Source organism: Thalia democratica, chromosome 1 (assembly GCF_965202585.1).
Source record: "Thalia democratica chromosome 1, ktThaDemo2.hap1.1, whole genome shotgun sequence".
Classification (NCBI taxonomy): domain Eukaryota; kingdom Metazoa; phylum Chordata; class Thaliacea; order Salpida; family Salpidae; genus Thalia; species Thalia democratica.
In genome coordinates this window covers 47080623-47152711 of record NC_139165.1, presented here as the reverse complement: position 1 = coordinate 47152711, position 72089 = coordinate 47080623, and the positions used below count along the sequence as shown (strand labels likewise).

The window sequence follows — 72089 nt, the reverse complement described above, 5'->3', positions numbered from 1 at the left end:
TTGCGAAATTTATCAGCTAGACAGTAGCATTTGCTCTGATTTAAACAACTCTACTATTTCAAATCTAAGTAGATGTAAAATAGCAAAATTTCTAAACAATAGTAATGTTGTTTCAAAAAAAGTCTTCAAAAACAATCTTCCGATTTCTAGACCAATATGTATAGAGTTTCCTAATAATACCAAAAAGGGATTTAAAAACTATTGCATCTTTTATAATGACACAACAAAACTTTGGTCTAATAAAGGCTGTTCTTATATCAAAAAAGAAACTGCAACAGAATGCCAATGCAACCACACGACAATTTTCGCACTTTTGCTTGTAGCAGATACTGGTAATTCAGAACAAATTCATCCGAAAAACATCAGTAGAGACTGTTTAACAAAGTTGCTGGTAAGTTAAAAAGCTTTATCAAAAACTTTACATACATTTATTTTCTTACTTTGATTTTTTAGGGTCTCCAAATTTTCACGGGAATAGTCTCAATCATCTTCCTCGTGATTTGCATAACACTTTTCACGCTCATTGCCATATCAACGAACGAGAGCATCCCAAGGGTGACGTTCCACGTTCACATGTGCTTCGCCCTCCTCCTCTTCAACATCTCACTGGTGGTCGGAATGTCTGAAATTGAATACTGCGACGTTGCCACGGTTGTGACGCAGTTTTCCCTGCTGGCCGTCTTCTACTGGTCGCTCGTTGAAGCGTTTTCAATTGTCACCAAGATTGTTTTTTGCGGTGGAAAAAGCGTAGAGTCAGACTATAAATGTTCTTCGCTTAAATATTTAACAGGCTGGGGAGTTCCATTCGTTATAACTTTATTTACATTGGTTTTCTCAAATCTGAGTGGAAGTTAGTTTGTATTTTAACTTTAGTGTAAAAAATTCGTGTTGTAAAGAGTAGATACTAAAAAAAAACTTTTACAGACTCCCTTTCGAAAAGCATGCCGATAGGAAAAAATAAAAGCAAGCATGGTTAGTGTTAATCGATTAAATTTGTTTGAATTTATATTTTTGAAACCGATAAAGATTTAAAATTTATCTTAATAACCTCTATAAGTTAGATAGTTAAGTATCAAATGTTACCTGTCTATTTTATTTTAAATAAAAACATTATCAAGAGAAGAGTTATCAAGCTTTTCTTAATTTGAAACAAAAAAAAAGATTTATTAACTTTTTTTTTACCCTTGTAATAAATTTTACAAATATATTTTGATATTTCGATAATTTTTTTAAGTTTCATTAATAATTAAGTAATACATATCTGCATTTTAAAATTATGTATTAAAACTTATTGTATTTTTCTGTTATGTAACTATAATTTAAAACCGTTTAAAGACTTAAGTAAAAAAAAGTGTATATAGCAGTAATTACTAATATATAAAAAATTAAAAGAACAAGACTGAAATTTCTTTTAACTTAAAAAAAATAGTGTGTCTGGCTGATTTGAATTTGAACTGGATCTCAACAGGATCTGTGATGTTTGCAATGGTATTTAACATCTGTGCTTTCATTTACATTACTATCAAAGTAATACAAGTTACTAATGTCATTCAAAAGCTTAAAGTGAGTTATCTTTGGATTGTCTTTAAGAGATATTTTATCTTTTAGAATTATTCTTGTATTATAAACTTCATAATCGTTTCAATAACTTTAGTTCATTATTCTATAAATTTTAATTTCGAAGTTTTTTAAGATCTATTTATATTATACATTAGATTTATAAGAAGTTATAAGATGTTTTCAGAGTTTGGTTTAAATTATAAGTATTATCTTTTAAAATGTATTTTTAATGCAAACTAAATTACAAATAGTTCAAATATATAAGAACAACAAACAAAAGCTATTATTCCAGTCAATATTGAATAAGTTTTAAAAATAAAAAGCAACCGACAATAGCATAAAAAATTTCAAAAGTCAATGATCTTTTTAAACTTTAGTTTAGAAAACTTTATTTATATTGTTTTTTTAGACAAACTTATACTATATATACCATATACTTTGCAGCCAAGCGACATGAGAAAAAACAAGTTGAAAGAATCGATTGAAGTTGCCAAAAAAGGATTGAAATCTGCAGTAAGATTATTACCGGTCTTAGGAATTCCTTGGATAGTTGGGGTTTTCATGATTATAATTGAAAACACTCAAGTTTTTTGCATCCTTGCAATTGTACATACAGTTCTGTCTGGTTTACAAGGTTTTAATATGCTTAAAAAAAGACTTAATGTTTTTATTTTGTTTTCAGAAAGAGTTTTGTAAAAAAAAAGTGTCAGCAAATTGATACAAAAGCTATTGTTACACCATGGAAATTTGCAAGTCGTTTTATTAGTGACTATTTTTCTGGTGGAAATATGTTTTATGTAAATATAAAAACAAAATAAAGTTCTTAAGATAAACTTTGTTTAATTTTGAGCCATTTGAGTTTTTTAATAAACGCAAATTGCTTAGAACATTACTTAATGTCTTAATGTTTTAGTCAGGGTTTCCCAAAGGGGTGATGTCGACTATTTCTAGGCGCTTTTAGTAAGTTAGCGGACAATAAGTAAAAACGGACAAAAGGGAATCGATTTAGAAATTTTGTTAAGTCATACAGCTGTTACTTTTTAGCTTGTTATTGAATAATTTTAAACTGCTTTTTAGTTTTTATTCTAAGATAAGTTTTAAACCTTGGTTTCAAAATATGGGCGACATAAGGGGGTAATAACTAGTGCGGAGATATAAAAGGATATGAGTAATTAAGTAGTAAAGGGGTGTTATTTATTAATTTAGTTAATTTGGTTTTAAATTTCTGCAAACAGAGGTGATTATGAAAATGAGTTTCAAAACCCTGGTTTACGTTTATAAAACTCTAAAAACTAAAGCCGTTATTTAAATACTTTCGATGTTTTTAGATAATCTTTCATTTGCATCAATTAGAAATATTATTTACCGTAGAAGTGTAAGTTTTCTATATAACTTTTAAAACATCTTTTTAGTTTTGTGAATTATTATTACAAAAAAAATATAAGAAGTTGTCTTTTAATGAGTTTTTCATTTTAGTATAATAAATCTTATTCCGTAACAAAAAAAATTAAAGGTTTTTTCTTCTTCCTTGTGTGCATTCTTTACAACGAAGAAAACAACGTGCTGCTGCGTCAACACTGGCAAAAACTCATGATCAATCTCGATCCAAAGCTGCCGCGGTTTCCCAGTTTCAGAAGCGAACCGACTTACGACCTGTCAGACTTGAGCATTGATAGCAGTGGATTGCCGGCTTTCAGAGAAAAGGAAAGATAGTAATCGTGTCTACAATAAAGATTACACAAAGATAATTTGGTTAATTAAGTTTAAATTTAGAAGTAACTTTATTGATAATTGCTTTTATTGAGTTTGTCTGCAAATATGTAAAAATTTTGAATTATTTTTTAGTAATGAACTATTACATATTTTAAATAATAGTTAGAACTTGTTAAAACTGTAAAAGTTAAAATAAGCTGATTAAATTTCTATTGAAATTCTTTAAAAATTTTTAATTATTATGTTGGAACTAATGTTTTTTCACTAGATTATTTTTACTTAACTAAACATTTTTAAACATAGGTATGAAAGTAAAAAAAAAAAGTTAATTTAAAAGTATATTTGTTTTCTGTAATTTTATTGCTTATAAAGCTTGTAATTTTAAAGCTGTTCTGTTTTTTGAACTGTCTGTTTGATAAATAAAAATTACTAATACTAAAATTCAGATGTAATTTGTTAAAGCAAATAATTCAGAGTCATGTAGCAACTTAGCTTCATATATTCTTCTAATTATTCAAATAAGGTTCTATTACATTTCCGAAAGCTTACTTAAATTTTAGTTAAATATTTAGTATATTAACAAAGTAAAACCTAGCTTACTAAGATAAAAACAAGTTATAACAAATTATCCGTTAAACGTCTGTTTTTATGACAAAAAAGTAAAATAACATTGTAAAAGTATTTTTAATTGGATTATATTAAGCAAAAAAAAAAAACTTTTAGTTTGTAAAAATTAAATTTAAGTAAACTTTAAACTATACTAATTTTTTTTTAAGTTATAATGGTTTATATGATATAGTCACTAATTAAATTATTAGCGTTAGAACATCTTATAGATATCGCAAAGCTCAAAACTAAAAAAAACTTAAAAAAAATTTAACATGCTTTAGGTTTTATGATGGAATTTAATGAAAAAGATATATTAAGACAGAATAAAGGCTTGCTGTTTGTATAAATCATAAAAATTTATAACTGTGTTTGTTCTAAAATTCATGTACGCTACCTTGCACTCCCAAGAAAACTATTTAACATCGATCTACAGTCAAAGTTTCTGGCCTGTAAGTTCCTTGAAAGCTGTTTATATTGTTTTAAAGTCCGAGTCTTTGGTCTCGACTTATAAATAACTAATAAAGTTGTTTAGAAAATGCAGTGTTTAGGTATATCTTGCCTTTATATTATCTAGATTCTAGAACTTAATTAGGTTGTTTTTAAATTGTCTAATTACGTAAATACTTATGGTAAAATTTGTTTTATTTTTTATTTTTTGGAAATTAAAGGAACTTTAAAATACTTAAAAAAAAGAATTGAATTCCGAAAATTAGAGTTTTGTTATTATATTTTTGCAAATTAATATGCGTTATCTGAAACTTTCACACAAATGATTTATTGTAACGAAAGTAAAATTTAGTTTTTTAATTGACTTAGATTAGAGTTTAGAAAACTTTTCAGTTGTCAGGCTAAACTAACTAGCAAATAAATTTTATAAAATTTGTTCGCGGGCCGGACTTGTCAAAAAAAATTCCTTACTGGCCACGTAGTTTAAAAAAATATATTCCCAAAAATTGAAATAACTTCATAAAACTAAAACTAAAATAAAATAGTTATTTATTTAGCACTTGTTTGTTCTGAAAATTAAAATATTTTTTATAAAATATCTCAAATTTATGTTTTTTTTACAAGCTGTGTTTTGAATAAATACTTTGTTTTTGTATTTATTTTAAGTGATAACGTTAAAATTATTAAATTTTACCATAACGAGTGTTGATAAAATAGGTAGAAATTTCATTTTAAAACTAGTAGCTAACAAAGCTTATAGTTGTAAATCAATATAAAAATACTACTTAATAAAAGAATCTTAAAATCTTTTTACTGTTTTTTTCTTGGTAGGTCTTGAATAGTAACAATAAAAACAAAACAATACAACGTTTACTTGATACATTTTGTATCAAGTAAAATATATATTAATGTTTAAACATAAAACTCAGTTTTTGCTTTGTATGGTTACCTAGAAAAAAAAAACTTATAAGGACTGGTTTAGATAGAAAGTATTAAAAAAAAGTTTTAACATTATAATGATAATTTGAAATTAAACCTTTATGTTAACTTGAGCTTATCTCACGGTTTACGAAAGTCCAGACTAAGGCGCTGTAGATTTTGATTTTCGCTGATGTTTTTGTTGATCAAAAGTTATAATAACATAATTCACTAGTTTTGATACAATTTCAAACACACAACAGTTAAAGTTTGTAAATATTTAGTTTTACCAGCGCTCTAACAAAAGTAAAAAAAAACTTAAGTTATTATTACAAACAATAAAAAACTTAACCCTCTATGTTCTACGAACATTTTTTTTTTTAAACTTCAACACAACACCAAATATTAAATGTGTTAAAAGTAGTAAAAAAACTTGCAGAATTTATCACAGAAGTTATTAAGCTTAAAAATATTAAAAAACGTTTTTATTTTTTTAGCATAAACAAACACGTCTTTCGTTCTATGTTTAAAGAACATAATCTACAATTAAAAAACATTGTTTTATAAGTAATAAAGTAATCATTTTAGTTTTTAGAAACTAATAACCTTGTATACTTGGATGAAGCATATTAACTCAGAAGTAAGTATGATACAATAACATATTTATTATTTAAAATTGATTTCATTTTATAAATATTAAAGAGCTTATTTTCATGTATAACGATTCATAATAATCTAAATTATCATACATCACATTCAAAAGTATACTTAATTGATTAATATAAGTATGAATCATTAACCCACCTACAAAAATAAATTAAAAAGTAGAGCATAAAAATAGTTATCATTGATTAAAAATTTAAAACAGTTTAAAACGGATATTAGCTTTTGGAAAGCTTATTGAAATTTTCCTAAGCAAATATATAATTGTTTTTCTTTTCTAGAAAATTTAAAACTATATAGAACACTTATTTTTACAGCTGAGCAAGGTTATAAAAACAAGTTAAAACAAATTTCAAAAAAGAACTGAAACCTGCATTAAAAATGTTTCAATTCTTCGGAATTGTTTAAGTTGTTGGAGTTTTTACGATCATAATTCAAAACACTCAAATTTTTTAGAGAGAAGTCAATGGTCTCTAAACATTAGCTTTTGTAACAATTTGTTTAACATCTATTCTGAAAAAATATATAATAAAATAAATAATAAAGTATTACCTAAAGCATATCAAAGTCTTGTAAACCAGACTGAACAGGGTTTACAACAACTATATACTAACACGTCAAACAAAACGGTATAATAGAGGCTAAAAGGTTTACTGTGTTCATATCAACTTACGAGAGAACGTGATATAAATAGTCTTAAAAGCCAGTTTAATTATAAAAAAATTTAAGTTGTATGTTTTGTAAACGAAGTATTTTTCTTTAGCGTTAACATCAGCCGAGGATATTAGTTATTAATTTCATACTTCGCAAATAGAGCTTTAAAATCCATCAGTCCAACTTTGAAGTTTTTCAAAACAATGTTTGGTTTGGAGCCTTCCACCAATCTTCAAGCGGCAAACTTTTAGGCCAGTCGTGAGTCATGAGTCGCTTTTTTGTTTTCATTGTTGCTATTTTTAATTTTAGCTATTAAAACTTTACCTTTGTGCTTAATTTTTAAAATGTTAAAATGTTTGAGATAAGGAATAAGGGTAAAAAAAAATTAGAAAAAAAAGATGACTCAGCAAATATGCATATCAGACTGACGTTTAGGTTTACTTTCCAAGCGGCAGCAACAAAAACGTATAAAATAAAAATAAACTCCAGACAATTTTTTGGTTTTTATAAATTTTAGCCTCTAAATCTATTTAAAACTATTCAATCTGGGGTCGGCTGCAATAGTAAGGTTTGGGTCTTTTCCCATAAATAATATAATCCAAAGACAACAACAAAGCAGTACACTACTAACATTTTAATTTTTATCTCTCTAATATTTTAAATCTAAACCTGATTACTAATTAACCTAACCCAAGCATACAAAACTTAGAAAAATAAGAGTAATATTTCAAACATAAAATAAACAGCAAAGGAGTCAAACTTTAGCTTATCCGAAGTACCTTTAATTTGTTTTCAGAAATCAGTTAAATAACAACAGAACTGAGTTTATCTTAAATATTTTCGTACTTTTGTAAATACCTAATTAGTTGTAGTTTTCATTTTGGCTGACCATCTGAATTTTGATTTGATTATTAGTTTTTGGTATTCGACTATTAAAAACAAGTTGGACACTTGGAAGTGTTTTTTTTTAAACCAGGTTTTTACAATATGTATATATATATATATATATATTATTTATTGAACGACAAAAACACGCTCAAAAAATTTTGTCCTAGGACCCGGTGCACGAAAAAACCTTTTGGTTATCGAGTCGCACACCACGGATTGTCCAGAACAATATGGGCAGTAATGCCAGCTCCTGTGTGAATTTTTGCTACCTGCAAGCAATAATTAGTATTGCCCCCTGGAAAAGCCGCAAGAAAATTAAATGGGTGATATCTTTTACAATGGGGCGATAGTTTTTTAGTTTCTACTAAAGGAGCGATTATGAAAACTAATTTCGGAAACTCTGGTTTAAACAAAAATGAACTTGTAAATTATTTTTACCATTAGAAATTGCAGCAATTGCTTATCCATTTATTATCAATGAAAAAGATACTTGACCATAAAAGTTTTATTAAACGAAGATAAATGCTTAAAGAGTGCTTAAAAAGAATTTTCAGTGTTCAGAATTCGCTGTTTCTAGCAAACCTTTGTGAACAAGGCATGTTTTGCTTTTATAAAACGTTTATCAAACTCTGTATATCACAGATTTAAGATAATTAATGGTCTTAATAGCTTAACTATTGATTAATACTGTTTCCATAGACAAAATGGTGCATTGTTAACATTTTAGCCTGCATAAATTTTTACTTAACTAACTGTAATATTACTTAGCTTAGGTGATATTGTTTACAAAGTTATGAAGACTTTAAAAGTTTATGGGATACTTATAAGTGATGAAGACACAGTTGTAAGAACTCACTAACCTGTATGTTTATAACATGTGATCAAATGTTTTGTTTGCATGTTCTTGTTTACTAAATTTTAAATAACAATTGAATTTTGGAAAATAAATATGTTGAAAAAAATTGATTGAAAACTTGATGTAATAAAAAATTAAATAACTTAATTAAGCAATAAATTTATCTTCATTTAGTTATAGTTGGTCAGTTAAAGTCATCTAAAGAAAATCCTGAATTGTACTTTACTAAGTACCTTAATGTTTAATTTAATTAAACTAGTTTGTTAAAAAAAAAATCACTTCAATTAAACTAGTAATGAATTGCAAAAAGTTGTTCAAGTATACAGTGTTGTGTAACAGATTTAAAAGTTCTAAAAAAATAGATAAAAGTATTGCTTAAACTAATTAAAGAGACATTTTACAGGATTGCTACACACTGTAATAATTAAAATGAGTTTAAATTATTCATTCTTAAAAATTTATATACTTAAATAATATGTAATAAAATATTTATATAAATGTTTTTTTACATGTTAAACTAATTCAATTTTGTTAATTTCACAGTGAATATTAAAATAACTAAGTAAAATTTTCCACTTTTCATCTAGCTCTAATTGAATATAACTTTTTTGTTTCCATATCCTTTAGTGAACATAAAGTGTCAAAGCACTGTATTGCTTCTATACATTTAACAGTAAATAACATATATAATCAGAAAACAGTGGTTCTAAACATTGAAAAAATTGTACAGTAAATCATAACAAAAATTTTGGGCACAGTAGATGTTTTAACATATAATCTATCTATAAATTTTGTATATGTATTTTAAATGACTTTGAAATAAATCACAACTGATTTTGCATTTATATAAACAATTTTTAAAGTTCAATATGTTTATGTGCATACTAATGTGCACAATGCAAACTGGCTTGAAGATAAATTTGCCAAAGTGCAAAAAATTTTGAAACTTTTTAATTTACTCGGCTACTTTTTTTCCACTAAAAGTGATAACCCTGATCTAGTTAGTTGCTAAAATTTTTAGTCATTATCTTAAGTTAGTATCTTTAAAAATTATAAGTTGTAAGATTGAACCAGCACCAAATTAAAGACTAAAAAAAGGATCAATCTGAAAACAATTGTATTAAATAAAAAATGTGTGCTCAATTAGTTTATCTTTTAATTTTTAAATAAATTTTAATTATCCAGTAATTGTTTTCAAAAAATTATCAAAATGACAATTTTTTAGAATAAATTATAATGTTATTATAGCAATGCATGGTCACTGACACCATCAATTTCTAATAAAAAAGTAAGATAAAAGATAATAAAATAAAGCTAATTAATTGGTGAGAATCTGATTTGATAAAACCATAAAGTTAACATGTATAAGGTGTTCATAGTTATTATTACCTAAAATTTGTGTATTTTTTATTTATTTGTTGTTTTATTATTAAGAAAAAATTTTAATAAAACCAGTCAAAAAAATTAAAAATCTGTTCTAAATTGTTCTAAAATAACTTTATTACGAGCAAAAGTTTTGTTTGTAGTTTTGTTTATCATAAAGCTTAAAACTAATTTTTTTCTAATATTGTGAGGAACATTTCCTGAAAATTTAAGGTTTTTACCTCAAAAAGCCTTGGAGATAGATTAATTTCTCGTGATTTTTATTTGTTTTAGGTTTCTCCTCTTATTTGGAAGCTATTGTACTCTCTGACCTTGCCGAGCTATGTCTTATAAGTAAAATATAACTGTAAAAAGCATCTTTAAGCTTAGTTAAAACTCTTTAAATTAAGATCAAAAAATAAAAAAAGTTAAACACTTATATGTCATAAAATTAGTCAGTAGAAACTACATTTTTCAATATTCTAGCTCAATTAAAATACTAACATTTTGCATATTTTAGCTCATAGCACTTTAAAATCAATTTTCTCATAGATTTAACCTATCTTTTGATCAACCAGGCTTGTTTGCTTCAAATGAAGCAACTCTGTTATTAATCAAGTCAGTTCTACTTTTTCCTTAACAAGAGTTGCTAAAAAGCCTTGAATCCTGGTATAACCTGGAACTTGACACTTTACCAAAAAGTCTGAAAAACTTGGAATTTGAAAAATTTTGAAAAATCTGGAATTTTGAACAAATATCACTACAAAACCTAGAAGTTATAACAATTTTTACATTTAAAGTAAGAAAATAAATTTGGCACATAAAATATTTCATATGGATGATGTTATACTAATTAAGACCATTTTTTACCTTAATTTAGTAGTATACTAAAATAGACCCAAAGCTTTTACTTTAGAAAACCTGGAAGAAATTCTAAAAAGGAAAAATAAAATAATAAAGTTTTAAAGATTCAAAATTGATAAATGCAATGAATATCAGTTGAAAAAATATTAATGTTAAACTTTTCTACCCCTTGAAGAAAACAAAAACATTAACAAATTTAGTTTGTAGTTTACTTATTTTATTATTCGTAGTTTTCAGTCAGACCTGCTTATTGAAATTTCTAGAATTTAAAAACCATGAGTTGTAAGATAAAAGATAAATATGTTTTAAACTGTTTTGTATTCAGTTTTGAAATCTTAAAAATATACAGTTAATTAGCTGCTTCTTGTACTAACTATTAAGGGCATAGGGGGGGGGGGTAACCACCCTTTTTTGGTTTTTGATCTTATTTTATATAGTTTTTACTAAGCTACAAGATGCTTTTTACAGATTTTAAAAATGCAAATATTTTTTGAGATATAGCCGGTCAAAGTCGGAGGCAACAATAGGATCCTTATGGGAGGCGCAAACTAAAACGGCAAATAACTAGAAATCACTAAAAATCTATCTTCTCCTACGTTTTTTGAGATAACTACCTCAAAATTTCAGGAAATGTTCCTTGCAGTATTTAGAAAATTCTGTCGGAACAGAATTTAAAAAAATTAAAAAATAAAAATTTTATAACAAAAAAACAAAAAAAAACTGTTTTATTTTTTATTTTTTTCGAAATTCTTTCCGACAGAATTTTCTGAATATATCAAGGAACATTTCCTGAAAGTTTGAGGTAGTTATCTCAAAAAACGTAGGAGAAGATAGATTTTTAGTAAAATAGTCTATTTTTGCCGTTTTAGTTTGCGCCTCCCATAAGGAACCTATTGTTGGCTCCGACTTTGACCGGCTATATCTCAAAAAATATTTTGAATTTTTAAAATCTGTTAAAAGCATCTTGTAGCTTGGTAAAAACTATATAAAATAAGATCAAAAACCAAAAAAGGGTGTTTACCCCCCTATGCCCTTAACTATACCTTAACTAAATAAGTATTCATTAGTTTTATTTTAGAAAAGAGATTATGAAGTCATCATTTGGGGTCTTAAACTATAGTTCTATTTATAGTATCTGTCATAGCTTACAAATTTAATGTTGCAATAAATTTACATGTGAAGTAGTAAAAATTTGATTTGACACAAAAAATCTACTGTATAGATAAAAAAAATTTGTCATCATCAAAAATTTTTTTTATCAAAAACACATTTCAAGTAGCTTCACAGTATCTTTTCAATGTTTTTATACTATTTAACACAGTTTTGTACCTCAAACTTAGTTCTAAACTAAAAATGGACCTTAAAACGTGCAGTTTTAAAAACCTTGAAGAAATTTTGAAAACTTGGGAGAAAGTTTGCCAAAATAATTTTGCAACCCTGATTTAAAATCTAATTGAATATGGATTGAGAAAAACTCACACTGACTCTAGCTATTTGATTTTTTTATAAAACCTTAGCTATTTTTGTGCTAGTTTTATGGAAAGGTAACTAAAAACATTAACTATGTCTGTTAGTCATATATTTTCTTCTAGTTAATTATCATTTAAAAAAATTTTTCAACATTACAGCTACAACTTGAATATTTAACTAACAATTTTCAAACTTAACACAGGATCAGACTGACTCAGAATAGTTAGTAGTCTTACTAACTTTTTTATTTCCAAAAACAGCAACTAGTGCTAAAAGTGAAAACTTTTACTTTAGCTATATTGTGTTTACAAGCGTGGCAGATTTAAAAATAAAAAGGTTCTAAAATTAAAATAGACTCTGAATTAAAAATTAAACAATGAACTATAAGTCTGTTTTTATATAATATTTATTTTTGTGATATACAGGGTTGCCACATACTTGGTATACTCTGGTTAACTAGGATATTTTGAAATTTTTAAAATCAATTAAGGATGACTCAAGACAGTTCAGGATAACTTATGATGTTATTTATTTGATTTTTTAAAACTCCTGCTGACTCAAGATAGTTCTGTTTTTTTTTATAAACTTTCAGGATACTAGAATTTATGTCTAAATTTTGAATGAGATTTATTTGATAAATGTTTTGTTAATGTTATTTTAAAAATTTGAAAAAAAAACTAGTTGACTCAGGACAGTTTAAGGTCACTCAGGAAAGTTTTTTTTGACAAAAAAGTGGCAACCCTGGGTATAGTTCTTTTTTGAAAAGTTCCCAATACAAACCTTAAGACTGCAATTTTTTGTATTAAACTTTTTTGAAACTTCCAGTCAAACAATTGTTTTTATGAGCTAGAGAACTCAAATATTCTGATAATTTATACTTGCAATATTAAAAAAATTTGTATAAAACAAATTTTTGAAAAAAAAAAAATGATCATAGTTTTTATCAGTTTTTTATAAAAAAATAACCAGTGGTTTATATAATTTTGATAAAGATTAGATAGGTAAAATTCTAAAACAATTGCTGTAAAATTGTAGGAGATAAATTTTTAGTGAGATTGTATTTTTTTTCCTTGCTTGTTAACATCTTTCATAGGGAGCTTTAAAAGTTCAAATCTCAAAGGTTAAGTTAATCTTTAATTAAAAGTAACTAGTAGCTTAATTATTTATGTAAAAATAAAAGTTATTTACCTGACTATTCCCTTGTCTTACTAAACTAGTTAGTATTCTATTTTACTTTTATTTAAAACTATCATTGGGTAATTATCATATTTTTTGACCAGAACTTGAACAAAGAATGCTGAAATCAGTATCATGGAATATATATTTTACCTGTCAAATCAGTTGAAGAATTTATTTTTATAATTTTTTTATATGCATAAATTATGCACAGTTTTGTTTATTATTAATTCTGTTTTACTGTTGATGATTTTTGACTGAACAATCATAACTAAAAAATAATTATAAAGATATAATGTTTTTTTTTAATATATACGTTAAAAATTATAGACAAATACGTAAACATATTTGTTGATTTAGTCAGATTTAAGTCAAAAAAAATTAATTCAAGGTTTATACTATAAATATTATCACTTAATTTTTTTACACATGTAATAAAATTTTAATACTAAAAATAAATAAATAGCTATTTTTTTTAACAATTTTCTTGTCATATAATTAAACTCAAAATAGCTATGTTCTTTACTTCAAGTAAAACTATGTACACTGGTGTTTCTAAAAAAAGTGCATTTTTATTAAAAATGATATTTTTTTGTTGTAAGTATAGCATAAGAGAGTTAAAATATTTAGAAAATAGATTTATATGTTTTCCATGTTTAAAAAGTTCTGCTTAAAAAGTTCTTTTAAAGTTTGTCTTAATAAAAGGTAATAAAACAATATTAGAAATTTCTGAATTAATGTTTAAAACCTATAAGAAAGTTGAAGTGTTCACAGTTAAAAAAGAGCTTACAACCACTATAAACTATGTATTATAGATACAATTTATTTAAAACATATTTACTAGATCAAATAAAAAATAGAAGTTTTATTACTAAAAAAAGAAATCAAATAAAAATATAAAAAAATCTTGCAATAGTTTTTTCTAAACATTGTAAGGATCATTTCCTTAAAATCTGAGGTATATCCCAAAAAATGTATTAGGAGATAAATTTATATTTATTTACTATATTAGTTTCCTCCCATAGGAAACCTATTGTACTCTCCTACTTTAACTGGCCATATCCCAAAAATTAGTTTGAATATCTGAGTAAATTATTAGTTTTTGTCAGTTCAAATGCTATAAAACTTTGTAACAGGGTTCGTGAGCATCAGGCTAAATCAATTTTTTAATAAAAATTTAAGAATCTCAGTTTTACTCAGTTCAAATGCTTAAAAATTCTTGATTAAAAAAAATTAAGAATTTTTTTAAAAGATCAAATTAAGATGTGAATTTATTTGTAATTTAAATTTAGTTATTAAAGACAAAATCAATCAGTATTTGTTAAAACAAATGCTTGAAACTTTATTAATTTCTAATAGAAATTAAGGTATCTTGTTTTGAGTAGATTATATACGTCATAATTGTGAAAGTTTATTAAGAATTATACAGTTTAAACATTACAGTTGGGGTGCACAATGATTCAAAAATGGACAATTCAAATTCTGATTTTTAAAGCAAAACTCAATTATTTATTCAAATTTTTAATTTTGATTTTTTTCACCATCATGATTATAATAATCAGACCTTTTTATGTGTGTTTTTTTTTTTCAAATTCAAACTATAGGGTTTACCTGACAACTCACATTAAGACCACTGAATTTTTTATATATTTTCCAGAGGCCATATTTAATAGATTTATTTGTAATTGAAAAATATACATATACAAAAAACTTGTTTTATCTGCTTTAAGTCCAATTGGACGCCAACTAACAATATTAAAAATTTATCACTGTTAGTTGTGGCATTTCAGTCTAAAATTACTTAATTTTGTGCATAAACCATAAATATTAAAAAGTTGTAAAAAGCAACTTGTAACTTATTAAAATGTACTAAATGAGATTAAGTTCTAAAAAGTGATTTACTCTCATCAAATTGTGCTGAAAAGTAGTTAATTTGGAAATACAGATTGGATTCTGTTAATTTAAAATAACTAATAGTATTTAAATAAGCTTAACTAGAAAATAACTAAATTCTAGCTCAAGTAAAAACCACTGTTATATATTTGTTAAGGAACAACTTTAAATATTTGTACTCATATATTTTACAGATTCCATTTAAGGATTTCCATGTTGCTATTAGTTCTGTTTGTAAGTATATATTTTTTTTAATTTCAAATTTAGAATTAACTTGAACAGTTCTGGATATTTCCACAAAACCATTCTCGATTTGTAACTAAATACTAAAAATTTAAATTGAATAGTTCATTTAATTAAAAATTAACTTTCAATGATAATAAAAAGAGCAGTTATTATAAATATCATTTAGTTTTTTAAATCTGCATTTTATAAGCCTTTTTAATTCTGTGTTTGTTTCTTGTATGCCAAACATTGTTTTTAATCTATTAAACAATACAGCAACTCACAAATTGTAAATAAGTTCAACTCAATGGTTAACTTTCATATACTAAATGAAAATTAATTTTAGAAATATTGATAGTTTTGATATGTCTTTAGAAACTTGAAAAATACACTAAACCTTGTAATGTTTATTTAAAACTAATTTTCTCAACATTATGTCAATAAATTACATATTTATATTTTACTTACTATAAGGATATATAAAACTAGTCAACATAATATTTTGATATGACCTTAAATTAAATACTAAGAGTTGAAACTAAGGTGTTTATTTAGAAATTAAAATAATTAAGAATATATCAAATGGAAAATTATGTCAAAGAAATATCAGCTTTTAAATTAAAAGTCCATCACATTAAGTTTGCTGTTAGTGATGTTTCAAATTTTTCTTCAATGTTAGTTAATAACCTCAAATTTAAGCTAATAGCAACTAAGCATGAAAATGATCAAGAAATTCCAGTATATGAGCATGGGCTAGTTAAGTTTCTTGTTCAAAACAAAAACAACTTGAGTTTTCACCCTTATTCCTCTTTGTACAGTGATATAAATAATTATCCTGCAGATACTGCTTTTGATGTATGTCTTGAATGTAACAATATTGAAAAAATTGTTAAAAGTGTGAATTCACAAAAGAATTTTAGTCAGGATGCTAAAGTTTTTAACATGTCTGATGACAATGGAGTAGTAAAATGGGCTGTTATAAAATCACCTATTGGTAACATATACCACACTCTAGTAGAACTTTCAAACTACAATGGTAAGTTTTTACCTGGTTTTAAGGTTTGTGAAGAAAATCGAAGTAATTCTGCAGATTTAATATCACACATTGATCATATTGCAGTATGTTTGAACTTCAATCAAACAGAATCTGTATATAACTGGTATGCCCATTGTTTTGGATTTAGAAGGGCTTTGATAAATCAGGATGATCATAAAATTGATGGATTTGTAGTAGAGCAAAAGCAGAATGGTCTTCGCCTCAAGGAAGTAGTTTGTCCTTCAATGCTAGAAGAAACAACTTTTACTGGTAAACAATGCAGTGAAAGTTTAACAAGGATAGTGTTTGCTGAGTCTCTGAAAAATGATAAAAGTAATCCTACAAATGTGGACAATTTCATAACTAACCATGGTGGTCCTGGGGTGCAGCATCTAGCTTTTGGATGCAATGATTTGTTTAAAACTGCAACTGCTGTTAATTCCAGTCAAATAGATTGTGTAAAATACCCGTTACGGTACTATGAAGACCTTATTGGTTCCGCAGCTGTCAAAAAATTAGGGATCAAAGTAGATGAGTTGAAAAAGGGCAATGTTTTACTTGAATACCATAGCCCAAAACTAAGTGAACAGTGTAAAGTTTTAAAAAGTAATGATACTATGTACAGCCTGAGCTTGGAAAATCAGTTGAAGGTAATTGAAGACACGGAATGGTATATTTTACAACTGTTTACTAAACCAGTATTTAGTGAAAAAACAATGTTTTTCGAGTTCATTCAAAGGTCTAACACACCAACTGGTCTAGGAGCTAGTAACATTTCAACAATTTGGAAATACCAAGCTGCTGATATAGATCACAGAAACAATGAATCCTTGAAAGACTAGGTTAAATTGCTAAACTTAAATTATTTATACATTTAGTTTAAATTAATAAAATAGTTCCAAGTTTGTTTTGATTTTAGAAAATGGCCGCCTAGATTATGTTTTTAGTCTAATAAGCAAATTTTAATTTTTTCTCTTATTGTGTTTTTCTTTCATTTTATCTATAGGTTTTTGAAGTATTAACTTGTTATTTATAACTCTGAATATAACGGTTTTTAATTGAAGCTACAATACTAGTAGATATACAAAATTTTATTCTTATTATTTTAAAATTAAAACTTAATGTTAAGAAAAGTATCAAATAAATTAAAACAAACAAAATAGATATGGTAATAAAACTTCACAGTTATTTATCTTAGGTTTTTATTTTATTTTATCACTTTAGCACTTCAAGTTTGATATTTTTTTGCATGAAAATATTTTTATTATAGATTTAATTTCATGTTACACGTACAAAATGTATTTCACCAAAAAAAACAAAGTTTTAAAAACCACTTAATAATTTATATATTTCACTAATTTCATTTTACAAACATTTTAACTATACTTCTTTAAATCACCTGGTTTGTCGAGGCTTATTTCATTAATTTGTTATTGACAAATGCATAAATTAAAAGTTTGAAAACTGTCATTTATAAAGCCTAATTACTGGATTACTAATTTACTTAAGCTTTGTTTGTATTTTAAATTTGTTCACACGTTTAAGTACTTGAAGCTTAGTGATTTGCAGTTTAAGGTTTTTTGTAACTTGTACTGTGTAAACTGTTGTGAGTCTTAAAATTTAAATTATTTTTGTTCATAGAAAACAAGACATTGCTTATATTAGGTTAAATTTAAAATTTCTTAATTGATTAGTTCAACTTTTGTTTGCATTAAGATTTGCGAAGAATACTCACAAGCCAGGTTTTTGATAATTTTGCCAACATTTGAAGTTTGTTGTAGGTTAAATTTTAAAACTTTCATAAATAAAACGTTGGCATTTTAATTAAAATCTCAATCTAATAAATTGAAACATTTTAAAATACAGTTCTTAATCTCGTTGAAGGAGTTAAGTCATTATTAGTGTTTAGTAATAAGTTTTAGTTACTAAACTTGACAATTTTTAAATTTAAGAATCACTCAATTCTGGACACCTGTAGTACTATTTTTAATTTTTTTATATGCATTAAAGTTATTTTTTTACATGCCTGTGAAAATTAATTTCTATTAATGTATTATTGCTATGCAGTTAAATGTATCTTACAAAGATTGTATACTAAAGTTTCATATGTCTGCTCACCAACAACATAGTGCACACACTTTAATTTATTTATATAAGACTTCAACACTTCTTAAAAGTTTAAAAAAATAAACTAACAGTTAAACAATGTTGTCACAAAAGCATTTAATTTTTTAAAAATCTTTCATTAGTTATATAAAAAAGTAGTTTGGTAAAAATCTTGAATCTGTCTTATTTTTTACACTAATCATAGTGTGCACTAAAAGAGAAAAGCTTTTATTACTTGCTTGTTAGTTTAAAGTTAATAAATAGATAAAAAAATTATTAATATACACTTATTCATAAGTTGAAAATAAATACTTATTAGATAAGTTAAGTAGAAATAAATACCTTTTCTGATATTGCTATGAGCTGTTATAGTAAGTGTACTAAATAAAATATACACAATTACTTTCTTTAAGTATATATTTAATGATTATTGTTTATCACGATCATAATCTTAAAATTTTTTAGTTAAGAAATTGAGCTGAGGGAAGGACCTAAATTTTTGAATTGATTTTAAGCAACTTAGCTATTAAAACCATAAAATTTATACCATACGTAAGGAAAAAACTAGTCACATTTTTTGGCTATAATTACTAAAAACTTTGATATTTTCAGATAGTTTTAAAGCATGACAGATAACCTAAGTATCTCATTCCCTTAACATAAACAGTGTTTAAGAAAAGTAAATTCTGATGATTCTTGAATAATTTTGCTAATAAGTTGTGACAACAATGTTTAAATTAAAAATATTGACTTAAATGACATGTTTTGTTAAATTAAATATACTATTTTGTTTTAGATATAGTGTTGAAGTTTTAACTGCAAATATTTGTTAGTTATTTGTTTTGAGCAAAAGTATAAATTGAAAAAATGTGTTTGACAAAAACATACCAATGCTAAAGTTAATCAAACTTTTTTATAGTGAAAAACTCTTAAACTTTTAATTTTAAAATTAACAGAATTATACACATATTTACATGACATGAAAGACTTGTACAAGCTCTTCAATCTCGAGCAGTTCTCGAGCTACGACAGCGTGAAGCAAAAGTACCGGGAACTCGTCATCAAGTACCACCCCGACAAGAACCGCGACTGCGACAACGAAAAGTACCTCCGGCTGACCGAAGCGTGGAAGGTGCTGCGCGACGAGGGAAGCAAGCGGGAGTACGACGACTCGCTGCAGCAGCACCTCGCCGAAATTTCCTCGATGACGTTCAACGAGGAGCTCGAGCTGGACGAGTTGGGCTTCGACGAGGAGGAGGGCGCGTTTTACCACGACTGCAGGTGCGGCGGCTTGTACTTGCTGGCGAAATCTGAAGTTTCTTGCGAAGCTTCGGTCGTCGTGGGCTGCGACACGTGCTCGCTTCAAATATTGGTTCTGCACGATCCTTCCTAGAAGCAGTTGTTGAAATGTTGACTTAACTTTTGTGCAATATATATATATACGCTGTTTTTTAGAAAATTATGTATTAGTTGAATTTTTTAGGTTTTATGAATAGTGTTCAGATTGGTTTTAACTTTGAAAATGATAAAAAACCTAGTATTTTTTTATTTTTAAAAGTTTGAATTGTTTTTACTATAGTTATTAAGTTTTAAATTTCTCCAAGTAAAAAATATTAACTGGTTTTGATATAATATACAGGTATGAAATGTAAAAACTTGCTTTATATTTTTCTTACTTTTTAGAGAAAATTTTTTTTTGAAACGTTTGTTGTTAAAAGTAAACAGTTTAAACTGAAGCTTTTACTATATACTAAAAAATTTTTTTTGATTACAATGAAACACTATACGAACTAAGTATATAGCAAAATGTAAATAATAAATTGTTTTTCAAAAAAATTAAAAAAAGTTTTATATATATTAACCTAGATTAAATTAACCTATTAAAAGTGTTTAAATTTTAACAATAGCTTATTCTTAATTATCAAACTGTGTCTTTAATGTCGTCAGAACAAATTATCCTGGCCTCTTTAAATTACGTCTATTTTCATATATCTAGTGCATTCGTGTTTTTCTGATGAAAATACTTGAAACAATTTCCAGCTGTTTAGTAAATAAGTAAAAGGTATGAGTGAAACGGTAGAAGGGCAAGTTCCAGCCGAACATGTCGAAGCTCGCAATGCTTGCGAAGTGGCAACAGAAGAAGCAAACGGCTGTGAAGCTGCAAATGGAAATGCTGAAAATCTCAGGTTAAATTTATTAACGTCAATATTATTATTGAAAGTATTAAATTTTGTCATTGTCTAATAAATAAAATGCTAACGTTTACACAATTAGTTATTATGTAATGAAACTAACATTTCATTTTAGTATTTTAAAGCTCGTGAATAAATATGGAATTTTTTGTAATAATAAAAACAATTTTCATTATTCTCAAAACAAGCTTTTGCAAAACAATTTTTATAACTCTTAAAACAATTTTCTAAAACAATAAACAATATTGTTTACTTAAAGGAGTTAGATTTATTTTAGTGCTTATAAAACGGAATTTGACTTGCAATTACAGTGCAGTAGCAGTTTCGGCAAGTGTGCTTTAAGTTAAAATGCATTTTAAACACGTTAGATTTAAGAACTAATATTTTCTTGTGTGTTTAACTTTAGTTCTCGTATAGAGTGATGTAATTGTATCTTTGTGTTGTTTAGTTTATGTAAATAAATATAAGTGTTGTTTTGATTGTTGTATTAATATACTATAATAATCCTATTACCCCTTTAACATCTCTGTAACGAGACATTGGAAACCATGTGTGGCCTGTAATTTAGGAATCTTCTGATATTTAGGAATTAGGTGCCTTATCAATTAAAAAACGCAGCAAAAAAAAAACTTTAGTTTATTACTAAACAACTTTTTAACGAGTTTAAAATTTTGACAGTATAATTTGCGATAATACTTTACTTTGCGACATTTCACTATGATAATAGTAAGAAAAATTGTTTGAATAACTTTCTACTTTGAAACAGCAAGTCTACAATTATAATACAAGTGTGTGGTAGTGGTTTATTTAGTTTTGTTAAAAGTGAAGCTTGATGTCAAGGATTTTTTGCTGGAAGTACTATATAATTTTTGCGGTGATTTCTATGTATAGTTTTATATATGCTTTTTTAGTCTTTAGGTGCTTATTTTATTTGCTAATGAGCATAATATTTCTTCTTCTTAGTGCACAATATATGTTGCAACTAACATAAGTCGCATGGGTGCGCAGTATTTCGATCCTAAAAAGCTTAATCTTTTTAGCTAAGGGTATAATATAAGTTGCAACTAACATAAGTCGCATAGGGGCGCAGTATTTCGATTATAAAAAGCACGGTCTTTTTACTCTAGTGCACAATGTTCTTTTGAAGATGTTACAATTTACATAAGTCGTCAGGGGACGCAGTATTTTAGTGCAAAATTGCATTTTATAAGTTGCCAAGAGAGCGCAGTTATTATATTTTTCTAAGCATAGAAATGTAAAGTAAGAACCGCATTAAAATTTAGAATTACAACAGCAGAATTGTTCTTAATTATAACGTCTGAGTTTTAGCTGATAAAACTAATTTTCCTATGTGTTTACTACTACTAGTTTATTGTTTTGATCTGCTGATTGATTGTATTAAAGTATAGATTGTATTTGTTTTAAATTAGAATGTTTCTGAAGTTTAAAAATATGTTTGAATGAGTTTTCATCTTTCTTAGTCGTAAAATGGCAAGTTTCTTGCCACATTTTATTACTCGTTTCAAGTTCAAGTATAAAGTTGTGTTAAAATTTTCCCTTTGAAAGAAATCAAAAATAAACTCCCCTTGAATTTAGCAGTCGTCGCTTGTTAAATAAATTGTTGCGTTTGTATCTTTTTAACGTTGTTTGAAGCAAATTGTCGTTTGATAACCACAGCTTTAAGCACACCTGACACCTTGCTACTGCATGAAACTTTAAAAGTTTTGTTGTTTATAAGTACGACAATAAACAAAAGATTGAATGAAGATTTTGTGTTTATTCTATGACGTCACGATCAAAATTCCTGCTGTCATTGTTTCCGAAACCAATCGATGTGATGTTTTGCTGATTCAACAAACCAGCTAGAAGACAGAAAGTCAAATGTTTCTTAAAAGAAACAAGACGTTGTCAATGATCCAATTGATGGTTCAGAAGCCTCTATTAACAACCTGAGGATAACAACCTGAGGATAACAGCCCGACGACGAGCCCGAGGACAACAGGCACAAGGACAAGAACCCCAAGGATAAGAAGCTGGAGGACAACTAAATGACTATCATTGTTACTTACTTTGTCTTTATGTTGTGTTTTATCTAAGTTTTTGTAGATTATGTAATTTTTGAGATAATAAGAAATACAGTTTCTTTTTCTTACTTTTTTTAAACCGGACTTTTGATACTGTCTAAAAAGTTTAAAGTTAAGTAGAATTTTAAGGATTTTAGTTATTTTTTAATTAATTAATTTTACCAGGCTTTAAACGTTAAAATTGAAAATTTAAAAAGAAACAATGTAATGAAACTAACATTTCATTTTAGTATTTTAAAGCTCGTGAATAAATATGGAATTTTTTGTAATAATAAAAACAATTTTCATTATTCTCAAAACAAGCTTTTGCAAAACAATTTTTATAACTCTTAAAACAATTTTCTAAAACAATAAACAATATTGTTTACTTAAAGGAGTTAGATTTATTTTAGTGCTTATAAAACGGAATTTGACTTGCAATTACAGTGCAGTAGCAGTTTCGGCAAGTGTGCTTTAAGTTAAAATGCATTTTAAACACGTTAGATTTAAGAACTAATATTTTCTTGTGTGTTTAACTTTAGTTCTCGTATAGAGTGATGTAATTGTATCTTTGTGTTGTTTAGTTTATGTAAATAAATATAAGTGTTGTTTTGATTGTTGTATTAATATACTATAATAATCCTATTACCCCTTTAACATCTCTGTAACGAGACAATTATAAGTACTTTAAACATTCTAACGAATGAGTTTTTTTTGATTACCCATGTATTTTTTTAGACTTGGTAATAAAAGCTTAATTTTTGCAACTTAGACTTTCAAACAGTAATAAAATTTATATGATTTACTTAATTAATTCTGAAAATTTAAGTTAATAGCTTAAAGTTTCTTAAGATGAAAAATGTGGTCAATGTTTACATTTCAATAAAGTTGAGAAGTACATATTTTACTCCCCTATGTTTTTAAGCAGTTACAAATATATTTCTTATCGGTTAGTTTTCTACAGAAAGCTATTCAAAGTAATGCAAAGCAATATATTAGTTTGTGTATTAATGTATAACAAATTACCATTTTTATAGTGTATAATTTTGCTTATGATACAATAAACTGTGCAATTATCTCCTGTACAACTTCTTCAAAAAAGGTAAAGTAAATCTTTAAACTTTAAATATCTACTTGTAGTTAAAAAGATTGCCTCGGAAAATCCTGTGCTAATGTTTTAAATTATTTTATTGTTAACTAAATTCCAAATTAAATGGTACTTTAGCAAGGAAACAGTCGTTGAAGCTGAACCAGTAGTAGTGGAAGGGGGTAGTGCTGTCTCAAAAAGCAAGAAAAAAAAGATTCGACAAAAGAAAAAGCAAGCTGCAAACGGAGACCAAGCAAACAGTGCTCAGGTTTTTTTAAAGTTGTTGTGTTTTAATCTGTGGTAAACATAATTTTTAAACTTTTAACTTAAATTTAATCTAATCTGTATGTTTATATGTATTATAAAACACATTTAAAGTGACATTACAATATCTTTTTAATATTTTTGTCAGTTTTTTAACTTAAACTTAATTTTATAGAAAAATTGGACAAAAAACTTGTATTTTTTAAACCTGGAAAAAAAATTCAAAAAACCTTGGGCAGTTCTGTAATCAAGTAAAACTTGAGTTATTAATACAGTTTTTAGTCATTCTGGATAGTTTTTTGACTGAAAGAGTGGCAACCCTGTTAAAATGGTACATGATACTTAAAATAAACAATAGCTCTAATAGGTTTGCTCCATATTTTAAACTCAAATAACTATGTAATTAGTAAGATAGTAGTTAAAATATTTTTATATGTGTTTTGAAATTTAAAAATATATATCTGTAACAGCGTATCAAATTGCATTTGATAACTGTTTTAATTTAATGAAAAGTTTTGAGCCAAAGTTCATGTTTATCAAAGCGTTTAAGAGAAAGCATACAAGATATGTTATTACTGATGCAAGTTTAGATAAGGAAAAAATAAAGATCAGTCACCAGTTTACTTATGAAAGTTTGCATTCCCATAATACAGCCACGTATAAACTCTCAATAGTAGTGTTACTTTTATAAGTATTTTTTATTTACATTCTAAGTAGTTGAATTTTATTTTATACATTCTTAAAATATATTCCTGTTAGATTAAATCTTGTGTAACATTTTTGACCACATTCAACGTATTTTCTAAAGTATGATGTTCTTTATATACTTGTTAGTGTTTGCAATTGTTGTTTAATGCAATATGTTCGTTCATTGTCATGTCTAGTTTATAAAGAGTAGCCCTAAGTATTATTTAATATCAGCAATATAAGTTAAGTATAAAATATATTTATCGTTTTTTAAAGTGGTTATACACTACATTATAACTCTACATGGCGTCCTCGGGTTAAGAATAACTAGTCTTTTAGGTAACAGTTAAATTAGACAAAGACAGTATTTTACCTCAGTATTTATCAAATTTTTATCTCTAACTCTTATATTTTTGTCGTTTTTATTATACAGTGCATTTTATTTAACAGTAGATTTAGAGGAATTTTACAATAAAGCTTACATTTAATTTTAAATAATCAATACTCACATTTACTATCTGCCCTTTTAAAAGTCTTTGAGTTTTTACCCATAACCAGAAAGAATAAGGGGTCAGGAAAACGAATAGGCAATAGGGGCTATATTAAACAAAGTATCATAGGGGGATTAAGAAATATGGGTATTAACAGAATTTAAGTCCTATTTAAAAACAAAAAGTTGGTAACAATGCTTAAGTCAAAGTTAACCACAAAGGGTATTGACACAATTTAAGTCCTATTAAGTCACAGAACGTTGGTGAAAATATTTAAGTCAAAGTTAACCACAAAGGGTATTGACACAATTTAAGTCCTATTAAGTCACAGAACGTTGGTGAAAATATTTAAGTCAAAGTAAGCCACAAAGTGTATTGGCACAGTTTAAGTCCTAATAAGTCACATAAAGTGAGGACAAGGTTTAAGTCAAAGTAAGCTACAAAGGGTATTGTCCCAATTAACTCAATTAAAAACAAACTATTGGCAAACTGTAAGTCCAAATCATAAAATATTGGCAAACTATAAGTCAAAAAATCAGATAAAGTTGGTGACAAAGTTTAGTCCACAAAGTCACAATAAAAATGACAAAATTTAGTCCACAAAGTCAAAATAGAAGTTAAAATATTTAATCCACAAAATAACAGTAGAAGTGACAAAGGATTAATATAAATAAATCACAAAAAATGATGACCAATTTAAAAACACAGTGAGTCATGTTAAATTTCATGTAATGCTCTTAAATCTTAATAGCATATTAGAAAAACACAATATTTATAAATAACTAAGACAGAAAAGATCAGTAACATGCTGAAAGTTATTAGGAATTTGTATTATAGGGGTCTGCATAGGCATGACATTTGAGTGATTTTTTTTATGTGTGTTTATTATTTATCTGTTAAATAGTAGGTTGTAAGACATAATTAATATTGTTTTTGAAGTTAAAGTGGATTATTAAAGTTCTGGTAAGCACATTAAAGTATTTTTGATTATTAAAAATAAAAAAAAGTTTCGAACTAAAAGACCATTCTTTTAGAAATTGTTTAATTATTTGATTTTCTAATTTACTTAACTTTTTTTTTTGAAAAACAATAATAATAGTTTTGAGACCAATTTAAATTCTGTCATGTGTTTTTTTTCTTGTTTATGAAAGAAGGGTAGTGTGAATGATATTTTTAGTTAAAGGTTGTTTCTGTTATAATGTTGTGTTATTTTTTTGCCTAGTTATTGAAAATTTTTGCAAATTAAATAATCTGAAAATGTTTTAAAATAATTTTAAGTACTAACAGTTTTTTTTTTCTTAGCTTAAAATAAATTTTTTTGAATTTTTATTTCTTATAAAATGCTTAAATATTTTCTCTTGAATTAATTTCAAGACAAATAATATTTTTTGTATGGTTTTAGATTTTTTATACTTTTTGCTGTTACTTTTATAGAATTATGAAAAGTTGTACTGTTTAGTGAGGAGAAGCAAATATACCAGAAAAAAAGAAGAACAAGAGTAAGTTGAGATTTTTTTTGAGCAAAAAGGGAGAGAAAGGGTAGAGTGAGATTCTCTTCCAACATGGCAGGAAGAGGAAGTGCAATGTAATGCCAGCTACACTACTGTTCTATTTAGTTAAATACTGAATTATTTAGAACAAAGTTACAGTGAAAATGAGTCTGATGAAATATTTCTTAGGCTATGTTCAGCAGATGTACACTGAGTTTAGACAATGACAATCATTCTGGACCACCTTGCTACTGCTAACATGTAGACATCTGTATTATTTGTTGTTTATTGTAATTTTTTTTTTAAACTATTGTATTTATTATAAGTAGTTTTTATTTGTTTAAATTCCAAATATTTAAATGAAATATTATTTAAAACATCCTCAAAGTATATTGCTGTTAGATTTAATTGTTATATAAATGTTTTGACAACATTTATAATATTGTGTTTTGATATATTTGTTAGTGTTTGCAATTGTTCTTTAATACAAAATATTTTCATTCAATGTTAGTTTTTGGTGTGGTTGTACACCATTAGAACCCTACATACCATTACCTTCTTGCATTTACTTAACTAAATTTAATTTTGAAAAAAAAAATTTTTGAAATGCAAACATTCAATATTTTTTATTATAATAACTAAATGAGCTCAATAAGTTTTTAAAATTTAGGAGATAAATTACTTTTTTAATCAGTTTTCTATAACAGGGTTGCCACAAACTAGGTTGAATTTTTTTGTAAAACTCTGACCAGCTCAACCTAGTTTGAAACTTTTCTAAGATAATTATGATCTATTAAGAGGTTTTCCTTATATGCTGTCTTGCTCAAGCAGAAAAGAAAAACGAGTAGCAACTTTGGTTTAAAAATATTAAAAAAAAAACTTATTAAACTGCTGAGTATTGTGTGGTTTTAGTTATTCTTCTTTTATTGGAACTAATTAAGATAATTCATCAAATTTATTTAAAAATGTAAGTATATTTTAGCAAAGAGCATCAATAAAATCAGTTCTAGCTAAGAGGTAGGAGTAATAGCTTAGAAAGTAAAACTGGTTTAGGATCAAATAATTTTTATATAATTTTTTAGTTATTTTTTTAATGGAAATAGTTACAGGATTGCAAAAAAAACCTGGAATCCTTGAAAACCCGAGAATTTTGAACAAAAATTATTAGAAAACCTGGAAAACATGGATTTAAAAATATTTTTTATGTAAAGAAAAAAAATCAGTTACATACAAAAATCTATCATAGAGATAAAACAATTTTAATTTATGTTTTTTTCATTTAAAAACATTTAAAAAGACTTTACTTTATCTTTTCAATGTTGTTGTATTATTGGAGATATGTTTTTTAATTTTAGTTAAAATTAATACTAATAATAGACTAAAAGTACTTTATGTTTAAAAACCTGAAAGAAATTTACAAAATCCTTAGGCAACCTTGTTACTTGAACTTTTTTCTAATAAATAAAATTTATAGTAGCAATATAGTTTCTATTCTATGTTTTTATACCATTTATGATTGGTTTTTACCTTAAATTTAATTTCATAACAAAAATGAACTAACATTTTTAAAACAATTCATAAAACCTTGAAAAATTTGCAAACAAACTTTAAATTTTATTTTTGAAGTTTAAGTCAAAGCTGGTAATTAACTTATACTTTTTTAGACTAACCTGATTGTATAACTTTACAAACATCATTATAAAATTTGTATACGTAACATTTGTTATGTGGTTAAAAAGTAATTAAACTAAATTGAAATCCAAAAATTATAATAGTATTTGTATTACTATTGATTTTTTATTTTTTTTATAAACTGATAAACTGTAATATAAAATAAAACTAAAACTGAATGAAGTTAATAATAAATAAATAAAAAACAATTCAATTTGTATCTGGTTTCAAAACATATGTTTATTATAAAATAGATAGTTTTAAACGCCCGTTTGTTTAATCTTATAAGTATTTAATGAGCTTTTTAGTTTAAGTTTTCTTAATATATTTAATTTGTAGCCTGAGCCACTAAGCATACAAGATTTAAAAGCAGCACTAACTTACATGGATAGAAGTAAAGAAGCCAAACCCGAAGCAAAAGAATGGAAGTTTTGGGACACACAGCCCGTTCCAAAATTTGGTTTGTAATTTAAACATTTTATACAATATGTTTTTTTTTCCTTCTTTCATATAAATGCTTTTCTATTTGAATACAAAAATATATTGTGGTGGTATATCATTTAAATAGGCGATAATTAAAAAAATTTCAAAGAATCACGAAAATTTGAAAATTATTTTTTTGATTTAAAATGTTTTCTTTTTTTAATTAATATACTCGGATGAGAAGTAAAAAAAGGTTCTCAGAGCTAAATTAAATTATTACGTTAAGAAATAAATAAAGTTTTTGAAACAACGAAAAGTTATCTTCCCAATCAAAACGTTTAAGTTTTAATAATTTTTATTCTTTTTCCTTATAAATAAAAAAAAATTATCGCATACTTATATAGCTCAATCTTAATTGAGTAAGCCCACCATATATAAATTTAAAAGCACTGAATTTTGCTAAATTTTCACTAAAATAGATGTCTTTATTTTTTGATACTTTATTATAAAAACATTAAATACTCTATTGTATTTCAAGTTTACCAAGTAGCACTGTTAACTATTCAAATATTTCAGGACACTTAACAAGTTTTCTATAACAAAAAGTACTATAATAAAATCTACTTGCTTGCTGACCAAGTATTTAAAAGTACTTCAAGCAACAAAAATGAGCCTGAAAAATAAAAACTTAGTTGATTTTTTTCAAGTATAATATTTTCTTACACATATATAATAAAATATAAATTTTTCAAAGGTGACAAGTCGGACGAGGTGGGGCCCATCGAAGAAGACAAGAAGGAAGTGAGGCAGATGCCCTTCTCCCTGCCCGCCTCCTTCGAGTGGGACACCCTGGACCTGTCCGACGACTCGCAGGTGGTCGAGGTTTACAAGCTGCTCAACGAGAACTACGTCGAAGACGAGGACAACATGTTCAGGTTCGACTACAGCTCCGAGTTCCTCCAGTGGGCGCTGAGACCTCCAGGTTAATGTTTGTTTCTAATAAATTAAGGTAAACCAATCAGTAAATTGATAATAAAATATCAAACTGTAACGGTTGTGTGTGTTAATACAATATATGTTCAACTGGTTAGGCTGGCAGCGTGACTGGCACTGCGGAGTGAGAGTGAAAAGCAACAGGAAACTGGTCGGATTCATCAGCGCCGTGCCGGCTACTATGAACGTTCACGGCAGGTAACACATTTAATTGTAATTTAGTTAACTTGTGAAAATATTATTTAAGGTTGGTTAAAATAAAGTTGAGCGATTTCTTAACTATTCTTTAATTTGACTTCGTATTTAAACGTGTATAAAAAGTAATTATATTGTAGCTCAATCAATTCAATTAATTTAGACATTAAAGTTTACAAAGTTACCCTAATAGTTTTGTTCTTAAATGTAAAGTTAAATTAGTTTAGTTTATACTGATAGATTTATATAATATAAATGTTTTATCCATTTAACCACTCAAATTTAGAAACAAAAATTTAAATTAAAAACTAAACTGAACAGGACGCAGAAGATGGTGGAAATAAATTTTCTGTGCGTCCACAAGAAGCTGCGGTCGAAGCGAGTGGCGCCGGTGCTGATCAAGGAAATCACGAGGCGGGTCAACATCAAGGGACTGTTTCAGGCGACCTACACTGCCGGCGTGCTCCTGCCCAAGCCTGTTGCTAAGTGCAGGTATGCTTGTATGCTTCAGTTTAACTTGTTTTTTATGAGAATTTTCCTATAAATGAAATACATCCTAATATATATTTGTGAGTATATGCGTTTATCATTGAAACAGTCGTCAGCTGTTTGAAGACTGGTTGTTTTGTTTATTATCACTATTTGTTTTCTGCAGTTTGCATTGAGAACTTTGACATTTGTCAATAAAAAAAAACAAGTTCCCAATATACACACCTTAACGCAGGTACTACCACCGGCCGCTGAACCCGAGGAAGCTGGTCGACATCAAGTTCTCGCACATCGGCAGGAACCAGACGATGCAGCGCATGCAGAAGCTCATGCGCCTCCCGGAACACACGAACATCAAGGGCATGAGGCCGATGGAGGCGAAGGACGTCGGCGCGTGTCACAAGCTGCTCTCCGACTACCTCAGCAAGTTCAAGCTCTCGCCCGTGTTCGAGCCTGTTAGTTTTTGGTTACCATTTTTCAAGGTTTTTGCTCATACTTCGTAAATTAGTAACAAACATGTTTTAATTACAAAATTTTAAATTAACTTAGAGATTAATTTCTTCCCTGTTAATAATTAAAACTTTGTCCGTGCTTTATAAGTTTGTACTTAACATGTTTTATTAACATATTACAGGAGGAAGTAAGGCACTATTTCTTGCCGAGGTCCGGAATCATTGAAACGTACGTGGTTGAGGACGAACAAGGTTTAAGATTTTATTATTTGTAGATAGTTGTTTTAATTTGCATGTTGCTAATACCTTCATTTCATCAATGAAAGTTTCAAAGCTGAGTACTACTTTTCTGATGTGAAAAGAACTAAATCTTTTTTTAAAGAACAATGTTTTTCCATCAATACTTCAATTATAGTAGTAAAAAACAACTTTAATAATAACTAAAAAAGGTAACTTTTTTATTTTTAAGCAAACTTTATACTAATAGACTCTAAATTATAATTTTGATACTTTTGTATTGCTACAATCTTGAAAGTAACTTTTATACTGTGCATTTAAATTACCAACTAGTTTAAGTCAGAGCAGTTAATGCTTTTTTACATTACTGATATAAATTCAAAAAGTTAAGGTAAAAAACATTGGTAAAATAATATCTTTTTAAACATTGTTTTTAAAAATAAAATTTTTCATAAGATGGCTTGACAAAACTAAAATATAGTTCAGTTTAACTAAAATATGTTTATAAAACCATAAGTAATTGTGTTTGTATACAATTACTTGATAACAATAAAAAGTATTTACTGTTAAAATAAAAATTTCCGAAAAATAAAAGTTATATAAAGCTCGTTTAACTAATGCAAATTTAATTTAATACTGAATACTTAAGCTACAAATTGACAATGTTATTTAAAATATATCACATTTTAGCCATTGACTTAGCAAGGGTTTATTACTTAACTTGTTTTTGTTGTTTGTAATCTATAATTAGTAATTAAGCGTTGACATCAATTAAGTTTTATTGTGTTGCATATTTTTGAAATCTAAAATACTCAAGTTCATTAAACTTAGACATATATACGTGCTAGAAGTAACCTCAAAACATGTATGTGTTAAATTGCAGATCACAAGTGTAATTAGCTACCGGATTATATGACTTGCCATAATTCGGTAATCCTGTAGTTTCGTAACATAATTTTGATCGAAACAGACTTATATAGGATTATTTTGCGAAATTTTTTAATAAGTTTGCATAAGACACTTTATTACAATACAAGCGTAATGTTAAATTAAGTAAAAGTTATCTTTTAGTGGCTTTTAAAGTATAAAATGTACTTTTTATTAGCTTTCCATTTGATAAAGACTTAAATCTGTTAATTTATTATAAAAATGAGTATTCCATTTCTACTTAGATTTAATTTAATTATAGCAAACAAATTGTTTAATAATAGTTAATTTATTTATTCTAAGCAAACCTTATACTTAAAAATTTGAAACTTGGGTTGCTTCTATCTTGAAAGTAACTTGTATCCTGTGCAGTTAAATTAGCAATTTGTCTATGACAAAGTAGTTGCTTCCTGTTTACATAAACTATGTGTCATTTTTTAAAGTAATGTAATGACCCACAGGAGCTGTAGTATTAAGTTAATGATTGAAAAGTAGTTTTGTTCTCCTTAGTTGAATAATTTTCGTTAATAACGACAAATATACTAGTTGCTCTAATAAGTCTGTTTTTTACACTGAAAATGTTTCACAACAAATTTTCAGGTGAAATAACGGACATGTCGTCGTTTTTCACGCTTCCCTCGTCGGTGATGCACCACCCCGAGCACAAGTCGATGAAGGCGGCGTACAACTACTACACGGTGGCGACCAAGCACGAGCTGAAAGCGCTCATGAAGGACATGCTAGTTGTTGCCAAGCAGGTCAGTTGATCCTGTTTTTTTTTTTGCAATTTGTATCACATTAATCGCTTGAAATACTTACAAATGCGTTTCTGAAAGTTTCCATCTTTTGTTGTAAGTAAAACTTTGAATTACATTTCAGAAAGACCATGACGTTTTCAACACGCTCGACTTGATGGAGAACCAGAAGTTCATCAAAGAGCTGAAGTTCGGCATCGGAGATGGAAATCTGCACTACTATTTGTACAATTTCAAATGTCCTGAAATGGAAGAGCATGAGGTTTAATTTTTGTTAATGAATTGAGATGATTATTAGTTTTTATAAATTTAAATAATATAAAATATCGAGGTACTTTTTCAAAAATTTTATTTTTAATTTCTAAAGGTCTAAATTTAAGTAGCATTTGTCAATTTTTTAAAAGTTTAATCAATTAAAAACTCGTTTATATCTGTAATTTAAATAGTTGTTTTATTTTTGATGTAAAAAATACAAGCTAGTATATTGTTATAACTAGTAGTTGATTTATAATTAACTAAATTAAACGTTTTACACAGATTGGATTAGTACTTCAATAATTATGATTCTTTCACCTTGGAAAATTCCTCAACCAAATTTTAGTTATTTTGTTTAATGTTCAAATGCAGCTACAATTTAGGCAAAATTATATATATTTTTGTTAAATGTTTGTTGTTGTCAGTGTGTGTATTTATTCTTTTTGACATGATAGCATATCAGAAAACTTAATAATTTTATTAATTACTTCTTTAGTTTTTGATACTTAACTCTTAGTTTACTTCCAATATTTTTTTTCCTTATAAAATAAAATTAAATAATAATAAAAAACTGTATTTATCAATTACTTACAATTTTTTTTATAATTTTTACTCAGTTGTCTGAATGATAATATGTTTTAATAAAGAGCTTAACAACATTACCAATTTGAATTTATAGTATAAAAATATAACTTTGTTTTCATCATTAATGTAATGTTCAACTATCAAAAAAAGTAAATAGATAAATACTAATAGTAATTACAAAACATGAACGTCTGCTCATTTTTAACGCGGAGAATATTTTCAAATTTAAAAACTAAATCAATTTAAACTAGCAAGTTCATCTTGTATGTAAGGCTAGGTTAGCTCTCGAAAAAATTCAGTTGAGTTGATTTTATATTTATTAAATAAAAAGTTATAAAACATCTATATAATTAAAAAAACAATGACGTGGTTTAAGTACTACTTTTTGGTTATTCCTGGTAAATATCATATGATCTAAAACATCCATTGTGAGCTACTTCAGTTACATTTCACCATGATAATCATTACGCAAAGTTCTTGAAATAATACTAAAACTATTATATTATGAAAAACCTTAACAAGCATGGTGATTTTCTAAAAGATTGCAAATTTAAATGTAATAGTTTAACAAGGTATACCTTCCTATGTTTTACTACATTTAAAAAAATAACTTTAACATCAGCTAGGTGATACAAAACAACAGCTTTCTAAATAGCTGTCTACTAATACCTTTATATTGTAAACCAAGGTTTTCTAAACTTTTTTTACAAGGTCCCCTTTGAAGAAATTAAAGGTTCTAATGAATTTCCTAAAAAACTAGCCTTAAATACGCCCAAGACTTTTTTGTGTAAGTTTAAAGTTATGACCCTTTTACTAGTAACAGCCCCCTTTGCAGCTTATGGTCCTCAAAGAAAACATTTGGCCAACTTTGAGAAACTCTGCTGTAAACGAATACTTTTTTAAGTGTAGAATTTAAAAGTAAAAAACTAACATTTTTGGTGTAAATTTTAAACTGATTGACATCGTGCCTAAACTTATCTGTATCTTCCATGAAATAACTTGTTCACATGGGATTTAAATCTAAAAAAAATTATAAATTAAGACTAAATATATATAACATTAAAGCATTTTTACATACATGCAGGGTTGGCACTCGGTCAGAAAAAATGACAAAAGTCAGGAAAAAATGGGGGGTTTTGAAAAAAAGTCAGGAAATTTGACAAAATTTAAAAAAAAGTCAGGTTTTGTCAGTTTAAATTTACAAAATTCCTTGTTTTCCAAAGCCTTTAAATGTAAAAATTAATTAAAAGTCCTTTAAAGTCAGAAAAAAATTCCAAAATTATCCTAGAAATTTACAAAAATATTTAATTTTATTTTTAATGCCTTCACCTCATATAAATCAGTAAAATATCCTTTGTAAAACTGCAAAAATTTTCTGTTAACATGTTGAACAAGTACCATACATGAACAAGCAGATTTTGTAAGCTTTTTAGTATTGGTGATCTGTAGCAAGGACACTTCCGTAGTGAAACTGTGATATATACACAAAAGTTTATCCAGCATAGTTTTAGAATCAAAGTGTTTTTTGTTTAGGTAAATAATTGAGTTCTTTATAACTAAGCAGTTAGTTTAGTATTTTATGGAACAAGTTAATGTGTATATTTATAATTTTTTCAAAGTTGTTTAAGTTTATAAATTAAGTTATAAGAGAAGTATATGCCAAGATTAGGTTTACTTATTGTTTGTATTTTTTGTAGAGTAACTTAAGTTTTTAAAGTAAATAAGAGTATATATATTTGTTACAAATTTTATACTAAATGATAAGAGGAAATATTTTATACAACAGATATATAGTTTACTTTTTTATGTCTTTTTTTTAAAGTTACTTTAGTATATTTTTTTTCAATTGATTTATAATTTAAGGATTTTATATTAAATATTTAAGGATTTTATATTAAATATTTTGGGTAGTTTTTTATTAAACTATGTGTACAATTTATACAAATAAAACTGATTTAGAAAAGTCAGGAAATTTTTCTCAGCTTGATCAGTGGCAACCATAACATGTCTTCATTTAACAATAGTCAAAATGATGAACTATTTTAGCGTTGTTTAAAAAAATATTGTATTGCCATTTTGTTTAGTTATAAACAGGAGCTATATTTACGTTTAAAAACTATGTTGAAGTTAACTAGTTTTGTACCATCAACTGGGTGTTTCGCTTAAATCTTCTATACTTATGCATGTTTTCTATGAAAATTCAAAATACTTTTTTCAATAAAACCGTTATTAAGAATATTATTTAAACCTCAAAAATAGTTTGGTTTTATATTTTAAAATAAAGTTGATGAAAAACTTGTTTCAAAGTGCTACTCTATAACATTGCTACAACTAAGCAAATTGCATAAATTTAAAGATTTTTTTTGATATTTATTATATCAGTAAAGACTTTAAAAAAACACAAAGTTTGAATTATTATTAGAATATACTTTGGAAGGTCTTCAAACATAATGAAACAAGTTTTAATACAGACAAAGCTTTTAAAGTTTGACTAATTTTTTTTTGTGATAAAAAATCTTTTTATTTAGTTAAGCTTAACGCTTTACAAATATTCTTAATTAAACAAAATAATAAACGAAAATTGAAAAAAAGCTCAGTAAGTCGAAATAGGTAGTTAAAAAAGTTTATGACTATTGATGTAAAAAAAAAGATAATGATATAACTTTGTAAAGCTGATTCAGTGAAATTTATAGACATTAAGTCCAGAGTCATCTACATAAGAGGGCACGTGTTAAATATGCACGGAGGGTCACTTGTACAAAGGGTCAATTTAGCACGAAAATAAAATTAATAAAAACAATATTTAAAAAAAGAAGAAGAAAAAATAAGTTACCGACCGAGGGTAAGGTGAATCGGTAACAGTCAGAGTAAAAATAATGATAAAAAAAAAACTAATAAAAAAATTATTTGTAAAAAAATAGTTATCGACCGATGGTAAGCGGTAGGGGTGGGGTAACAGTGAAAGTAAAAAACAAATAATAACTAATATAACTTATCAATAAAAATCTTAAAAACAATAGAAAATAAAATAATAATAATAAAATTAACTAAAAAAAAAAATACTTACCGAGGGTTAGGGGTAACAGTGATAGTAAAAATTCTATACAAGAAAAAAATAGAATAATTAAAATTAATTAAAAAATTAAAAAAAAAATTAACCCGTGCAAAAGTGCCCCTTCGTGCATATTTTACTTGTACCCACATAAGGTTATGTGTTAAGTATGCACGAACGGACACGTTTGCACGAAGACACTTTTGCACAAGGGGTCCTTTTGAACGAAAAAACTTTTGCACGGGTTGAAAATTTCTATACTTTAATTTTATCTTTAGTTAATACATTAATTTTAATAAGTTATAAATGTTTTTTCTTACATAACACTGTTACCCCTAACCCTTGGTCGGATTTTTTATTTTGGTTTCTTGTTTATTTTTCACTATCACTATTACTCTTACCCTTGATCGGTGTTTTTTAGTAACTTTTTTCTTATTTTACTATTTTTTTTACTCTTGTGCTAAAATAACCCTTTGTGCAAAAGTGTCCCCTCGAACAAAAGAGTATTCGTGCATATTAGACCTGTCCCTAAATAAAGGGTTAGCAGTTTAGTTTAAAATTAACACTTTTTATAATAAATAAAAAGAATATAAATGTTATATAAGATTAAAATTTATTACAAACTACACTTACTTTATACAACTTTTTTCAAATCACAAAACTAAAGTTTTGCAAAGTTAAATGTATTATGAGAAAATATAAATGAAGTATCGAAGCTTATGTTAGCAAAAACTACAAAGTTGCTATCAAACGTGGTTTAGAAGCATGCTTTATTCAAACAGTTCCATTAGTCAAAAGTATCATTATCAGTCTTCATGAATTATCAAAAAATATTAGCTTAGCTATAAAATAAAGGTGTATTGAGCTGATCTTACTGTTAGACTCCAGCCACAAAGACTAACTGGTCTAAATGTACTCTTTACAAAAAAAAAAGGTGACTTTTTAAATATTAAAATGACTGATAAATTTACAATACTTGGTAAAACAAATGGCTTAAAAATGTTTACTAAAAGGAAGAAGGTTTTAAAAATAGTCTATTATATAGATTTATTATTTTGTAATAAATGTATAAAAATAAGGGTAAATGCAGTTTGTTATCATCAATTAAAGAGGTAAATTTCAAAGTAAACAGCTGAACATAAGAAACGCAAATTACAAAAAAACTACATTGATCTACAAATTTTACACTTTTAAAAATTTGTTTTTCAGATTACTTCAAATGATATAAATCAGTTCTTAATGTTAATTTAAAAATAAAACTAAGTGGATTTATATATGTCATGTGGTTTTTTTACTATTTAAAATCAATTAATTTTGTATATTCAAGATCCAGAAAGTTATATCAGTTAAGCTGCACTTGGTTTTTTAAAGAGTTTTAACATTTAATCATTACAATTTATATTAAAATACTAAAGAGGATGAATAATTTAATCGGACTTAAATAAAATTGTTGATCTGTTATTAGTAATTTGAAATTTAACGTTACTTTTTCTAAAATAGAGGTTTGACTTTTTGTTAAGTTCTGAGTCGGAACTTTTAACCTACAGTAATCACAGTAATCACAGCCGTGTTGAACAGAAGAAATCTAGTTTTTTCAATTGTTTAACTTTTAGTATAATTGTCAGACTATGAAAAAGCAAAAATTTTTGATTAGAAATAATTGAAGTATCTTTTTTCTTACTTTCTACTGTTACTGAGTTGCAACTTAGTTATAAGTTATATATTCTTGAAGTACTTAAGTTTTGTTAAACAAGCAACGTTGTTAATAATCAAACTTAATGAAAAAAAAGTTACATGATACATTATAAAATTAACCTTTTCAGTTCTAATACTTTTATTGCTTGTTTATGTTAAAAAACTAAAGTTAAAACTGTACCTTTTTTTTAATTCCTGCCTAACTTTAAAAAAACAACTTTACGCTAGATGCTAGAAGATATTTCTAGGTGGTGCTAGTTGGTGTATAAATGAGTCAAATTGAAAACTTTCAGCTTGTATCATATAACTTTGTTTAAAAACGCACAATATTAACGAGTAGCAATAACACTTTAATAAAGCAGGTTTCCTATCTCAATTATTTTCATTACCTGTTTTTTAACAAATTTTCAAAATAACTTTACAAATAGGTCATAATTAAAATAGTTTTGTATAAGAAACGTGTGTTTAGCTTATAATCTAGATGCACAGAACTTATTTTCATACTACTGTAATCGCATAGGTTTGTTAAAGTTAGATAACCTTTAGCTTAAACTGCTGTTTCATTTTTACTTCACTTACTTTAAATAGCAGTTTATTGAATGTTATTGTTGTGTTTTCATTGTGATAGACTTTAAGTTTACTTTTGTTAGATGAAACTTGTAGAAGAAAATATTTTAAAAATTGCAGTGTTACAAAATCTAGCAAACATAATAAAAATTCTTAGTCTTGTTTTTTGTTGTGCTCAATATGCTATAGCAGCACATTATTAGTAGTAGATTGGAGTTATATTCAAGTTTGTCTTACTATTTTAAATCTTTTTTAGTTAACTCGAAAATTTAAAGCTAAATAAAACAAAAAATTGTTTCATTTTGTTTTACTAGACTGGACATAAAAATGTAAATTTTTAAACTTCGAGCATATATCTAAAAACTAAAAAACTAATCACGTTTTAGTTGCCTGTTTATCTATTTTTGAACTAATTAAAATATTATATAACAAAATATTTTTTTTGCTTGTAAACAGCTTCAATAGATTTTTACAGTTTGTATAATAGTCTATCACAAAGCAAAAAAGAAGAAGTAAAATCCTGTGGTTTATATGATTTTTCAAATTTTTATAATGTTTTCAATGTTTTTTATTGCATTTTTCAAAACTTATACAGCTCAGTAACTGAAATCTTTTATTTTACTTTCAGAGTAAAAATAAAACGAAATATGTAGTTGTTATATGTATACTATTGATGACGTTAAGTGAGTATTACATAAAATATACCTTAAACTTTAAAATGAGAGGTGTATCGAGTTGATGTTTGTTAAAGAATAGAAATGTGTCCTGAACTTCTTGTTGCTGTTTTTATTTTGAAATTCTAGAATTTTCTAGCTGAGTTGAATAAAAGTGATCATATTTTGATGTAGAAGTGAGTGACTCACTAAGCTACCGAATTTTACAACAAAACCAGTGAAATGATTGATTTGAGCGTTCCAGTATCTCTTTTCTGAATTTTGCGGATAAGGTTTTCTATTTTTGAGATGCTGGAAGTTGATGTTGGAGTGGAAAACTGTATGACTCTTTTTGCTTCTTTGTATCTGAAGGATCATCGAATGAATTAATGATGAAATGCTTTTAAGGAGGAGAATAGACATAATCCTTCTATATCAAAGCGTAAATAAGTTAATAAGTGTAAGTTTGTCTGTTAAAATTTTTTGATTTTATGTTAATCTACAAATTTAAAATTAAATTAGATTATGTTTTTATTTTTGTTTTAAACAAAATGTACTTCTTGTGTTATTTTTATTCTTTGTTTTATGTGTATTTCAGTTTAGGTTGCATGGGTTTCGATGCCTTATTGACAATTAACTTCCAGTAATAATAAAGACAATATTTAGATATTTCGTACAACTCCTATTCAATATAAGCTACATAAAAAAATTAAAGTAATGATGTTAATGTATGATAATAAAACTAATATGGAACAATTACGAACTTCAATGATTCATAAAGCTAGCTCTAAATATTTTTTCTTAGAGTAAACTATTAAAATCTGTGCGATATCTTTACAATGTCTCATCCAACTTTATTACTCTAAAACTATATTATTTTTTACTAACTAAGTCTTTTATGTTTAGTTTTGTTCTGAACAAGACGTTAAAAGGTATTCGTGGTGTGCGACTCTATATCCGAAAGGTTTTTTCGTGCACAAGGTCCAAGGACTAAATATTTTGAGCGTTTTTATTTTGTCACTTAATAAAGAATCGTTTATGTTTATTTGTGTTTTATGTGTACATAAAAACTTATAGTTTTATAAAATTAAATTTTTTGTATTTATCTTAAAATTTTATTTATTTTAGTATTTTTAAAACTTATTATTGAAAAATTTAGCTAATTAAAAATTATATAAAAACTATTTTTAACAAACACATTTTACTTAAATATTATAAGTTTAAACCTTCAACTTTAACCCTAAAATTTTTAAGAATAAATGGAAAACACCAAAATGTTAATTATAACTTTATTTGAATCTCATTAAGTTATCATTAGAACAAGGTGCCATGTGAAATGCAACATAACAAGAACAGAATATTAGTTAAGAAGTAAAGGGTTTGGTAAACTAAATTATAAATGAAATTGTTCAATTTAAATAGGTTATATAGCTTAATTATTGTTCACAAACTATTAGATTTTTCTGTGAATAAGTGAATGTCATGTAATTTAGTTTTTTTAGCTCATTTTAACTTATTTTTATTTTACCTTACATAAATATTTTTCATCACAGCAGTTTTATCAAACTGTAGAACTTCCTGGTTGAATATTTATTTACATTTTAGTTTAAACTAAATATTGGCATTTGTTAATTTTTGCAACTAAAATCAGCCTCCAGGACTGACTAGACACACTGTTTGATAAGAAAATTTAACATGTAATACTTGAAAGCCTAAGAAAATAAGTTACAGATACAATATTTTTCCTACTTAGTTATCACTATGTTTTGTACTTGGTTTTTATATATGCTTATGTAGGAAGAGCAACAAAAAAGTGCCAATGTAAATTATGACCATAAGGGGGTTGAAATCACTTTTTAAAAGTTTTACTTTTTTTTCATTTAAGTTGAGCCACTTGTTGAATTTACAGCCTTTAAAATTTTAGAGTAACTTTTTTGCTGTAACCGATCAAAACTTGAGAGTTCAATCGTTTTCTTATGGAAGACACAAACTAATAAAAAAATACATTAAATTTTATTCTCTACATTTTTTTAGTGGTGTTTTCAAACTTCCTTAATCTAATAATTTTATTCTTTTTAACTTTTGTTTAAAATTTTTTGAAAAATGTTCCTTAAATTCTTTCTAAAGAATATTTTATAAAAACTTAAGTGAATAAAAGAGGTATAAGTAGATAGGTTTTTAGTATATTTTTCAAAATAGCCATCTGAAAAAATTGTCTATCACTTTTAAATAGTCACATTTTTATCGAAAAATTTAAAGAAAATTATCTATATTTCAAAAGTTAAAAAGTTATATGTTTTTATATTTTAAACAAAGGCGAATGTTAACTTTTGTTAAGAAAATATTCAACCCCCTATACCTTTACTTTACAAATCAAGTAAAAAGTGAAAAATTATTGTAAAGCCCAAGCTAAATTGTGGTTTAAATTTTGAATTTTAAAGCAATAGTTTTATACATTTTTGTTACAGTTTAAAAACGTTAAAGTTGTTTTGTTTTTTTCAATTTTTTAAAGCAAGCTATACTTATTATTGCTATACTTCTATGTAATCAAAATAGTTAAAGCAAATAAATACTTTTTAGCTCTTTGATAAGGGCTTTTTCTAACCAAAGTATATTGACCATAATTGTATGTGGTCAAAACTTTATTTTTGAAATAGTTTATATTTTTACTAATAATTTTAAAGTAAATCAATTATTTTACTTTACTATTATCACAGTGTGCTAAAATTGATATGATTTTTTTAGCTTTGTTTAGTAAGGTTTAAAAAAAATGTTTGATAATACTCATCTGATTATTTTAGAGGTTTCAAGTAAAATTTTGTTAAAACATTTCAAATAAATTATAGCAAATTGTAGGTTTCAAGTATTTTTTAATAAATTTCTTTGTAATTGAACTGTGAACCATCTAAACGGGAAATTGATACAGTAATCATTCGTAGACAGGTTTATCTCAAGCTAACCGACTGATTTTATTTATTATGAACATCTACAACCTATCTAACAGTCGCTATTTTAGTATTCATATAATAGCGTTTTCGTAGAGTTTAAAGTAAACAAAAACGTAAATTTATTTACTGATCAAGTAGTTTTTTTCTAAAGGTATTTATCATATACTACTTAACTAAATTTAAAAAAAGCAATTTTTAGTAAGATACTTAAGTTTGTGCCTCCAATAAAATATTTAAACGTGCACATTTGTAAATGATAAAAGTAGTAGTAGATTAGTATATCTAAGTGTTTGACTAAACCCTTAGTGACTTTTTGTCACAACTTTTTTTTGTGTACTTTACAAACGGTTAACGTATGTCAACTTACTCTTGAAAAATTATACAATTTGTAAGGACTAAAATAGCAGACAGTATAAAAGGATCAACTATTGAATACTAAAAAAAAATCATGTCGAAATATTTTCAAGATTTAAAAAAGTTATATGATCATGATTAATGGTGGATTTGAAAATTCGGTGCCTAAAATGTTAAAAATACCTCACCCAAAAGCTAGAAAAAAAACTGATGAAAACATAGACAACTTAGTTAAAGAAAATCAGAATGATAAAGGTGACTAGTTTGCTGAGTAATTAATACATTTTTATACAAAAATTCAAAACAAAATTTACTGTCTTGAAATATACAGATAATCCTTACATACTTTTAACAGGTAAAGTTATGCCTGGTGAGAATATTGAGATAAAATCTAATTATATTGAAATTGGAATTTCAAAAAGGTGTCAAATTTTTGTGTACGAAGTGGATGTAGTGTCAATAAAAAGTATGAGCTGTGAAAACTACATTGAAAATAATAGTTGGATTATTGATGCAAGTGTAAAGAAAACTTTAAAAAATTACAAAGATATTGGATATTTCAATGCTAAAAATAAGAAGTTTTACACGCCAAGTCAGCTGGATACTTATGCAAGTTCTAGTTTGTTTTGTAAGAATACAACATTTAATACAAATTTAAACAGTATAACAAAATTAATTTGGAATAAAAATAGTTGTCGAAAAAAGTTGCTTTTTGTTTAAACAATAATCTTAAATTAATTAAAACTTGGTTAATAATTTTTTTATTACGGTTTATAGTACTTGGAATAGACTAGCAGCTAGTTTTAAAATTTTTTTTTGTCATAATTTGAAACTAAATGTATAACATTAATTGTAATTAAAGTTGGAAAAACTGAAGAAAACTGTGAACATTAATGAAAAATTAATAGAAATTGTAATAAATTTGAAGTACAACTCTACTGTAGACTTGAACAGTTATAATAGCAGTTTATTGCATGATGCTCTAAGGACAATTATGAAAACTATGCCTGCCAAACTGTTAGTTTAAGCAAAAACTGAAAAATCCTAAAGTTTACATAAAGTGTTTTAAAGTTTTTACTTTTTTTTAACAATCTTAAAGCTCAATTATTTTCTTAATTGTTAATAATGTTGTAACATTTCAAATAATATTAGGTTTTAAATGTTTGAATTTAAATTTTATAGTTATTAATATTTTGCCTAAAAAGGTAGTTAACTTAAATTAATTATAGGTACTTTCCACTTAAAAAGAATAACCTTGAACAGCTTAACAAAGAAACTTTAAAACAGTATGATAGCTTGGAAATTAACTTGAAACAATCAATTCTGCCAAATCAGAATTATAAGCTTGACAGTAAGTAGTTTATGCAGATTTTAAAATATAAATAACTGATTTAATTATGTTTTTTTTTTAGTATCTTCTGTAAACTTGTTCAAGTCTAAACCCTTCATTGAAATTCTTTGTGAAACAACTGGACTAACTCGTTACAATTTGTACCAAGGACTAAAAGTTAAACAGTTTGAAAAGTTTCAAGAAATCGTTCAGGGAAAAAAGGTTAAAATTGAAACTTTTGTTTTATGATTATCAATAGTATTTTCTAGACATTTTTAAACAAAAAGTCCATTTATAACTACAACTTAATCATTTATAAAAATGAGCTTATTGAGTTAGTTTATCTTAAGAACTTAACATGTTTTAAACTCTAAAACTAAAACTGCAACAGTAAAAAACTTAAAACCAGTGTATTGTTTTACAAACTGTAGTGTTGCTATATACCATCCGGGAATGATAGTAATCAAGAAACAAGATATCACTTACTTAAACAGGTTGAACTAGCAAATCCAGAAATGTCAACAGCAAACTACAGGGTGATTAGTTTAACAACCAAGCCCTTGAGTGAAATATGTATTGAATTGAATGGTTCCAGATATGTAAAACTCACTCAATACTTCGAAAAGAAACATGGAATAAATCTTCAGTAAGTTTAAAAAAAAGTAAAAAAAAAACTATTATAACCGTGTTTCTACTAAAGAAATATTTTAAACTCAAATGAAAGAACAAATTTGGTATAACTTATCTGAAATAAAAATTGTAAATAATAAAGACAAGTATAAATGCTAACACCTACTTTCAGATATTTAAAACTTCCTTGCGTAATAGCTAATTTGAAAAAAGAATACGCTTGCTTTCCATTTGAAGTATGCAATCTGGTCACAAAAGATGAAAAAGATTTATGTCAAGTTTGTACTTTAAGCAGTTTGATTTTTTATCTACATAGCTAATTTATTTCATTTCGTTATTTCATTTGAGACTCTTTCTATAAAAAACTTAACTTCACAAACAGATAGTATACAAAACTGATTGTGTCTATACTCAATATTTACCAAGTGGTACTATTAAAACTACTTGAAATTAAACATTTTTAAATTGAGGATTTCAAGGTTCTTAATTTTATTTTAAATTGTATTATGATTTGTAATAATTATACAGTCTCACAAAGAAAGTAAAGATACGATAGAGTTTTTGCTACAAAATGCTGAGTTTAATAGAAGAGTATCAAAAAATTTAATACAATTTGGATTTCAGGTAACTATTTCTTATACAATAATTATAAACACTTATAGTCTATAGCAATTCAACCCAGTACATAAATTACTTAAAAACTAGTTAAAGGTTATCGATTTAACACAGCTAGTTATATATTTAGTATAATATGTAATTGTTAGTAGTGTAAACTCAAAAGCAAACGTGAATATGAAAAATAGAAATGCTTAAAAAAACGATCAAAATTCAACAAATAATTGGATATAAGTTGATAAAATGTTTAAAATAAACTATGTTTAATTTAACTAAACTGTTTGTTTAGATTGAGAAAAAGATGGAAAATATTGGCAGTCAAGTGCTACCTGAAGCAAAACTCCAGTTTGGTGTTAGTTTTTTTTAAGTTAATTAAAAAAAAACTTATAAATAACATACAATACTTTTACAGAAACGAGAATCTAAAAGTAAATTGAAAACTTATTTTAATGGGACAAAAATTGTTGAATGGGGCTTAGTGTGGTTTGATCAAATCAACCAATCAAATAACGAAATTAACGTGAGCAACTTATTTACTTATAAGTATTTTAGAAAAATTAAACAGTGAGAATTTTAATCTTGATAACAGGAAGAAAATCTTCAAACATTTATTGAGGAAATAACTAAAACTTCAAAAGAAGTTGGAGTCACTATAAGTGGACTTTGTAAAGTTAAGAAGTTAAACATTAGTAGTTTAAGCTCAATCAAAAGCATGCTTAGGTAAGAAACAGTTACAAATTAAAATAATTTATAATAAACAAACATACTCAATATCAGTTTCAGTAACTTAATATCATAAATATAGTAAGATGTGCACTGATGAGAAACTTCAGCTTCTTTTTGTTATCCTACCAAGTGAAAAGAAAATCAACACAAGGGTTTATAGTAAGTTGAACTTAAGCAAGTGTTAAGAAATCAAAGTATTAGATATTTTTTTTGTAACATCATATTAAAACTTATAAAACATAGCTTTTTGAATTTTCAGATATTTTGTTGATTAAGTTTTAATTAAGTATTTTTTAAACTTTAATAGCTACATATGAAAAATTGTCTACTTCGATAAAAAGTGACTAAACTTACACATTAATTTTGTTAGATACAGTTAAGACTATTGGAGATTCCGAACTGAAAGTAGCAACGCAATGTGTGCAAGCTCATACAATTGTTAAAATTAACAAGAAAAATAATGATAGAGTTAAAAAGTCAACGCTGGCAAATATTTTGTTAAAGATAAACGTTAAACTTGGAGGAACTACTAAAGTAATGGAGACTACTAAAGGGTAACTTAAAAACACACTAAAACTATTGTAACTTAACACATAATCTAGGTAAAGAAAAGTTTTAAAAATGTCAGTTAACTTTCAGTCAAACAGCTATAAAAATATTGTATTACTTAATTCAAATTTAAACAGATCTTCAGCATCCAATAACGGTTTTGTCATAATTGGAATTCATTTGAGTCACGACCATGTAAAAGGCAGAAAACCTTCAATTGCAACTGTAAGTTGAAGTTGTAACTTGTACTCAAAACAAATAATAGTTTTTAGCTGTATAAAAAAAAACTTGAACACTTTTAAATAATTGTAAAATGAAGGTTGTGGCGTACAATGATAGACACCCGTCAAAAATTGCAACCATCGCTCGTTTGCAAGCACAACGTGAAGAGGTAATCGGAAGTCTTAGTGACATGATTGAAGAAGCATTGAAAAAATTGGAAATATCAAACTGCTTACAAAAACCATTGAGAATTTTAGTGTATCGCAATGGCCTTTCGAATGGTGTTTATAAGAAGGTTAGTAGTTATGAGAACAAAAATGGTCATGTAGTTATAAATTGATTTTAATTGTTAACAAATAGTCAAAATTCTTTAAATTAAAGTGTTCGTTCATTAATACAACGCGTGATTTTTAATACATCAACATTAATTTAAATCATATCTTAACTTCTTATCCAGGTTTTCGAGGAAGAAATTTCTAAGGTAAGGCTAGCAGGATCAAAGTTTGACCAAAAACCTGGTATTACCTACATATCAGTACAAAAGAACCATTGTAACATACTTTTCTATCCGAAAAACGAGGATAAGAAAGAAAAGATAGTACCTCCTGGCACCACTATTGTGCCCGAGGCTTGCGTTCCTTGTCAGCAAGACTTTTTTCTCCGCAGTCAGGCCAGTGGCACCAACCCCGTTAGTATTCGTAATAATGTTGAGAATTAAATTAAATATTTTAAATTAAATAAAATTTTTCTTTTTGAGCTAAAATAATTTTTGGCTGACAGACAATTTTATATCTCCTTAAATTAAGTAAACGTTAACAGTTTTTTTAAAAATAATATACAACAATATTAAATTGAGTAATGGAAAGTATCACATTCGTATTTAGCAATCAATGAAGCTTGTTCATTACCACGTTCTTGAGAACTCAAACCAATTCAAGAGCGATGAGTTGAAAAACTTGACTTATCAGCTTTGTAACACCGACTTGCTCTACATTAGAAACGCCAGTCTACCCGCTCCAATTCACTATGCTCATTTGGTAGCAAATCGCTGCAGAAACTACCTTGATGAATTTTTTGTTGAGTTAGTTTTACTTAATTCAAAAAAATTGTAATAAAACAAAAAATAGCTAAGAGTATGAACAGTAAGTTAGTATCAAACATTGTGATTACTAATTAAGACAAAAAATAATTAAACAGGATTTCTGGAAACTCTATTGAACAACAAGAGAAAGTTCTGCAAGATAGTATAAAAGCCGCCCATGGAAACGGTACAACTAGTATGTGCTTTGCTTAATCATAGAACTTATATGTTTGAGTTGCAATTATTCGACATTTGTTTTAGTTCTTGTGAAAGTTAAGTTCCACCTCTCGTCACAGCCTTTTTTACTTCGTTTTTTATATTAAACTGAGTTTTTTGTAAATCATGTTTGTTTTGACTAATCTTGTAGCGATAAAATATTAGTTAGATATATTAATAAAGTAAACATTATGTCGACTAAAAGTAGGTAGATGTAAATTAGTACCAGTACTTGGTTCTAATGAAAATAATCTTAAAATTTAATATATATCCAACGATAACTATTGTTATAACGTTTGTTTCTTCTTACAACAAAATGAATAAAAATATTTAAAAAGTTTAATACATGGCAGTGAGCTTAACGATTCATAACAAAACTGTAGTACAAATCACCAAAAAGTTAGTGTTTTTTAAAATGAAAACTGCTTTTAAAACAATTATTAGCATATCAACATGAAAATGTTAGTACTCTGGAAAACGATTAAAGAGAAAATTTAAAATTTAATCAAAGTTAATTTTAAAAATTAAAAAATATTTATTGAATTTTTTCAACTAAAATAATTTGAGTTTAACTATGCAAATAAGTAAGAAAAAAGCTTAACTACATCTTTTACAAAATTAAAAGCTAAGTAGGAATTAAGCTATTCGTTTCAATGATCCTATAAATAGTCCTAAAACAGCTCTAAGTCTTGTAATATGAGTTCGTATTTTTACTTAATGTATATATGTTTGAAAAGATTCCTAGTGTTACGAAAAAAGCTTGCAATTGTTATAAATTTAACATTATATAAAATTTGTAATAGATTCAGATAAATAAAAAAATTAAATGAGAATTGTCAGTATATCGCTTTGAAGCTTAAATATACGCTATAACTTTATTTTTCAGTATATATCTAATTTATATTTTTATAGAAAAAAAGTAATTAAAATTAGTTAACCTTGACTGAAGGCTTAGATATTTTAAAAGTATGAACAGTTGTTAGAAAAGTTTTATACTATACACAAAGCTAAAAAATAAACTTTCATTAAAAAAAAAAGTAGTACTTAATTTTACGGAACAGTTAAATTAACAAATATTAAAAAGTTTTACGATACCAATGTATTGCTTTTTTGTACGGAAAATAAAATTTATAACTTCAATAGTTTCTGTAAATGGTTTTATTTTAAGAATGCTCACTTATAATTAAAAATAATTAGTTCTTAAGAAAACAACAGTGTTTTAAAACTTCTCCAAAAAAATGCATGTAAAATTTTAGAAATATTGTTAACGACTGAATACTTACAAAAAGTTGCTTTATGGCGCATTGAATGTTGATTAAACTTTTTTTTTTAAAGTTTCCATTAAACATATTTAAAGAATGGTAGGTGATAGTTTTGCACGGAGCATCACTTTTGTACTTTGGGTGATACTTGTGTAAGGATAACTTCCAATTCTTAATATTTATCTCTATACTGTAAATTTTAGCCTCTTTTACACATCCTTTTACCATACTTTTTTATTATTAATATGATACCTTAAAAGCTATACTGAAAAGTACTTTAAATTCAAAAGGTATGCACACCAAAGTTTGATACCTACTTAACACAATTAAGATAAATTATTACATTATTTTTCAGTTATAAATTTAAGAAAGCCATTTAAAAAAATAGTTATGGAAAAATTTTAGGTTTGCTAATGAAATTTACACTAAACCCGGCGTGGCATCCAATGTAAAGTATATTAGTACCTATGAGCTAGTGCTAGATAAATGGGGACAGTAATTTTTATAGAAAAAAATATACTGTTAACTGCATCCTAGTTAAAAACAGCCATCTATTTCATAAGAAAACGCTAAAGTAATATATTTTATTTAAACAAAATGAAGTGCAGAGATTACAGAGTGCTAAACTAAAATTACAACAAAACATTTGAGCATTAAGATTCTAATAAGTATCTTAGAGCTTAAGGCAAAGAAGCATCTTACATCTAACGTGTTTGAAATACAACATACTAAAGCACATCGCCTTCACCAATTATTGCAAGAAATTGTAAATAAAATGTTCTTTTGTAAAGTATAAGTATTAATTACTTTTTAGTTTTTTGTATAATATTTGTTTACGATACTTAAAAGTGACAGTTAATAATATTTATTTTTACAAAAAGTTCCATATTTATTTACATTCTTAATATTTATAAATTGAAATGTAAAATGAAGTGAATTTAAAATACTGTTTAACTTGTTATTATTAAAATGAAATGTCGATTTCATTACACTTAACTAAAACACTGCTGTAGATATGTTTAAGTTTTTAATTTTAGCAATAATAAAGATTAACCAAAATTGGTTAAACTAGTAAAAGTACAAAAAGTTAAACTCTAAAACTTACATACAATACTTATGTGAATTAGTACCTAGATTGATACTCACATAAAGTTTATATTTAAAAAAGAAGGTTATATCAAAAGTGATTATTTTAAATTGTGTTACTATTTATAAAATATGCAAAAGACCGAGTGGTCAAAACCTGTATATTGGAATAATAAACTTTACCAATACGCTCAGTTTACCATCTCAATTGTACTAAATAAAAATCAATTTAGATTAGATAATGTAATACCCAAACCATTGTAATAACTTTGTAAGTCTTCTCACTTTACAATCTAACTGAGAAAGATATAGATCTCTGAAAGAATTTAGATAAAAAGATTGTAACGGTATTAAGTGCAGATAAACACTTTCTTGAAGCCTTTGAACTCGACCTTGGTAAAGCGACAGTTGATAACACAGTTGTCAGATTTCTATCAGAAAATCGCAATTCAATTACTCGAGTATAGTATTTTAAGTTAAATGAAACAAACTTTTATACAGAACTAATTTTTTCTAGAATTCTAACAACCCTGATTAATAAATCAGTTAAAGTATTTTTTTTTGCTGGTTAGAATAGCAGCAAATGAACAGTCTAAAAGAACTATCGAATTATAACAAAGTTATTCAATTGTTATTGTGTACTAAAAGTCTTTTGTTTATATATTTTACTTATTTTTATGTGTTCTTAACATATTAGCCAAACAAAAGTCTTAAGAACGATCGTACTTAGATCAATATAAAGTAAAATACATTTATCTCCGGCGCATATTTTTTCTTAAGATTGTATGAAATTGAAATATTTCATATATTAAACATTTATAAAAAACTGTGGTTTATTGTATAATTAATTAAATAAGGTTAAATACATGTATATTTTAACAATATAACTATTATGTAGTATTCATTTAAATATTATTGCTATTTATTGTGCAACGTTGAACTCGGGCATTTAAACCAAGCTAGACCACTTTAAAAAATTTCAAAGTGTAATTGTGTGCAAGTATGCAATTTTAGTACATACATAACTGCATGCGTAATTTTGTTAAGCATTATTTAGCAGTTTAAGTGTTTTTAGTAATATGAAACACTTAAAAAGGCTTTGTGCTAATCAACAACAAAAAAAACTTCTTGCTTTAAAACTTTAATGAGATTGGAGATCTTTTTCAATTGCTTTTAATTTAGATAAAAACAAAAACTGATTATCACCATTAAAAAAATAGAAATTAATTTAATTAAGTTTGATTAGGGTAATTCAGCTATTCAATACAACAATTAGTTCCCACATGCGGATATAACAGCTATTTTTTGAGACAAGAGCATCCTATGTAGTTGAACTACGATTTTAGCTCAAAAGGCAAACTACTTAAATCGAGAGAGAACATTCTAGAAGTTTTGAGAGACTATTATGTTGGGTTAACACAAGTTGCTGCACAAAATGTGCGTTACTTTTGTGTCAATTAAGGCAAGCTTTTCTAGCAATTGTTTTGTAATTTGAAATAACCGTTTTTTGTAGAGTATCTAAAAATATACACATATACATGTTTTTAGTTGAACTTTTACTATTAAAAACTGCACACACATCAAAATGTTCAAGAATTTTTTTTAACTTCAATTAAAATTTTTAAAAGACTAAAAAATAAGTAAAATTTGTACAACTACTAAAGCTGATACCTAGCTTATATTTATGGTATCTCGTATTATTAAACAAGCATATAACTAAAAATTCTTAATTATGCTTATTAAAAAAAACTTAACATACTTTAAAACAGACATTTTATGCGACATATATTTTGATGTGTGTGTAGGGCTTAAAAATTGTTTTTTGTAGCTAGGATAAAAAAGTTTAATATTTTTTTGTTGTTTAATAAAATAAGGCACAACAATGTATAAAGCATAGCTTAAACTTCTCAGTTAGAAATTCTCTTCTGTGGTATGCTCAAAGATAAAAAAGAGAAAAAAATGCGCTATGCTACGGGCGTTGCCTGTTTAGCATGAGATAGTTTCTTTCTCAACTGAATGATATGCCAGTTAAACTTTTTGAAAGTAACAGTGCACTGTAACTTTAGATAATATGTGCGTCGAAGATCTGATTTTTAATTTTTTTCAATATTAAGTTTTAATAAACTAACAATTTTTTTGTACTCCATAAAGCAAAAACTATGTATTAGCTTAAATACAAAGACAGTTCAAGAATAAAAAACTTACGTAAATAAAACTACGTATGATAAGTTTTTAATTATAATTTATGTATACTTTTATAAATATAATATGTTAACAAAATTTCAAAAGTTAACTCAAAATAAATGCCAATAGGTATGTGTTTATTAGTATCAAGGAAATAAAAAAATTAAGCTAATAAAGCCCATAAGCTTAAAGCAAGCTAGTTTATTTAGAAAGTACGAGCAGAGCAAGTATAAAATTCTGTCACTACGTCATTCTTTTAGCTTTATTTTTCCTCCAATTATATTGCGCCGTGTGCTCACGTGACTTTGTTTAGTGTTAGCTTACTTCTCTTGATGCAACTTACCAATTCAGTTTATTTGCTTTTACAAAAGTTGTTATATGGTAAATCTGTACATAATAATCAAAGAATATCCAGATTGCTGCTTACCTTACACATTGGCTATTGTTCAAAATTCATTAAGTTTATCCTAACTAGAACTTTAGAATTTCAGAAACTATTAAATCTTTTTGTTATCATGTATACAAATCCTTTACTAAAATAACCAAAAAACGTGCAGAAGCTTTCTAATGTATAATTTTTATTTATTTTAAAACTTAGTAAAGTTAATGAAAGATAGTGGTCTTAGTTTCTAATTTTTTTTATTTATGAACTTAATAAACAGCTAAAATTTCAACTGTTTACAAGTTATATTGTAGAAAAGAGTATAAACACAAGTTATTAAAAAATACTGTTGTGATACTTCAAGCTAAATTGGTGGTTAGAACTTGATCTTAAATTAATTATTTCCTAACTAAATAATAAAATTCCATAAACATTTAGAACAGTTTTTACCAACTGTATACTGTTGCTATAAGTAAACAGGTTAAATTTTTAGCTATAAATGGTTTATTTAAAAAATAATATGTTTTAGAATGATATTAGTTATAGCCTGAAGTATCTTGATAGCATTTTAAAATTACTGCATAAAGTGTTTTATATAACATAAATATCTCACTAAACAAGGATAATAAAAGATAAGTATTTAGTTATAAATAGTCTTATTCTATAGTATAAAGTTAATTATTTTGTTTCCCTTGAAACTTAAGTATTTATAAGTAAGATAAACATGTATTAAAACGTATACACTATGATTTTTAATAGTCACTATATAAATTATGTATTCATTAATGATTTTTTGAACTCTTTTCCTATAGCATACTTAACTTTTTTTTTCTTAATTCACACGTATGTTTTCGTGATTTCATCTATAATGTTCACTCTTTATGCGCTGAATTCAGTTATTTATTAAAAAAAATTCTGAAATTTAAAGCTTAGGAAACAAATAAGCCGGCCATTGAAATGTATGTTTGATTTTTCTTTAAAAGTTAAATTATTCAAAACGTTACAAATTGAGTGAGGTAAGATGATCATATCAGTTCAAACTAGGGGTTAGTTTAATTTAGTGTTTAAAATCCAAATTATTTGCCCATTATTATAAACCACTTGTCATATTTTATTTAATATGCGCACATTTCTTAACATCGTAGCTAAACGACTTTGGAAACATTATCATCCTAGCTAGTGAATAATTATTAGAGCTGAAATTCTTAAGCCTGAGACTCATTGATATTTGTCACTACCTTAACTAAATCTTTAAACTTTAAGTTACAGTATTGCGCACAGTTTAAATAGCTTATAGTGTTTTTGAGTTATAATCTTAGCTTGTAAACATTTTAAGCATCTTGTCTTTAAAGCACTTCCTTAAAAACAAAACCATTTTATAAGTAAACTGTAACTGAATCTAATTAACTTTTTGATAGAAAATACTCGAAGCGATATTAAGAAATGTGAGCATATAAAATAATCATGGTATAAAAAAATTTTCCTCACAAAAATTTTATAACATGTTACTTTTGTATATTAGTTTATTATAACTATTGCCAAAAAGTTACGCTTTTAGTTTTGTGTGGCTAATAAATTTAAAATTTAGGTGGGCATGTTTGATGTTATCATCTAAGAACAAATTTATTTCTTTACTTTTTTTGTCCTATCAGTGTATATAACCAACTCTTTGTTTTACCCATCAGCATCATTTGTAACTCATATATGTTATTTTAAGAACTTTTACAAAACCTTAGTTTTTAAAATTTATCGATTAATATTTTATTGCAGACACGAAAAAGTTTTGTCCTTCAAATTTATCATTTTTTTAAAGTACTATTTTTCTTGTAAGCTACTTCATAAAGTTAATGTAATTGATGTTTTTTTATAAACTTATGTTTATATTGATTAACAGTAATGAAATTACAAGATTTGTTAAAGCAATAATTAGTTATAAGTGGGTAAAATATATAAACAATATACCAAAACCTTCTTAAATGCTACAGTAGCTTAACTAATCATAATAACTTAATTTATTGATTAAAAGTACTTAAAATACATCAACTAATGATATTGCTTTAGTTTAAAATTTAATTTATAATATTTTGCTTAACATAACTATACTAACATATATACCATAATTATTTTATTTAATGTAAAAATCAAGATCAGCAGACTTATACAAAAATAGCTGTTTGTATTATTTAAGCATTTCAGTTTTTATCGATAGCTTGTAGCTAATTCTATATGTTATCAGTATAAAATTTAACTACATTGTTATAACTAAAAATGTAAGTAGTTTGAAACATTAGGTATAACTGTCGCAAATTTTTTACCTTTCTGATCATGCGTAAAAGATAAAAAAATACAAATTGTTGGAAATATAATACAAAAACGTTGTTAGTTTTCTATAAGTTTACATTTGAATCTGGTTTATACATTCATTATATTTTTAAATTTTATATCATTCCAGTTTTTAAAATTATTTTAAAAAAAGAACTTAAAAACACGCTTGATCAATGTGAACATAAGTATTTTTAATAAATTGAGAAATTTTAATAGAGTCTACTTTAAGTTTCTTTCAGAAAACATTGATGGCCGTATTTAAACTTAAAAAAAACTTACTTCATAAACAAAGAGCAATTTGTTTAAATCTGCTGATCTTTTTAAGAATAAATACTTTGTAAATGCTAATTTAATCACACAGTAAAAGTACTTTTTACAAAAAGTGCACAAAAATTAATGAGTCAACGTAGTGTATAAAGTGTATTTAATTTATATTAAAACATAACCACATAAAATTAAATAACAGTATAAAAAATGTTTGAAAGAATTTTGCAGCTTAAAAGTTTGCACGTTTTGTTTGTTTACAAACAGAAAAGTTCGAAATTAAATTTAAAAAAACCTTCCTTACAACGAGAAAATCTTAGTAAGCGTGCTTTATTAGTTTGAATTACCTAATTATTAAAGCATCATAAGTTAAAAGTCTACATGCTAAAAAGTTGACATAGAAAAACTTGATATAGTTTGAAACAACTTCAGTTTAATATTGCAAAAACTAAAAGTTTACGTAATTTTTACTTACAGTGCAGAAATACTTAAATTGATTGGTAAATTACTTGAACGTGCTTTATAAACTTTTAAAGTTTATTAAACTACTATTTCAATTACCTCTTTTTTCGAATTATTTTTGTTAAATATTTTTGAAATTATTTACTAAAATAGTAAGACTAATCAAAAATTAGATTAATTTCTAACGTGATTATTTTGCATGTAGGCTTTTTTCTACCAACTTAAAGATGTTTAACTAAAAAATTTACTTAATCGGCATTGCTGGAGTATATAATTAGAGGTTTTTTATTTAATTTCAAATATAGTTAAAAATATCTATTTTTACGGAACAAAAGTGTAAATACTTTTAAGCTGCATTTTCAAAATGTATTATTTGAATAATCAAAAACTAACTTATACATAATTTAAAGAAACTATACTTTATATTTACTAAAATTTTTTGTATTTATTGTGTTTATTGTAAAGCCTAAAAGTGTTTTGTCATTAATTTGAAAAATTCTTTAAATTAATTTGGTTAAAAACATTTTAAGTCTTTAAAAAACGGAAATATGTACCTTTAGTTAAGTAACAGTGTTTCTTTTCTACTAAAAGAAATAAGGCAGTCAATTACATTAAAAGTTAATGTGGTCATTTATTTGCTTTTATTTTTAAGGCAAAAGTGCTCATACTTTCCACAGTTCATTTGTTCCTCAGCAGTTGTATAAACTTTGTATTAAGACAAAAAATAACTTTTAACAACATCAGGCAATTACACGAGGCAAAGTTCTAATTCGTACGCGTCACACATAAACAACTTTTGTTTTATTTGTCTCTATTTTCCTTGTTTCAGATTCTTTGTGCATGATTTGTGGTGTTGTTTTGTTTTTTACATTAGATTTTGTGGTGTAGTAAATTTTATCTTTCAACTTTTGTTTTCCAGGATTACATAAGTATATGAACTTAAGTTGTCGATTTTTTTAGTATTTTATTATACTATGACTGGTTTTCTTTAAAAGTTAAGAAATAATATTTAACATAGTAAATAACTATAAAATATATAGTTTTTTGTTTTATTAAAATATTTAATAGAAAAATATAACTTTTACAACAAAAATAGTTTATTTTTACCATTTGTTTTTGCAAATTAAAATACTTATATTATTAGCAACAAGTTAAAATTCTTCCTTTAAATTAAACAAAAATCGGAATTTTACTTACAATCTCATTAGTTTTGAACAATTAAGTATAAGTTTAAAAAATCATAAGCATGTTCTAATAATATGTATGTTTAAAAATCTCCATTGATGTGTATAGTTTTATTTTTGTTAAAGTTTATCTTTTATCTTGACACCTGTAAATTGTGATAGTTGTAAATTATTTAAGAATTTTGCAAAATTTAAGTAAATCTTCAAATACTTAAGGTAGGTTACTAACAAAAGTATATATAAAACAGACATAATATTATAAGTATTTTGTGTAAATGTTGCTAAATTTTAAAATTTTATTGCAAACATAGTTTTAAATAGTTATCAAAGGTTTATCAAATAAGAACTTCGATTAAGAATTAACTTCATATTGTTATATTTAAGCTATACAATAAGCTATGATTTAATGCTCACAAGCTGTTTTAAATCGATTTAATTAGTCATATCAATAATGTATTAAGAAATACTTAGTTTTTTTATGATAAAGTTTTATCTGATGATTAAAAGTTGTTTCGTTAAGTATTTATTTTAACCACATAAACCATATAATACAATGATAATCACTTTGAATGCCTAAGTAGGATAAATGTATTTTTGTTGTGTTATGGAACAATGACACTAATTAGAAAATTAAAGTTTTATAGCTATTAAAACAATATAATTAAGAAATTTGTTGCTTATTTATTATAACTAAGTATTAAATATAATTATGCTATAAATTTTTCTACCAATTCACTGCACAGTGCCTAACGCAAAGTGTTGTATAAAAAAGCTTAAATAACTGTGTTGTGTTGATAACTGTAAGTATAGTTATTCTTTATCATGTTATTATATATTTATTTTAAATTTTTTAGCTAAAATATTATTAAATCTTTATGTGAACAAAAGCCAATGCAAGAAGCGGTACATACATTACTTAAAAGTAAGCAACTAATAACATTTTTAAGAAGGCTAGATTCATTACATGTTACATCGTTTTCAGGGCATATTTATTACGTCATAATTAGTTAGTTCCCATTGCTTAAAGTTCTGTGTTTCTTTTGAATAATTTATATGCTTAGGTAAGTGATACTATGCTTGATAATACACTCTTATGATAATCGAATGTATTATAAAATGTGCTTCAAGCTTGTTATCTTTTCTAGTACAGCTTGTGCGTGCAAGTTGGTTTTAAATTATCTCTATATTTTAAGTTGAATTTCAATGATTTTTTATTACATAACTTTTATAGTATATAAAGTAATATTGTGAAAGTTGAAAAACTTAAATCAGTCCAAACTCCTTTCGTAAAGTAAGAAATTTTACGTTATGATATTGATTGTTTTTGTTGAATGGAATTGTTTTGATTACTGCCAAAATGTATTTTTACAACACAAATTCCTAGTTGTAAGCAACTTCTTTCCAATTGGAGTTTATTATTATTTTTGAATTTGAAAACATAACAACCAGCTGAAAGATTGTTAATAAATTTTTAGGGAATCAAATAATCTTTATAATTTTAAACTGTTACTAATTTCTTGCAAATCTAAAATATATCAAACCCTACTTTCCAAAACATAAAATTAGTCTGATGTAATAAGAGTTCGTTAGACATGTGTTTTACCGACAATGTTTATTGGACTTTGAACTGGTTTTTATTACAAGTTTTATTTGAAATTTAGTTCCTAGGTTTTCAATGCACCATTATCATACGATTCACATTTTTTTTTAATTTAGAGTATTTTAATTATTTTGTGTTTTATTTGCGTTATATAAAAAAATATTATTCTCTAAAAAAATCTATGACCAAGCTTTTATAGCTAGAGTCATTTTTATGCTTGAAGTACTTTCAAATGCTTCGTCAGCAAGCAAATAGAATAATATTTTAAAACTAATATTAACTTATTATTCTACTTGCTTGCTGACAAAGCATTTGAAAGTAATTCAAGCATAATGAGTCTAGCTATAAAAGCTTGGTTTTTTTTTTTTTTTTGAATTATAAAACCTTTTTATGTATAGCAGATAAGATAAAGAAAAAAACACACATAGAATATTTGACATACCAGAAGGACGATTTGAGAAACTTAAATACTATTGCTGTAAATTAAAGTAAAAGTATATAAGTTATTTTAAATGTTATTCAGACACATTGACTTACAAAATTAAAAAAAACAGTTAAACTAACAATTACCTTTCAGTAAACATTAAATCTTTTATATTTATTTTCCGAACAGACACTACAACTAAAATAATTTATTTTTGTAGATATGTAAATAATATCTTAACTATAAAACTAAATTATGTAAACATTATATACTTAGGTCAATTTTTTTTTATTAATATAGACAAAAAAGCAACTTGTTTTTTAAAATTTTAGTTTAAACACTTATATAAAATATAATTATTCTTAATTAAGTTTTAAAAAACCTAAAAGTGATATAAGTTTGTTTAAATTAATTGTTTGCTTTTATTATAGTATTGTTTAATTACACTAGTAACACTACTTTTTAAGACATTTGGTTTGTTTTTGAAATTATTCTTGATATAAATATTTTATTGTTTGAAAAAATTTACTCATAAGTTGCTTTTTCAAACTTTATTCTAAACGTACACTAACACATAAAAACCCACGTATTTTAGATACTGCTTTATATCTTAAAGCTTTACATATACATTCCACGTTGCAGTTTTGTGAATAATTTTTGTTTTTGATTTCTTATAACATTTAAATAGTTTGGTTTTGGTACTGATTTGAACTTTTTTAGTTACAATATTTAAAAAAAATTCCGTACAAACTTATGTTGAACTTGAGTTTTTGACAAAATACCTGTGAGTCCTTTTACCTTTGACATTTAATTAACTGTATATTTTTTAATTTGGTTTTTTAGTTATTCAATGTTTACAAACTTTGTTATTTTGTTTAATTAATTCGTATCCTTAAAGCTACATAAGTTGAGAATTTTCTGTTGTTTAACTTAAAGCAAACTATAACATTATTATATTTTAGTAAAAGTTAAGAGATGTAAAAAATGTTGTTTGTGTAATAAGCGCACGTAAACTTGTGATTGTAAAGTATATACTTTTTTTATTTGTTTTTTCGTAAAACCGATCTGAACTTTTATAATTATAAAATATTTTATAAAAAAAAACATTTTCTTACAAATGAAAACAGTTTTATATAAAAGTTATTATAAATCTATTTATAAAAGAGTACAAGGGTTATTACTTATCTACTTGAAGCATTTTTCAACTGTAGGAAAAATTTTGCTCTACTTAAAGCGTATTAAACTTAAACATTATGTTTTAAAGTCCAAGACTGAATCCATTTAAATATAAAAAATAACTTATTATATATAATAAATCACTTATTAAACAATTTTGTTAAGGTTGAATAATATTTTATTGTCATGGGAATATATATTACGCAAACAAAAACGTTTTAAAAAGTATAACTAATTTCAGACAAATACTTATTTTTGGTAAACATTTGTGCAAGCAGTTATTCACAAATGGCTTTAAAAATGAATACTCCGGACATAGAGCCGATGATAGTTTCCAATGATGAAATTAAAGCATCTCCTCAAGCAGAGGAAGAGCCCCTTGAGCTCGAAGACGGCGAAATAGATGATTCCGACGAATCAAACTCCAAGATCTCGCCGCAGAACAATTCCGACGATTCGCAGGGGTCTCGTCACAAAAAGTCGTCGCACAAAAAGAAAAAGAAAAGCAAACGTAGCAACGGCGACGACAAGCTTTCAAAGCATAAAAAGCGAAAGGTTAGTCTGGTTTTTATGAAAGCTTAAGAAGTATTGGTGATTATTAACCATGTTTAGTTTAAATAATTTTGTGTTTTTAGATGCTAATCATTTACTAATCATTTACATTTTTTAAATTTATTACACTTTAAAACAAAAAACCCATTTTGATTACCACTGTCGTTTAAAAACCCGTGCTACCCCACATCGAAAAAACTTATATTCTACAGAACGATGGCAACGAGTCAGGCAGCCCGAGCCCGAAGAAGAAAAAGAAGTCGAGGCACCGTAGGCGCAACAGGGGCTCGAAGAAGAAGAGCGACCTGAACCCGCGTCCAAGCGCCAACTCCGGACTGGAAAGCAACGGCGGAGGCAGCAAGCGGAACTACCAAGACTCCGACTCCGGATCGTGCTACAGCGACTACGCCAACTTCGAGGATATGAGCAAGTTCAAAAGCAGCGACAACAACAACAACGACTTTGACAAGTTTCAGTCGGGCCGCGTCTACGATGATCTGGACGATCCCGAAGGTTACCGCAGCAACGGCAACGCGGATTTTTATTCCCCGAACAAAGCGGACGGCTACTCGTACGGTGGAAATTACTCCGATGACGTTGATGGTGATTATAAAAGTAACAGCTTCATGTTCGATCGTATGCCAAGTAGTCAAGTGAGTTTGAGTTAATTATATTGTACATGCATGAGCTTTTTATTGCTGTTTTTGTATGTTTTTGTTAAGTTAAAAAGTTATACTCTCTAATTTTCAGAGTTTTATATTAATATGTTTTAATCGTTCAGGGCAACAATTGCAAGTACCTGAAAGAGCTTCCAGAGGAGCTTGATGGGACTATTTTGAAGTACTGTCAAAACTTGGTGCTGTACGGTACCTGCAATGAAATCAACTGCAAGTTCATGCACGAAGACTACCCGTGCATGAGTCACTTTGTTCGTGGAACCTGCTACGTCAACGGAACTTGTCCGTTTGCCCACGGAAACTTGTCTTCCGCTGCGCAACATCTCGTCAACTACGTGAGAAAAAAATTGTGTTATTTTAAGTAATAGAATTGAATTTCTTAAATCTATCTAAAATTTAAACCTGGTTAAAATTTAAGTTGTTTTTTTTAATTTTAACCAAATCCTTAAGTTTTTTTTATTAAGGGTACTTGAAATCACAAAGCTTTTTGCAACTTTTGTCCTAGTTTTTAGACGCTAAAAAAGTAAATTTTACTATAAGTTGATGATTCTTAAGTTTTTATTCTTGTATATAAAAAATATTAAAAATGCATTTAAAATAAAACTTACTTTAAAAAATAAATTTGTTTTATTTCATCAATTAAAATAGCTGTTTTTTATCAAACTTAAAAAGACGTTTTAAATGTTTTAATATTTCTTATCAAAACGTTAATGATAAGATAAAATGAATTTTTCGAGATTTTCTTCTTTTTTCTTACAAATATCCTTAACAAACAATAAAAATCGTTTAATATTCAAGTTAAAATGTTACAGTGGAAATTCCAAATGAGCACCATTGACGATTCGAAAGAAATCAACTACTTGAAAGACGTTTACAAAATCACACCTAAACCCAAACCGGTCGAAGGTGAAACCCTGCTGCCAACTCCGACCAAGCAGATGCTTCAGTTGCTCTTCGAACAGAAGAACCTGCAGGGAGCTGCATCTCCCAACTCGCTTCGCAACACTCCAGACCACAATGACTTTCCGCAAAGCGAGACATCTAGCGGAATTAGATCTTTGATGGATCTGGAAGTCGCTCCAACTGCTGACATGCAGAAGAAAATAAATTCTAAGTAAGCTTGTTGAACATAAGTAAAAGTTTTATAATCAAAACGTTCTTTTAGTTATTTAACACTTTAAGTTTGTTAATAACAGTTTGCTTATTAAATTTTAAGCACCGTGTTTTAAAGTATAAACTTTGACTTTTGAAACTGAGCTGTCAGCAGTAATTGTTAAATAACATTAGCTTAAAAGTTTTGTTAGTATTCAGTGGTTGTAAATATTAGCAAAAAGCATTCAAAAGCTATGCAAAAAATTGGTAGTAGTTTTAGTATATAATAGTTTCGTTTGTATATTTAAAACACATTTTTGCTATGTTTTTAGATTTAAGTTTTAGTTTGAATTAAATATCAGAGTAGATTAACTTTTTTAATTTAAATTTAGCTTTGCTATAATAAAAGAACAGCTTAATAATATAATTTAATTTTTACAATAAAAGAACAGTACAGCATGGTTTATATTACTTATTTTACGAAATAAATTCACGGACTTTATTTATAAAATTATTTATCCGTACAGACAAACAGTTAGCAGATGTAACGAAAGTAACAAAAGCTATAAGTTTCAGAATAACTATATGTGAGTACAGTTATAAAATCGTTTATATATATGTTAATAATGATAGGTAGCAAGAACTATTTTAGTTTTATTTAGAAGATTACTTACTTTTTTAAAGATAAAACCATTCAGCTTTTTTTATTTTGTTGTAGAAAAATGTATATACTTTAATGTAGCTTTCGTACAAATACACTAGTAACAATGTTTTTTATTGGAAAAATGACCGAAAAGTTTTCAATTTAAAACTATATTTACAATTCTACATTTTCACAATCTTAAAGAAAGTATTTAAAAAATCGCAGCGAGGTGAGAACATTCAACAACCCGAATCCGATTGAGCACGATCTTTTTGATGAGGAGGAGGAAATGTGTCCATCTGAGGAAGGTTTCACCTCCAACCTGTCACCGAGGCCATCTCAGCCGCCAATTTTCAACAACAACTTCAACAACCCTGTGCCTACCAACATCAACAACCCTGTGCCTCCCAACATCAACAACTCTATGCCTCCCAACATCAACCACGATATGATGTCTCCGGTCAGGTTCCCTAACATGTTTTCTCCTCCAAGACCTGTCGTTGTTCGACCACCTCCAACAAGTTTGTGCTGAAAAATTATTATTCTACTAGTATTTTTAATTATTAATTTACTGTCATTTGTCTAAACTCGAGTAAAAAATGAAATTTTAAATGTTATTTTACATGGCTTTAATGATTTATAGTACTAACGTCACATGAATATTTTAGACTGTTGGCCAGACTTCAATGGAGGCAACAACCAGATGTCAGATCCTTTCATGAGCCCACCAACACTCCCAGGCAACGGAATGCCGATGAACGGTAACATGCTTAACAATAGACCTCCTTTGCTAAATAGTAAGCAATTTTCATTAGAACTTGTTATGGTTCTAGTTTTGAAATGGTTGTAACTTATTTTATTTTTAGGTCCTCCCTTTAATCATGTTCATCTTGCCAGCCCTCCGAATGCGAATTTAGGGCCTGGAATATTAGGCGAGTTTCCTTCGACGAACTTTACGCCAAACTCAATGATGAATGAAAATGTGAAAGAAGACATTCCACGTAAGTTTCATTTCGTTCTAGTTTATACCGTTTATATATATATATATCTTTTCTTTTCAGTCTTTTTATTTAAGTTTCAGCTGTATTTAGTACCATAATATGTTTTCAAAGTCAGTCAGGTAGATAGTTAGACACAGTCGAGTAATTTTTTTATTTTTAGTGAGTTAAGCATGAAAACATTTGCAAACATGAATTTAAATTTTCAATACACAACTTTAGATGGTCAAAACATTCCAGCCTGCTTTTCTCAGCCTCCTCCAATGAATTTCGGCTGCACTCGACCACCCTTTCCGCCAATCAGAGAATTTGGCTTCAACCCTCAACTCGCGGGACCCCAAGGGTGTTCCATTCCAATCAGACCGCCTCATATGTTCGGTGACAACATGAGGACGATGATGCCAAGCAACTTGGCACCGATGCAGCCGAGACTGCCTTTTATAATGGGGGCAGCACCTCGAAATCAGCCTCTTTGCCCGCCTTTTAATAGTTTCGCAGAAACTAATTGCAATCAATTTTGTCTTCCCCCGCCTCCTTTGACAAGACCGTTGTTGAACATGAATCAAGCTAAAAGCGTTGATTTAGTTTCAACCGAAACTGATGTTGACAAAAGAAGCGATCAAGTGAAAAATGCTAGCACGAGTTATTTTAAAGCAGGTTGTTAACTAAATCTTATCAAGGTATAACTAGCTTTGTTTGAAGTTAAGCAACATTGAGGCAGTTTTAGAAAAGATAGTTTAGCTCTTGTAAATATTTTGTTCAGTCTGAAAAAAGTAAAAGTTTTAATTTTTAGAGTTAATGAAAGTTTCATTGCTTGCAGAATTTTATTAAACAGTAAAATATTATTCAAGTCTCTATAACAAAAATCAAATAAACAAAACGCTTAAAAAAAATACTGTTTATGAATTGTGATACTTATTTTCAGAGCAAAGTTCTACGCTGAAAGACCCTCGCAAGCGAAACAGTGACGAGATCAGCAAATCAGACGAAGCAAACAGCTCCTCCGATGAGAAGCAAGAAGCTCCCAAAATGAATCCCGTTCAAAACATACTGAACATGGCCAGCCAGTCGGCTAAAAAGCAGTCCGTTGAAGAAAACATGATGAGCGGAATTTTCAGCGCAATTGGATGCGATGGCTCGCAAGCCAACGATTGTAAGTTTTGTAACTTAAATATTGACACACATACGCTACTTTTTACAGTTTTATAAAGACGAAGCAATATTATTTATAATTTTGATTTCCTTAAGTGTGCACAGTAAAATGTACCTGTTTCAAGTATGTGTACAGTAGGGAAAAACTGCTTCAGTTTATATTTTGCAATTTTAAAGCTCAAAACTGTTATTCACTACATAGTAATCATTGAGACTAACTTTAGTAGCATCTAGTTTATTTTAATTAATTTAATATATAAACGTATACTTTTGGTCTAAACTGATGTTGTGAAACAATTCCATAACTTTTCAACGGTTCTAATTAACATTTTTTAATTTTAGTGAAACAATGCTTGATCAAGGCCAAATCGAAGCACGAAGTAGAAAGCTCAATGTACAAGAACAAGATGAAGTCGGAAGAAGTGAACGATCCGAGACCGAAGACCTCGAAAAGCGACAAGCCTTCTTTGAAGAGGCATTCGTCCTCTGAGTCAACTTCCAGCAGCAAACATCTAAAGAGAGTCCGAGATCCGACTCCTATCAACGAGCTAGTGAAAGACCCGAAGAACATTCCCCTCCATAAGAAAATTGGAAGTGACGACTTACAAGACCCGCGGAAAATATTCGGAAACATCAAAATCATCAAAATATTCATTGCCCCGGTGCCTAAGTTCAAACAGGTTTCCGTTTCGAAAAGCTGTAGCAGTACGAGTGTTAGTTCCAGTCTGGGCAGCCCAGTAATTACTACCATCAGCGCTCAAAGAGATCCCAGAGTGCGCAGTAAGCGCAATGAAGCAACCGAGCGTAGATCGCCCGATGCTTCCAAAGTACAAATACCCGCGGCCTTGTTGAAAAAACCCCCGTCCATGTCAATACCGAAGTTGCCTGAGTTTAAAATGCCTGAGCCCAACAAAGACCCCCGTTTGAACAAAAAACCCGTCTCAATACTCAGAAAAAGAAAAGGCGCACCTTCAACTATTTCAGTTGCGCCTAAGATTTTGAAGCCAACTTTGACAGTTGACACCGCTTCAGCTGTTTCAAACATGACACTACCATCTTTGATCGAGCCTGTTAATGAGCTTTTTGAAAAAAGCAGTAGCCCTGAAGCTCCGTCGAACATGGAGCAAATCGCTCCTTATGATCCAAGATACATTCAAAAGCAAATGTCGTCCATTTCAGGTTTAAAAAATTTTTTAAGTTATTATTTTTTTAAATAAATTGCTAAAAAACTAAGCTATGGTTAAGTTTTAAAAAAATTGCTACTAATAAGTGACAAAAATAAATAAAGTAATAACTTTTATTTTTATCATTTAAGTTTAACTAAATGTTTAACGTTAAAAACAGTGTATTCTCCTGTCATTCAGGCCAGTTGGGATTTTTAGAAAAACTCAGGCCAGCTCAGTTTAATCTAAACATTTCAAAGTTTTAGAAAAAGGTAAGCACAGGCTAATTAGACATTTTTTTGAAAAGTTTAGGATAGTTTAATAAATTAATTGGTCTCAGGCTATTTTCTACTATATTTTTATGACTTCAGTCAATTTTAGTTTTTAATTATGGTTTTATTAAGGTTTACTACCTAGTACTCGTTGAATTATCGAATTACAGCTTTATTGACAGTTAACTTCTAGATTTTTGGTCACTTCTACTAAAACTTTTTTTTTGATTCAATAGATAATTTCATAAATTCAGGCTGCCTCAGGCTTATTATTTAGTTGAGCTTTTTTAATTTATACAGTTGTAACATTGTAAGTATTTAACTTTTCTTAAATTACCTAGATATAACACAAAAGTTTAACCCAAAATGCGCATCCTCTGAATGTAGCAAATTGATATTCAACTTTAAATTTTAGACGACGCAGTGAAGCCGATAATGCCGACTTCCATCCTGAAATCTTCCCCACCCATGTCGCCCAAGTCAATACCCATCTCGCCCAGGTCCATACTCAAGAAGAGCAGCTCGCCGATGCGTGACGCGATCAAACCACCGCCACCACTGCTCGCCCAGCCCGCGAGACCCCCTCCAAACCTGACCAGGACCAACCTGACCAGCAAGATACCTCCGCCCGTGCTGGCTTCAGCCAAGAACAAGCAACCTCCCGTTCTGGTGCCTCGGTCCAAAAGTCTTGCGCCCCCGAAGCTGGCGCCTCCCAAGCTGATACGAGCCACCGCGGTTAAAAAGTGATGTTGTGCGGCGTGAAAGTTTGTAGAAAAATTGCCAATTAGGTCTTCAGTTTTTGCAGGGAATTCTCAAAGAACTTTTGTGCAAGAATTTGTGTAAAGAGTTTTTAGAAGCCGGTTTCAGTCGATTTTAGATGTGCATTGCAAACATTTTTCCGCGACTAGTGTTTATATTTGAGTAGCAAACTGTGACTTTTGAATTTTATGGTTTTTAGTACTGTATTTTAAGTAGTATAACGACCCTTTGTTCACACGACCTTTTGCTCATTTTAGTACCTTTTTGAAGTTGTTTTTTGTTAAGTTATTTTTATTTTGTATCGTTGAAATGTGTTTTTAGTTTTTATTGTTTAATAAAATTTTATGTAAAATATTCTTGTTTTTTTTTAACATGTTAAGTTTGCTGTAGTTAAGAAACATACGGTTGGCATTTATGACTAAATCACTTTCTAGAAGTTATGCAAACAAGAGAAATGCAAAGCTAAGTTAAAAATAGTTGATGTGTTATATCGAACTTTTACTTAAATGTTGAATAGCAAGAGTTTCTTGTTAAAATAAAAAAATAGCTAATGAAATGAATTTTTAGCTAAGTTTTTTCATAGTTTTTAGTAAGTTGAATTTAAAAAAATTTCTGTAATTAAGAAAAAATATAAGTTGCTTTAATTTAAAGTTAGTAAATGGTGCAAAGGTTTTATTTTATAACCAATGTATCTCAAAGCGTTAAACTTTTTGAGTTCAAGTATTTCAAAATTTTCGTCTTTCGTTCAGTTATTTCTTAAAATATTTTGATATACCAATTATTTAGCAGTTTAACTTTTAAAATAACAGTTTTATTTGAAAAAAGGTTAATAAGTTCCTGAGCGCTAACTTTTTTTATAGTTTAGTTTGTATAGCTTTCAAAATTTTCTTAATTATCAATAATGATTATTTAGGGTAATCAAATTATATAAAAATAATTTAGTTTCTGGCGTTTATTAATATATATTACATTATTATTATAAATAGAATAATATAAGTATAAAACACAAGCAACTTATAAAAGTTACTCTCTTTTATACTGTTCAAAAGAAAAATAACAGTTAGTACAACAGAATTTAGAAAATCATTTAGGGCTACCAAATTTTCAAAGTAAATGCAGTATTTAAAAACTGCTGGGGAAAACAAGAATTTATTTAAAATTATATACTAATTTAGCAAATGTATGAAAAGCAAAACAAATTAGGAAAATTTTTGTAGGATGAGTAATTACTGAATCAATGTTCTTAAATGCAAGACATGTTATATAAAAATGTGAAACTACTAGATGAATAAAGAATTTTAACTGGAAAATTTAAATTTTTTTGACAAAGTTTAGATTGAGTATTTATAAGATGAAATAAAAACAAAGTGACATAATATATATGCATATTCTAGTTTTAAACAAAAAATAGAAATAAGGTTTTGATAGTTTAATACAAAAAAACTGTTTAAAAGATACTACTAGTAGTTTGATGATTATAACGCAATCCAAAATCTCTATATTAATTACAAAGTTAAATTGATATCATAAATGTTCACAAACTTTTTAAAATTAGAATCAATTTTTTTGTTAAGTAATAAAACAATTACAACATTGCCTCATTACATTTAAAACGTAAAGTATATAAGTTTAAAAAGTAAATATATAGATTAGATAAAGTATAAATAAATTTATATGCAGTCTTTATCTATCGCCCACGTATTTATCTATCTTGCAATTTAGTTTTTGTTGTTTGATAAACTTTGCCTAATTTAAAAACTGTTAAAACTACTTAAAAGTACTCATTTAGATTACTTAAGAATATTGTTACTCATTCAAACAATAGATTAAAAAAAAATTATACATGGCTTAAGTAATAATATAGATTGGACTATAGCTATCATAAAAACTAAATAAAAAGTACTAACGCATTTTATTAAGTTTTATTTACTCGAACAGTTTTAACTAGCTTTAGTTTTTTGACTTGTTATTAAAGTACAAAAAAAAAGTTTAAGGCCAGAGAGAGGGCGTAAGCCATGTTTTTAACAAATTGTTATTATTTTATATAGTTCTTACTAAGCTTCAAGTTGCTTTTTACCATTTAACAAAATTCCAATTAATTCTCTGAGATATGACCGGTCAAAGTCGGGCTGCATAATAGGTTGCCTATTGGAAGGAAAAAAAAAACGATTTTATTTTAAATATACCTGCTCCTACATTTTTCAAGCAATCTTCTTTAAACTTTTACAGTTTAATCTTTATACAATAACAATAAAACATTACTTTGAACTTTAAAAAATTTCAAGTAAAAAGACCTTTTTTTAAGTAAAAACTTTTTTTTTTTTTTGAAATTATTAAAATTCATAAGAAATGGTTGTTTCTTGTAATGTAAGGAAATTTCCTGAAAATTTAAAGAAGACTGCATGAAAAATGAAGGATGATTTTTAGTGATTTTTAAAATTTCAGAAGAAATTGATCCCGAAAAATTTGCGGTCCATACGTTTGTATCGGAAACTTAAAAAAATATATCTCAAAAATAATATTTTTGAATTCTATAAAATATGTAGTTTGTAATAAAAACTTTTATAAATAAGCCAAAGTTATTTTTTGGATAAAAAAATGTTGGAGCCCCCTTATGCCCTTAAGCTTGTATGAAATAGTTTAATTTGAATTTTTAACTCTGTGATGAAACTCTTTTGAAGTTAAACTTCAACAGAACATGCTTTAAAAATAACTAATAAGGTTTTTTCATGCAAGTTTAACCTTTAAAACAGTCTTAGTTAAAAGAAAAAACTTGGTTTTGTCTATACAACTACCTTTTTGAATGTTCTATATTTTCTAAATGTCCTCAAAGTTTAAACATTTATCGTTTTTAGACAAGTTTTTTTGTTAAACATCCTTTGTTTCCTAGTTGTTGAATTACATTATTTCAATTGTAAATTTTAATCTAAGTTATGAATAGTGTTTTTTAGTTTTGATGAAGCAATATGCACGTTGGTCGCTCAAATTAGATAGTGTTTCACAAAATTATTGAGTATGTTATATGACCTATGTGTATAAACTTATTATAAAATAGCTTAAAACATTTTTTTAGTAAAATCCTAGACTTTTTGCGTTAATACAAAATGGCAAAATTTTCAATAAACTACTTATACATCAAACATTTAGCTTTTACGTATTTAAAAGCCCTTAAACAAAATAAGTTTATCAACACCTTTGAGTTATAACTTTTTCTATTTTATACACTATTTTAAATTCTAAAGCATGTACAGTTAACTTAAAATGCTAGAAAATACAGAGGAGGTTTAACTTAACAAAATAACTAATGTGTATTTTTATGTATTATTAAAATAAGACACTTTTTTTTGATAAAAATAGTTTCTAAAAATAAAAGAAAAGACAAAAGTAGCGCTTTTTTGATCGCTTACGTGAGTGTAAACCGTGTTAAAACTCTCTGTGAATAACTTCAAAGTTCTTAAAAGGTTTGCTAGAGGTGAGCTTTAGAATTGCTGCTAATCGAGCAAGAAAAACCCAAGAAATTGCAAATGAAAATATAGCTTTATTGACAATTTTTAAAATTACTTTCGTTTTTAGTTACACTTTAAACAGTTTGTTTTTTTATAACCTTGTATAGTTATGTCATGATCAATTTAAGTTTTAACAAGTGTTTTGAATAGTCTTAAATTTACTTTTAACTTTGACAAATAATTAAGTACAGTTTGAAAAGGTTTAAGTATTAAGTAAATACAAGTAATAAATATAGCGATTTTAAGTTCAAATGGTCTTTAAAAGAAAATTAATTTTTTTTTTTTATATCCTCACCGCTACCCTCATTTTGAGTAAAAGTAAAAGTTTTCCTTAAATTCAGATAAGGGTTTAATATCTATTAAAGCTGTGGAGACAAGCAATGTTTCAGTTTTTTAAAGTTAAACCAGTTTTTGTTTTAACTATAGCTAAAAGTATAATTTTTATGAATTAAAAAAAAAAGTAACATGCCATAAAGTAGTTTTTAAATAAAAAAATAAATACAAAATGATCTATCTTAATGATTAATAATTAAACTCCACCTCTTATTTTGCGAGCTAATCAATGGAAATATAAGTATTTACATGCTAACAA

At 26.8% G+C, this 72089-nt stretch overlaps 6 protein-coding genes across 6 annotated transcripts in view; all 6 read left to right on the top strand.

The window, feature by feature from the left end:
- Positions 1-3273, top strand: part of LOC145836740 (adhesion G-protein coupled receptor D1-like) — a 3324-nt gene extending 51 nt beyond the window's left edge. Inside the window, exons 1-6 of the mRNA XM_082944520.1 lie at positions 1-391; positions 454-850; positions 925-972; positions 1430-1563; positions 2005-2194; positions 3074-3273. The exon at positions 1-391 is cut by the window's left edge and continues 51 nt beyond it. Coding sequence (XP_082800646.1) covers positions 1-391; positions 454-850; positions 925-972; positions 1430-1563; positions 2005-2194; positions 3074-3273 — 1360 coding nt within the window. The remainder of the gene's footprint in view (positions 392-453; positions 851-924; positions 973-1429; positions 1564-2004; positions 2195-3073) is intronic.
- A 12584-nt stretch (positions 3274-15857) lies between these two features.
- Positions 15858-19282, top strand: LOC145849774 (4-hydroxyphenylpyruvate dioxygenase-like protein). The gene has a single exon (XM_082954828.1). The coding sequence runs from the start codon at positions 15881-15883 to the stop codon at positions 17174-17176; it is 1296 nt and encodes a 431-aa protein (XP_082810954.1). The 5' UTR covers positions 15858-15880; the 3' UTR covers positions 17177-19282.
- Positions 19283-19400: 118 nt separating this feature from the next.
- Positions 19401-20229, top strand: LOC145844687 (dnaJ homolog subfamily C member 24-like). The gene has a single exon (XM_082952100.1). It carries the CDS (start codon positions 19420-19422, stop codon positions 19831-19833), a length of 414 nt encoding a protein of 137 aa, XP_082808226.1. The 5' UTR covers positions 19401-19419; the 3' UTR covers positions 19834-20229.
- A 249-nt stretch (positions 20230-20478) lies between these two features.
- LOC145846180 (glycylpeptide N-tetradecanoyltransferase 1-like) lies at positions 20479-33773 on the top strand. The gene is made up of 11 exons (XM_082953098.1): positions 20479-20626; positions 23921-24050; positions 28725-28845; positions 29563-29790; positions 29900-29999; positions 30318-30488; positions 30721-30940; positions 31120-31189; positions 32702-32859; positions 32981-33118; positions 33394-33773. Exons 1-11 carry the CDS (start codon positions 20505-20507, stop codon positions 33412-33414), a joined length of 1479 nt encoding a protein of 492 aa, XP_082809224.1. The 5' UTR covers positions 20479-20504; the 3' UTR covers positions 33415-33773.
- Positions 33774-43083: 9310 nt separating this feature from the next.
- On the top strand, positions 43084-48404 carry LOC145843171 (protein argonaute-2-like). The gene is made up of 18 exons (XM_082950635.1): positions 43084-43220; positions 43321-43574; positions 43828-43982; positions 44195-44316; positions 44378-44517; positions 44790-44941; positions 45098-45203; positions 45454-45549; positions 45830-45892; positions 45953-46060; positions 46130-46260; positions 46346-46425; positions 46637-46820; positions 46953-47040; positions 47135-47332; positions 47495-47725; positions 47922-48118; positions 48235-48404. Exons 1-18 carry the CDS (start codon positions 43094-43096, stop codon positions 48329-48331), a joined length of 2529 nt encoding a protein of 842 aa, XP_082806761.1. The 5' UTR covers positions 43084-43093; the 3' UTR covers positions 48332-48404.
- A 12527-nt stretch (positions 48405-60931) lies between these two features.
- LOC145831523 (uncharacterized) lies at positions 60932-68331 on the top strand. The gene is made up of 10 exons (XM_082938805.1): positions 60932-61238; positions 61448-61888; positions 62017-62247; positions 62725-63026; positions 63873-64168; positions 64316-64444; positions 64514-64648; positions 65571-65798; positions 66140-66976; positions 67648-68331. Exons 1-10 carry the CDS (start codon positions 60972-60974, stop codon positions 67977-67979), a joined length of 3198 nt encoding a protein of 1065 aa, XP_082794931.1. The 5' UTR covers positions 60932-60971; the 3' UTR covers positions 67980-68331.
- Positions 68332-72089: the final 3758 nt, after the last annotated feature.

Excerpts from the sequence above, each read along its gene's own strand:
- LOC145844687 (XM_082952100.1), top strand. The coding sequence starts at position 19,420 with ATGAAAGACTTGTACAAGCTCTTCAATCTCGAGCAGTTCTCGAGCTAC.
- LOC145843171 (XM_082950635.1), top strand. The coding sequence starts at position 43,094 with ATGATCATGATTAATGGTGGATTTGAAAATTCGGTGCCTAAAATGTTA. Across the intron at positions 43,575-43,827 it reads CAAGTCAGCTGGATACTTAT|TTGGAAAAACTGAAGAAAAC; the intron begins GCAAGTTCTAGT and ends TTGTAATTAAAG. Across the intron at positions 47,726-47,921 it reads AGGCCAGTGGCACCAACCCC|CAATCAATGAAGCTTGTTCA; the intron begins GTTAGTATTCGT and ends ATTCGTATTTAG.
- LOC145831523 (XM_082938805.1), top strand. The coding sequence starts at position 60,972 with ATGGCTTTAAAAATGAATACTCCGGACATAGAGCCGATGATAGTTTCC. Across the intron at positions 61,239-61,447 it reads CAAAGCATAAAAAGCGAAAG|AACGATGGCAACGAGTCAGG; the intron begins GTTAGTCTGGTT and ends TATATTCTACAG. Across the intron at positions 65,799-66,139 it reads TGGCTCGCAAGCCAACGATT|TGAAACAATGCTTGATCAAG; the intron begins GTAAGTTTTGTA and ends TTTTAATTTTAG.
- LOC145846180 (XM_082953098.1), top strand. The coding sequence starts at position 20,505 with ATGAGTGAAACGGTAGAAGGGCAAGTTCCAGCCGAACATGTCGAAGCT. Across the intron at positions 30,489-30,720 it reads AAGCCTGTTGCTAAGTGCAG|GTACTACCACCGGCCGCTGA; the intron begins GTATGCTTGTAT and ends ACCTTAACGCAG. Across the intron at positions 33,119-33,393 it reads CTGAAATGGAAGAGCATGAG|ATTGGATTAGTACTTCAATA; the intron begins GTTTAATTTTTG and ends CGTTTTACACAG.
- LOC145849774 (XM_082954828.1), top strand. The coding sequence starts at position 15,881 with ATGGAAAATTATGTCAAAGAAATATCAGCTTTTAAATTAAAAGTCCAT.